Genomic DNA, 72,089 nt, shown 5'->3' with positions numbered 1-72,089 from the left:
TTTTTAAGGCGATTTTTAATTTGTAATAAATATTTTTTTTTTTTTTTTTGAATTTGTAATGGAAAACAAATGCTTTAAAAATTGGTATAACATTTGTGTTTCAAATCGAATGAAAACATCACAAAATATCTATTTAAAAAATTTTCCTGATCGCTATAACCTGCCTCTTAAGTATGTAAAAATTCGTTCTCTTTTGATGTTTTTTTCTCATATTTGTAGTTCTTCATTCCTTAAATTATTTTATTTATTTTCCTCACCCTTTACAATTTTATTATTTTACCCTTTGTTTTACTTCTATAAATCCATGGATGTCATTATAAAATAATAAATATAAGAATAATCCAGCAATACAAAAATCTTAATACATATATATTTACAATTTTGTTTGGAATTTAAAAAATTTTCTTATTTGATTTAACTACTAAGATATGACAGTATTAGTTTTTTGACAGTTTTTCGTTTAAAATAGGGTTGCTTAGGTTTTAAAAATGGCAATCCTATTTTTTCATATTTAATATCAACTTAGTTTTCATTTGAAACCAATTTTAACCTCTGTCGTTACGAGTTAAGTAACTCAACGGTCACCGCTTAGACTTTAAAGAGCTTTACAAGTTTGTGAGATAAACTTGTTGCTTACAAGAAAAAAATATATTTGGTGAAACGGTAATTCTACAAACTTGTGGTTTTCAAAAGTTAGTTGTAATTTTTTTTCTCGATAATCACAAATTTGTGAATTACTTATTTGTACTTTGTGAAACAGAATTCCATTGTACAAATTTGTACTTGTGATCTACAAGTTACAAATTTGTGCTTGTAACTTGTAGTTGGTGAAATAGGGCCCAGATAATATGTCAGAAAAATCTGAGATTGTGCATGCAGAGAAGTTAGAAGTTAATATAGGCACCGTTACAAATTTATTCATAATGAATTACCCCAAATAAAAACATAACTTCGAAAACAGCCAAAATGACGTTTTTTGGCATTTTCTAACGGTAATATTTCAAAAAACGGATGCCAATAAAAAAATTTTGACTTCAGATTCGAGTTCAACACATCCAACACTACCTACTAGGAAAGTATATTTTGGTTCTTGTGGCAAAAACCTTGTTGACCAGTGTTATCAATTAAAAAAAAAACTTAACCACCCACACGCGTTTTGAACGTTTCAAACGCGTTTAGGACGCGTTTTGGATGCGTTTTGGACGCGTTTCGGACGCGTTTCAGATGTGTTTTCCCAGCAAACGCAGAACTACAGAAAAAACCGGTGAAATATGTACGTAAAAGAAGTACTTCTTTTCCACTGAAAAAAGATAGGAGCTCGGGAAAAAAATCAGTTGTATACTTTCTGTATATAAGAATACGTCAAGCAGCTATCTCTTTCTTGCATGCAAGATGAAATAAATTTCCCCTCCATTAATAGTACAGACAAATGTACTTCAAAAGTGCATCAGCGAAGCACTTCTGGAAGTGGTCCTGATGATGTACATTTTCCAGTACTTTTTTACCTACAGAAAAAGCACTGAAACTTGTACTTTTAAAGTACTTATTTGGAGCACTTTCATGGGTTTATATCCGTACTGCTAAAATCCATATTTTAATTTCATCTGAAAATAAAAAAATCTTCAAAACAAACAAACAATTCTTTTAAACTATTATTTAATATTTTATTGGAAAAACACAAAATAGTTTTTTTTTTTGAAAACAAAATACACTTAAAAAAAAGATCCTTGGGCACGTGGCCTGGCCAGTTGAAAAAAATGAAAAAGAAAAAAATACTCTGCGTCTGCAGTTTGCACTTTGGTGGTAGTTTTTGTATCTTGTTTTGATTTTTTTTTCTAAATGCTCAAGGCTGAAGCTGCTGTAAACTCAGTCAATGATGTCTGGAATTGATCGCCACTAAAAGACAGAAAAATCAACAACTTTATAATTTATCAATTTTATAATCAGCATACCTTTATTTTCCAAATCAATTGGTGGTTGTTTTTGTATCATTTTTGTATTACTTTTTTTTCTAAATGCACAAGGCTGAGGCTGTGCATTTTGATGGTGGAAATAAATTTTTGTGGCGTGCCGAAGAATTTGTGTGGTAGATATTGTTTAGAGAAAATAGTTTTCACAAATAACAAATAGCGTTTCGGACTCGTTTCGGACGCGTTTCAGATGTGTTTTGCAAGCGTTTCGGACGCGTTTTGGACGCGTTTTGGACGCGTTTTGGACGCGTTTTGGACGCGTTTTGGACGCGTTTTGGACGCGTTTCAGACGCGTTTTGGACGCGTTTTGGACGCGTTTCGGACGCGTTTCAGACGCGTTTTGGACGCGTTTTGGGCGCTTTTTGGGCGCGTTTCAGATGCGTTTTGGACGCGTTTCAGACGTGTTTCAGACGCGTTTCATACGCGTTTTGGACGCGTTTCAGACGCGTTTTGGACGCGTTTCAGACGCGTTTTGGACGCGTTTCAGACGCGTTTCAGACGCGTTTCAGACGCGTTTTGGACGCGTTTCAGATGCGTTTCAGACGCGTTTTGGACGCGTTTCAGACGCGTTTTAGACGCGTTTCGGACAAGATTAACACGCGTTTTGGGCGCGTTTAAGGTGTTTCAGACGCGTTTCGGACGCGTTTCAGTTGCGTTTTGGACGCGTTTCAGATGCGTTTTTGGCGCGTTTCAGATGCGTTTTGGACGCGTTTCAGACGCGTTTTGGACGCGTTTCAGATGCGTTTCAGACGCGTTTTGGACGCGTTTCAGACGCGTTTTAGACGCGTTTCGGACGCGATTAACACGCGTTTTGGACGCGTTTTGGGCGCGTTTAAGGCGTTTCAGACGCGTTTTGGACGCGTTTCAGACGCGTTTTGGACGCGTTTCAGACGCGTTTTGGACGCGTTTCAGACGCGTTTCAGACGCGTTTCAGACGCGTTTCAGATGCGTTTCAGACGCGTTTTGGACGCGTTTCAGACGCGTTTTAGACGCGTTTCGGACAAGATTAACACGCGTTTTGGGCGCGTTTAAGGTGTTTCAGACGCGTTTCGGACGCGTTTTGGACGCGTTTTGGGCGCGTTTAAGGCGTTTCAGACGCGTTTCAGACGCGTTTTGGACGCGTTTCAGACGCGTTTCAAACGCGTTTTGGACGCGTTTTGGACGCGTTTCAGACGCGTTTTGGACGCGTTTCAGATGCGTTTCAGACGCATTTCGGACGCGTTTCAGGCGCGTTTTGGACGCGTTTCGGATGCGTTTCAGACGCGTTTTGGACGCGTTTTGGACGCGTTTTGGACAAGTTTCAGACGCGTTTTGGACGCGTTTCAGATGCGTTTTGGACGCGTTTCAGACGTGTTTCGGACGCGTTTCATACGCGTTTTGGACGCGTTTCATACGCGTTTTGGACGCGTTTCGGACCCGTTTCAGACGCGTTTTGGACGCGTTTCAGATGCGTTTTGGACACGTTTCAGACGCGTTTCATACGCGTTTTGGACGCGTTTCGGACCCGTTTCAGACGCATTTTGGACGCGTTTCAGACGCGTTTTGGACGCGTTTTGGACGCGTTTCAGACGCGTTTTGGACGCTTTTCGGACGCGTTTCAGACGCGTTTTGGACGCGTTTTGGGCGCTTTTTGGGCGCGTTTCAGATGCGTTTTGGACGCGTTTCAGACGTGTTTCAGACGCGTTTCATACGCGTTTTGGACGCGTTTCAGACGCGTTTTGGACAAGTTTCAGACGCGTTTTGGACACGTTTCAGACGCGTTTTGGACGCGTTTCAGACGCGTTTCAAACGCGTTTTGGACGCGTTTCAGACGCGTTTCAGACGCGTTTCAAACGCGTTTTGGACGCGTTTTGGACGCGTTTCAGACGCGTTTTGGACGCGTTTCAGATGCGTTTCAGACGCGTTTTGGACGCGTTTTGGGCGCTTTTTGGGCGCGTTTCAGATGCGTTTTGGACGCGTTTCAGACGTGTTTCAGACGCGTTTCATACGCGTTTTGGACGCGTTTCAGACGCGTTTTGGACAAGTTTCAGACGCGTTTTGGACACGTTTCAGACGCGTTTTGGACGCGTTTCAGACGCGTTTCAAACGCGTTTTGGACGCGTTTCAGACGCGTTTCAGACGCGTTTCAAACGCGTTTTGGACGCGTTTTGGACGCGTTTCAGACGCGTTTTGGACGTGTTTCAGATGCGTTTCAGACGCGTTTCAGACGCGTTTTAGACGCGTTTCGGACGCGATTAACACGCGTTTTGGAAGCGTTTTGGGCGCGTTTAAGGCGTTTCAGACGCGTTTCGGACGCGTTTCAGGCGCGTTTTGGACGCGTTTCGGATGCGTTTCAGACGCGTTTTGGACGCGTTTTGGACGCGTTTTGGACAAGTTTCAGACGCGTTTTGGACGCGTTTCAGATGCGTTTTGGACGCGTTTCAGATGCGTTTTTGGCGCGTTTCAGATGCGTTTTGGACGCGTTTCAGACGCGTTTTGGACGCGTTTTGGACAAGTTTCAGACGCGTTTTGGACGCGTTTCAGACGGGAGAGGTACGATTGATCGCAAACTAAAATCTCTTATAACGAAATCTCGCATTTTTTAAAATTTCACGCACAACAAAATTTCGCATTTTTAAAATCTTACATAAGAAAATCTCGCATTTTCAAAATCCCGCAAACCAAAATTTCGCATTTTTAGAAAAAATCTCGCTTCTTCATAAAATTCTCGCTATAACAAAATCTCGCACCACAAAAATCTCGCATTGTAAAACTCGACAAATTCGATTGAATTAAGTCCTTTTAATCCTTAATCCAGTTGATCTTGAACACTATGAAATAGAAGTCTAATATGCATATAACAAACTTACCTTTTCTATCTTTTTCTCATAAATAAACAACAAAAAATAACAAAAACAAAACACAATAAATTCCGCGGAAAGTCATTTAATTGAAAAATAAATTACTTCAATAGTTAACAAACAAAAAGTAAAGATAATATACATAATTCCATACAAAAACAATAATTTTAAGATAGCGAGAGGTTTTGAGCTATGCTTCGCAAGTACCTAATCAATTTTTGACAGTTGAAGTCGTTTTTTATATGTATTTTGTAAATATTGCAAATAACGGTTTTATTCTTTCGTTTAGCATTTCTATTGGATCTCGATTGCTGCAGCTTAAATTTTCCATAGAATTAAACTCTCGGCAATAGATTTATATTACAGCTGTAGAGAAAGTGATGCCAACTTACTGACTGCTTAAAATGTAAATAACGGCATCTTTTTAGATGTAGCAAAATACAATTTTGTTTTTCTCGCTCTTAGAATCAACAGTTATGTTTTTTGTTGATAGGTATGATACAATGATTACAATTTAAAGTAGTAAGCAAGTAGATTATGCATAGGTAAAATCAGATAGACTTTTAATCTCGCATTGAAATAAAATATTTATTAATTCGCGCGCGCGAAATAATAAATATTTTATTTCAATGCGAGATTTTAAATTGCGAGATTTTAGTTTGCGAGATTTTAATGTTGCGAGCTTTCGTTAAGCGAGATTTTGTAATTGCGAGATTTCGATATAAGAGATTTCATAATGCGAGATTTTAAGATGCGAGATTTTAAAAACGAGATTTTAAAATGCGGTCAATCGTACCCAACCCGTTTCAGACGTGTTTCAGACGCGTTTCAAACGCGTTTTGGACGCGTTTTGGACGCGTTTCAGATGCGTTTTGGACGCGTTTCAGACGCGTTTTGTACGCGTTTCAGACGTGTTTCAGACGCGTTTCAGACGCGTTTCAGACGCGTTTTGGACGCGTTTCAAATGCGTTTTGGACGCGTTTCAAATGCGTTTTGGACGCGTTTTGGACGCGTTTCAGACGCGTTTTAGACGCGTTTCGGACGCGATTCACACGCGTTTTGGACGCGTTTTGGGCGCGTTTAAGATGCGTTTCAGACGCGTTTTGGACGCGTTTTGGACAAGTTTCAGACGTTTTGGACGCGTTTTGGACAAGTTTCAGAGGTTTTGGACGCGTTTTGGACAAGTTTCAGACGCGTTTTGGACGCGTTTCAGACCCTTTTCAGACGCGTTTTGGACGCGTTTTGGACGCGTTTCAGACCCGTTTCAGATGTGTTTTGGGCGCGTTTCAAATGCGTTTTGGACGCGTTTCAGACGCGTTTTGGACGCGTTTTGGACCCGTTTCAGACGCGTTTTGGACGCGTTTCAGATGCGTTTTGGACGCGTTTCAGATGCGTTTTGGGCGCGTTTCAGACGTGTTTCAGACGCGTTTCAGACCCGTTTCAGAAGCGTTTTGGACGCGTTTTGGACGCGTTTCAGATGCGTTTTGGACGCGTTTCAGACGCGTTTTGTACGCGTTTCAGACGTGTTTCAGACGCGTTTCAGACGCGTTTCAGACGCGTTTTGGACGCGTTTCAAATGCGTTTTGGACGCGTTTCAAATGCGTTTTGGACGCGTTTTGGACGCGTTTCAGACGCGTTTTAGACGCGTTTCAGACGCGATTCACACGCGTTTTGGACGCGTTTTGGGCGCGTTTAAGATGCGTTTCAGACGCGTTTTGGACGCGTTTTGGACAAGTTTCAGACGTTTTGGACGCGTTTTGGACAAGTTTCAGAGGTTTTGGACGCGTTTTGGACAAGTTTCAGACGCGTTTTGGACGCGTTTCAGACCCTTTTCAGACGCGTTTTGGACGCGTTTTGGACGCGTTTCAGACCCGTTTCAGATGTGTTTTGGGCGCGTTTCAAATGCGTTTTGGACGCGTTTCAGACGCGTTTTGGACGCGTTTTGGACCCGTTTCAGACGCGTTTTGGACGCGTTTCAGATGCGTTTTGGACGCGTTTCAGATGCGTTTTGGGCGCGTTTCAGACGTGTTACAGACGCGTTTCAGACCCGTTTCAGAAGCGTTTTGGACGCGTTTCAGATGCGTTTTGGACGCGTTTCAGATGCGTTTCAGACGCGTTTTGGACGCGTTTCAGACGCATTTTGGACGCGTTTCAGACGCGTTTTGGGCGCGTTTCGGACGCGATTCACACGCGTTTTTTACGCGTTTCGGACGCGTTTCAGACGCGTTTTGGACGCGTTTCAGACGCGTTTTGGACGCGTTTCGGACGCGTTTCAGATGCGTTTTGGACGCGTTTCGGACGCGATTCACACGCGTTTTGGACACGTTTTGGGCGCGTTTCAGATGCGTTTTGGACGCGATTCAGACTCTTTTGGAAGCGTTTCAGATGAGTTTTTGACGCGTTTCAGACATGTTCTGGACGCGTTTCAGATGCGTTTTGGACGCGTTTCAGACGCGTTTTGGACGCGTTTCAGACGCGTTTCAGACGCGTTTCGGACGCGTTTCAGACGCGTTTCAGACGCGTTTTGGACGCGTTTCAGACGCGTTTCAGACGCGTTTCGGACGCGTTTCAGACGCATGGGAGCGTTTCAGACGCGTTTTGGACGCGTTTCGGACGTGTTTCAGACGCGTTTTGGACGCGTTTCGGACGTGTTTCAGACGCGTTTTGGACGCGTTTCAGATGCGTTTTGGACGCGTTTCAGACGCGTTTTGGACGCGTTTCAGACGCGTTTCAGACGCGTTTTGGACGCGTTTCAGACGCGTTTCGGACGCGTTTCAGACGCATGGGAGCGTTTCAGACGCGTTTTGGACGCGTTTCGGACGTGTTTCAGACGCGTTTTGGACGCGTTTCAGATGCGTTTTGGACGCGTTTCAGACGCGTTTTGGACGCGTTTCAGACGCGTTTCAGACGCGTTTTGGACGCGTTTCAGACGCGTTTCGGACGCGTTTCAGACGCATGGGAGCGTTTCAGACGCGTTTTGGACGCGTTTCGGACGTGTTTCAGACGCGTTTTGGACGCGTTTCAGATGCGTTTTGGACGCGTTTCAGACGCGTTTTGGACGCGTTTCAGACGCGTTTCAGACGCGTTTTGGACGCGTTTCAGACGCGTTTCAGACGCGTTTTGGACGCGTTTCAGACGCGTTTCGGACGCGTTTCAGACGCATGGTAGCGTTTCAGACGCGTTTTGGACGCGTTTCGGACGTGTTTCAGACGCGTTTTGGACGCGTTTCAGATGCGTTTTGGACGCGTTTCAGACGCGTTTTGGACGCGTTTCAGACGCGTTTTGGACGCGTTTCAGACGCGTTTCGGACGCGTTTCAGACGCATGGGAGCGTTTCAGACGCGTTTTGGACGCGTTTCGGACGTGTTTCAGACGCGTTTTGGACGCGTTTCAGATGCGTTTTGGACGCGTTTCAGACGCGTTTCAGACGCGTTTCAGACGCGTTTCAGACGCGTTTCGGACGCGTTTCAGACGCGTTTCAGACGCGTTTTGGACGCGTTTCAGACGCGTTTCGGACGCGTTTCAGACGCATGGGAGCGTTTCAGACGCGTTTTGGACGCGTTTCGGACGTGTTTCAGACGCGTTTTGGACGCGTTTCAGATGCGTTTTGGACGCGTTTCAGACGCGTTTTGGACGCGTTTCAGACGCGTTTCAGACGCGTTTTGGACGCGTTTCAGACGCGTTTCAGATGCGTTTTGGACGCGTTTCAGACGCGTTTTGGACGCGTTTCAGATGCGTTTTGGACGCGTTTCGGACGCGTTTCAGACGCGTTTCAGACGCGTTTTGGACGCGTTTCAGACGCGTTTCGGACGCGTTTCAGACGCATGGGAGCGTTTCAGACGCGTTTTGGACGCGTTTCGGACGTGTTTCAGACGCGTTTTGGACGCGTTTCAGATGCGTTTTGGACGCGTTTCAGACGCGTTTTGGACGCGTTTCAGACGCGTTTCAGACGCGTTTTGGACGCGTTTCAGACGCGTTTCAGATGCGTTTTGGACGCGTTTCAGACGCGTTTTGGACGCGTTTCAGATGCGTTTTGGACGCGTTTCAGATGCGTTTTGGAAGCGTTTCAGATGCGTTTTGGACGCGTTTCAAACGCGTTTCGGACGCGTTTCAGACGCGTTTTGGACGCGTTGCGGACGCGTTTCAGACGCGTTTCAGACTAGTGATGGATAGTTCCGGGGCCAAATAGTTCCTGGAACTAGTTCCTCACTCGGAACTAGTTCCACTAGTTCCCCAAAATTAATTTAAACAGTTACATCGTTCAGTCACGCCACACACAAAAGAAAGAAAGAAGAAGAGGAACAAGAAACAAAACGAATGTGAATATATCTCTGTCTCTGTTTGAAATACACAATACACACACGCATGTCATAGAATTCTCATAGAAAGCCAACAAACATGGATGCAAACGAGTTGAGCGCCAAAAATTCACAAACCAAAACCACAACTACTTTCTTATGAATCATGCTCACGGACATGGAACTACATTAATAGTTCCAGTTCCAGGATCAGGAAAAAATATTCAAATTCATACTATTTCTTATTTTGATGCATTTTATTGAAAAAAAAACTTAAATTCTAGATAGTTCCGTGGAACTAGTTCCTGGAACTAGTAGGTAGATTAAGTTTGTTTCAACTGACATAAGTTTTTCTGGCCGCTTTAAACGGCCATCAGGAAAAAATATTCAATATTATACTATTTCTTTTTTTGATGCATTTTCCTGAAAAAAAAAACTAAAATTCTAGATAGTTCCGCGGAACTAGTTCCAGGAACTTGTTCCGACCGAAAAAAGAACCGTTCCATGTTCGTTCCGGCTTTGGAACTGTTTTGCGGATCTCTGTTTTGTGTAATTTGCCTTGTCTATAATAATAATAAAATCAAAATTGAAACTTTTTCGTATGATTTCTCTTTCCAGTTTTATAATGAAAGCGTAATGCCGACTTATAACGAGTCGATTTTCGCCGTGCGGCGAAGCTTTTTGGCGTCAGTCGAGTCGTGTGAACGTAAGCCGCACGCGACTAAAGTGACAATCCCCATACTAGAGTTCTAGTCGACTTAAGCCGTGAGACATATCATGTGGTTAAAATCGACTCGTGAAAAGTCGGGATAGGTATACCTACTTATACCTTTTGAATCTAATATATTTTCTAATAATTTATCGTTAATAAAAATTATCTGTGAACCATCAAGTTGCTTAAATTTTTTTGTTGAGATATCACTACAATATTTATTATAGTTATTTCAAAACTTTTAGTTTACATTTATAAAATGACATGATAGGACACCAGATTATATCCGATTAGTCTCTAGTAAGTTACCTGCACAAATTTCTAACCTAACTTAAAAATAGCTTATGATATTGAAAAAGCATAGGAAAAGGGCCCAAGAATTAATTTGCCTAGAGGCCCATGACATGGTTAATCCGGCACTGAATAAAGTTAAAAGAGTTTGTGAATTAGTCGTTGCATTAAATCACTTTTGAATACCTTTTCGATATCAAGAAATCATCAAACAGTGATCTGGGTGAAAGTTCAGTGGAGTTTTAAAAAAGGTGGAGAACTTACTTTTCATGGAACTCAAACTGCATATCAGGAACTAAGTTGTTTTTGCTATAGAAAAGGGTTTTCAATCGTGGGACAGCCGAGGTCCTTCCAAAATTAGCCTACATTAGGCCGCCATTTTGATTGTTCTTATTCGGAATAACGACAATTTTTGCAAAGCTTTTGTTAAGTTGTAAAGACGTATATAGCCAAAAGTATCATCGATTGGCTTGATTAAAAAATAATGTAGAGCTTGTTGTAGACACAGAGAGCAGTTCCTCTGTCTTGTGCTTCCCAATTAACACAACGGGTTCTGTAAATTTAGATCTTACAAATCTGTAAATTTAGATAGCTTGCTAAGAGCTTGCGAAGAGCATGCTTTAAAAAAAAATTGCTTATAGAAGTTTCAACTTCTTTAACAAATTCTAATAAGTTTTTTTTTAAATACTGTCAGAGAAACTTAACCGAAGAAAGCTTGTTTTTCGGATAAGCTATGGTTAATGAACTTATACAAGTTTTAGAAGATTTATCTTCAAAAAGACATAGTTAACCAGCTTCTATAACTACTGTATGGAGTTTTTCGGTAAAACCTTAAACCTCTTGGTTCCGAAGCTTAAAAGAAATTACCAAGTTCTGTATTTGTTTTTTGGCTTTGACATGGAGTTTCTACTATATTTGAAGTGATAAAGTTTTTGATTTTATTAATGAAGATTCTAGAATGACTCGGGTAGCGTGGTGGACAAACAACAAGCAGATATGAAGTTCTATTTCTCAGTGAGGTTAAAAATGCTATACTTTTAAAATTATTATTAAAACGTTTACTCAATATAACTACAGATTAAAAGATAAAATCAAATCAAAATCTTATAATTTCGATAAGACTTGTATTAAAGACTTATATAAGCCTTTTAGAAGCTTTATGTCAAATCTTAAAGCTTCTGTAAAGCTTTGTTCAAGCTTCTTAAGATCTTATATGATTTTATTGTTAAAAAGGGTCCAACTTGTATAATATTTAATTTTTTGAAGTGAAAACTTCTTTAGTATCGTAGTGATTTGAAACAAGATGAAACGAAAACGCGACACGAACATTTAACTTGTTATAACTATTTTGTTTTAATAGATAGATGAATGAAATTTGTACTGTAGATAGGTAATTAAATAAACTATAAATGTACAAAATTTCAATTAATTTCTACAAGTTACACAATCTTAAATTGAAAAACTTGAAAAATACCTCAAAACGGGTTGGGGTCAAAATTCTGCCGGGGTCAAAATTCTTTTGTCAAAATTCTGCTTTCAAAATGCTGCTTTACAAAATTCTGCTTTCAAAATTCTGCTTTTCAAAATTCTGTTTTTCAAAATTCAGTTTTTCAAAATTCTGCAAAAAAATTAAAAAAGGGTTTTGAAAATGTTCAAAAGCGCGCGCTTTTTAACATTTTCCAAACCTTTTTTTAATTTTTTGCAAAATTCTTCAAAATCATCTTCTTGAAAAATTATGGGATCGGGTCAAAATTCTGGCTTCAAAATTCTGCTTTTCAAAATTCTGCCAGCATTATATTTGAACAAAAAAATTCTGCTAATTCTGTTTTTTTTTATAGCATATATGCGCTGGCTAAAGAAAAATACACCTCATTAATGTAATTCAACATTGGTACTTTCCTAAATTTTTTTATTTAAGTGTCGCAAATATTTTTTGAAATGCATATACTGACTTTCTTTCAAATAAAATATTTATACTAATAGTAGAGTAACTAAAGCAAATTATTAGGGAACCCGGCCGAACAGCTCTGATTTTGACGATTTTTTTTTCAAACGTAGGTAATTAAAAATACTTTAAAGTCTATAGATTAAAAATTGCCGGTGTTGCCGTATTGTTTTTTTAAAATTAAAATTAATTTTTTTTTAACAAAACCATTTTTTTTGCATAAATTTCATAAAACAAATGATAGCAAAAGATTCTCTAGGTAATTTAAGGAAAATATATAAAAGGCAGTAAGGGACAATCTTCCATCGTTTAAGCGATAAATGCAATTTTCTAACATTCTGACCTCAAACACAAAAAAAATATTTTGAAAACAACGGCAACACCTACAATATTTTAAAATACATTTTAAAAAAGCCAGAAGCTCATTCTTATCTCTTAAATTTAAATCCACTAAATTTAATCAAGACTTTTTGAAAAAATGGTCCTCAAACTCAGAATTAAAAAAAAAAAATGTTATTAGAAAAATTTAAAATGACTTTTTTCCAAACTTTTTCTAATAAAATATGAATTTATTTAAAAAAAATTTTTGCTCATAAATATTATCAATTGAATTTAGAAGCAAAAAAGGTAAAATATATCACACTTTTGAAAAAAAAATGAAAATTTACTTCAATTTTAATGGTTTTTTTTTTATTAAAACTGAATGTTTGCATTGAAATAATTAATTTTCTCAAAGACTGTGGTAAATAGGAACTTTAAATTTTTGCTATTTAACTTTCAACAGTAAGGGTTATTAAATGAATAAAAATTAATTTTTTGTTTAGATGTTGAACTTAAAAAAAAAAAAAGTTACATTTTTTTTCAAAACTTTTATTAAAAAAAGTTCTTCGAAAATGAAATACTTTTTAATTTTTTTCATAAACCGTAATACATATTGACATTTCCTTTTATAATTTGAAATCATAATAAATGCGGCCAAAAAAATTTGAAAATAAATGCATTTTATATTACGACCAAGTTTAAAAAACGACATGTTAAAATTTTTTCAATAATTTTTTTTTTTTCAAAAATCTGAGTTCAATTACCATTCTTTCAAAAGCCGTTCATTCAATTAACTTAATTTTAATTTTACATATATGACTAAGCTTCTAGATTTTAAAAAATGTATATTTGAATATTGTAGGTGTTGCCGTTGTGTTCAAATATTTTTTTTTGTGTTTGAAGTCAATTAATAAGAAAATTGCATCTATCGCTTGAACTATGGAAGATTGTCCCTCACTCCCATATATTTTTTTTCCTTGAATTTCCTAGACAATCTTTTGGCATCAATTAATTTATGAAATTTAAGAAAAATTTTTGAAAAAAATTTGTTTTTGTTCACAAAAATCTTCAATTAAATTTAAAAAATCAAAACGGCAACACCGGCAATTTTTAATCTATAGACTTTAAAGTATTTTTAATTACCGACGTTTGAAAAAAAAGATCATCAAAATCTAAGCTGTTCGGCCGGGTTCCCTAATATTGCCAATTTTTGAGGTTTAGTTACTCCACTACTAATTGGAACCGATGTTGTATATTCCTTTTCTTATTCAAATTTTTGAATATTCATCTTTATTTGATAAATTAATAAATTTTTAGTTATTTTCGGAAATGTTAAATATTAAAAACTTTTTCTTAATATTTTAAAATTTATTCATTTATAAAACAAAAATTAATTTGCATTTAAAAAATGACAAATTATGTAGGTAAGTAATCAAATAAGCAGATAATTTTTCAAAAAGATGATTTTACAGAATTTTGAAAAGCAGAATTATGAAAATTCAGAATTTTGAAAAACAGAATTTTGAAAAACAGAATTTTAAAAAGCAGAATTTTGAAAGCAGAATTTTGTAAAGCAGAATTTTGAAAGCAGAATTTTGACAAAAGAATTTTGACCCCGGCAGAATTTTGACCCCAACCCAAAATTATCTGTTTATTTGATTACTTACCTACATAATTTGCATTCTTTGAATGTATATTAATTTTTGTTTTATAAATGAATAAATTTGAAAATATTAAAAAAAGGTTTTGAATACTGTTTAATCTGTTAATTTTTTTAATAGTCAAATAAAGATGAATATTCAAAAATTTGAATAAGAAAAGGAATATATTGTATCAAACAACATCGGTTCCAATAAGTTATAGATTTTATTTAAAAGAAAGTCAGTCTATGCATTTTAAGAAATATTTGCGACACTTAAACAAAAAAATTTAAGAAAGTGCCAATGTTGAATTACATTAATGAGGTGTATTTTTCTTTAGTCAGTGCATATGCTATAAAAAAAAATTTTGAAAAGCAGAATTTTAAAAAGCAGAATTTTGAAAAGCAGAATAGAAAAAAAGCAGAATTTTGAAAAACAGAATTTTCTTTGAAAAAGCAGAATTTTTAAGCCAGAATTTTGACCCGATTCCCTCAAAACACCTGTGGAGATTTGTTGACGATGACCAGTGTTGGAAGTACCGTAATCTCAGCTTGAAATTTCGACATATTTGGCTTTAAAAAATTCTTATTTTTGTTCTAGGCATGGTAGAAATATGATTCATACGTCATATAAAAGGTGAAATAACCTTTCAGATGATATAAAATTCACTATAGGTTGTCATTTAAAAAAATATATTTAATGGTGTTAAAAGCGAAAAAAGATTGATTTTTTTGCTTTTTTGATGAAAAGTGATTTGGTTTGAAAAAATAAGCTCTTTTTGTAGATGTTGTATAGACATGGACGATATAAATATTTTGAGCTGAAACAATAAGCTTTCAGATGATATAAAATTAATGTACATAGGTTTTCATATAAAAAACATGTAGGTATTTAAAGAAGATAGAATAAAAAATAGGTAGATTTTTTTTTTGTCAAGAAAAATTTTTGTTTAAGGTTTCACTTCTACCACGTGTGAATTGCACACATGACTTTTTTTTAACAAGTTTTTGAAAACGATTTAACAACAGTTTTTAAAACTTTTTTCTTAAGTGTCTAAAATAGTTTAGTAATTTTTATTTTTGAAATTGTTTAATATTTGTTTTTTATAAAAAAAAAATAAGTAAGTCCTTATCCATTTTAAACCAAATCTTCTCAAATCGAAAAGCATAATTTTGTGTGAGTATTCTACTATTTTTCTAGACATTGTCAATATGTATCTGATGATCTCAATCTGTTCCAATTTGTGGACAAATAGTTGTCTAGTATCCTATATAATAGATTGCTAAGGAGTACCATCATCTTTGTTTGTTTGTTGTGATCCTAGCTTAACTCTATGCAACAAATAGTCACAAAACCAACTAAATCCTGCTGTTGTTTGTCTGACAATGCATTATCTTTGCTTTTGTTGTTAGAAATTGTTGTAAGCATCTTTGTGAAAATTTGCAATTGCAAAAGCGTTATAGGAATGTAGAAATATATTTTAATCTAATAAGACGATAACCCTTCTTCAATTCATTGCTACAACCCAAAACTATCCAAACAATTGATAATTTCATCAAATTTACTCATCAAATAATATTATCCTTCTCAATCACAATGTAAGGATTAATTTCAGCTTAAAATGTCCTGGAATTAAGATTCACATGGAGAACAGAGTCATGTACATAGAAATGACAATGACTATTAATTAAGCGTCGTCCGGTAAGCTCTCCCAAAATGTTCTTAAGATTGTTTACTTTCACAACAATATTTGCTTATCTGTGTGTATTTGTGTTGCATTGGATTTGAATAGATATTTCGTATTCAAGTCTGAAAGGCTTTCTCATTGAAATTTCCTTTTGTTCATCACTGGATCTTTAGATTAAAATGACAATCTAAAGCTTTCTGTTATTCAAAAAGGATATTTTTAGATAAGAAATAAATAGAAATAATAATAAAGACCTTGTTTACATTGTCTAATTTGTGTTAAAATGATTGATTTTTTTTTTTGAAGAGATTTTGTTTTATTCCATTTAAAAACAAATCGATTTCTTAATTTTATTTTATTTTAAATTTGTTGCTTGTGTTTTTTTTTTCAGTCTGTCCATATCCTGGTTGAATCACTCAGTTCAATTTTTTGTATACTCAAACTGAGAGGAAATTAATTTAATTAAAATTCAATGGAAAACAACTTTTAGCGAAAATTGAAAAATATCGAAAAAATAAACTTATCCATTTCAAATGTAATCAATTTGTGTGTACTCGTATGAGGTGGATTTTCCTTTTAGGTTAGTTAGTGAATTTGTTTTGGTGGATAAACATTTTTTGTTTTTTTGCTTCACATCCAGCTTAAAAGTGTAATTGCATTCCCAAAATACTACACATCCATCAAAAAAATGAGGGAAGTTTTTGAATTTATAAAAAAAACAGAAAACAGATTGAATGGAATTAATTCAACCAAATGAATTCGATTAAAACAAATTTTAAATTTCATTTAAAGAATACATCCTTAAATCCGATTAAAATTTGTTGGGTTTTTTCTTGACCAAGCTTAAATTGCTTAAAATACGAATAGAATAAAAACAAAACAAAAACGAAGAAAATTTAAATTCAGTTTATGCCTTGGTTTAGGATTTTAAATTTTTGTACTTTGGACACAATTGTCTTTCTGGATTATTAATAATTTTAATTTATTTCATATTTAAAAATCAGGTACCCCACGTCAGAGTTGTAAAAATATCAATTTAAAAAAATTGCTTTTGAAAAAAAAAATTATTGCAAATAAAAAAATTTGCATTGAAAATAAAATTTTTACTGCAAAAAAATAAGGTCAACGTTGTACACATTTTTTTTTTAATGCAGAAAATTTTTTTTTGCAATAAATTTTTTTTTTTATTCAATGCAAAACATTTTTATTTGCAATACAAATTTCATTTTCAATGCAATTTTTGTTCGTTGCAATAAAAAAGTTTTTTAATGCAAAATATTTTTAGCTGCAATAAATACTTTTTTTTTTAACGCACATTTTTTTTATTTGCAATAAATATTTTTTTTTATTTGTAATGGAAAGCAAATGTATTAAAAAAAAATGATATTTTACAACCCTGCCCCACGTTATACAGCCTGGTAAAGTAAATAAAATGCACGACTGGGTCGCACGTACTTACTCTTGTAGTTCAAAGTATCTTTATCTTAAATATCTTGGAAATTAAAGATTTTGTTTAGTGTCGAGAAAAAAAACTTAAAAAAAAATCGAAAGTTAAAAAAAATCCAAAATTAAAAAAAAAAAATTTCAAAAACTTTTTTTTAATTTTTTTTTTTTACATTTTACACTTCAAAATGATGTCTTAATATTTTGAATGAAATTGACTTGTGCTTTGATCAAATATATGAACTTAAAAAATATTTAAATTTTTGAAAAACGGCAACGCCATATTTCCGTTCTCCGGATCTAAAAACGCAGTTTTGTTAGAATCAATAAGAGTATAACGTACACCAAATTTAATCAAAATCCTTAGAGCCGTTTTCGAGAAAATGGCAATACCTCGAAAACGCTATATGGGAGGTATGCTTTAAAAAAGAGATATTGAAAAACTAAAAAAAAACGGACCTAGGGTATTACGTAAAAATCATCTGTACCAAGTTTCAATTAAATTCATCCATCCGTTTAGGCCCTAGCTCGATGTACAGATGGACGCACAGACGCACAGACCGACGGACGGCACACAGTGGGACGAATGTATGGAAAAATCGGCATTTCTAACATCTTGTGTTTTAGTGACTGAAACTACGCAAAGTTGCAGTAAGACGTCTATTTACACCTAAATCTATGAATTAAACATGAAAACCAGATAAATGGAATTTAGTTACTTCCTGTATTTGAGCTTCTACATCTCCTGTTGACTCCTTTAAGCCAAGAAGTTGTTGAATTTTCAAACAAAACCCATCAAATCGTCTGTTTTCGCACTATCCAGCCATGTTTTTAAATTTTGGCCATTTTTGACATAGGGGGTCGAAATTAAAAAACGCGATTATAAGTACTTGGGGCAAATTGGGGCAAGATTTTTTTCTTGATTCCTTTAGTGGACACTTTTCTGAGTATAAAACAATAAAAACCCAACCCAATAACTCAAAAGTACCGCAAAAATATTCGATTTTTTTATTTATTGCTATGGATCGTCCCACTGTGCGGCATGACGAAAACCACTTTTTTGATCTTCTCCATCATCGTAATGTTGGTTTTGATTAAAACCTCGAATTTTTTTTTCTACACGAAACCAATACTTGCCCTATAAAGCAAGTAAAAATGAATCAACAACCAAGATTGAAAAAGTGGTGCAGGGAACTAAGTCCACGGGAACTAAGTCCACTGAGGTACTTCGTTCTCATTGAGTGGGAACGAAATCCACTTTAGTGAAGTGGTTTTCTTTCCCATTCCAGGTTTGTTTGAATTCCACTCCCTAATGGGAACCTAGTACACACTCAAAAAAATCAAAAGAGAATTTATTTTCAACAACGATTTTTTAACGAAAAACGAAAGTAATCAAATAAGCGTGATTTTTCGTATAGGTAAGTACTTTTTAGTAAAAAAAAATCGAGCAGGGGCATAAGTCCCGATTTTTTTTCGGAATTTATGTCCCACTTTACTAGAATCTAATTCGGGACTTAGGTATGTCCCTCACTACTGAGACATAAGTCCCAAAAGAAGAATTTCGGTACTCATTTCCCACATGTATTTTTTTTTTTTATTTTTGCGCGAATTTTTATTTTCACCTCAAAATTGATTCTCCCCTGGGCAAAATTTTTTTCCGCTTCGCGTTTGGCTTGTACAAATTAAATAGATTCGCATGTTAGCAAATGTTTTTCCGCTTCGCGTTTGCCAAATTATAACACTTCACTAACATACAAACATTTGCGTCTGCCTGGGGATCTAACATTACCTAAGCAGAGGAACGAACTTGCGTGAGCGGTCCACTTAGGATATTTAAAGTCGCCAATGTCGGGGTCTTTTTAACTAACTGAAACCTTGCCCGGCTCGCTTCACGCGTTCTCAGTATTTTAAATCCCTTTTAGGGTTCTCTGTCCCGCTCATGTAGCTTTGTTGCTCCGCTAAAGGTATGTTAAATCGCCAGGAAGGCGCCAATAACAACACTTTTTTAAGTAAACTGGGCCTTGTCCCGTGGATGTTAATTCCAAATTAAATGGAACTAACATCCAATTGGGTTAATTCCGTGAGTGTTACACTCTTTTCAGTTTCTTGAAAACTGGATTTCGAAATGAACTGCTGATTTTCCAGATTCTGTAAAAGGTCAAATTAAAAACTCGCGACTCTTTTTCTTCTTATTTTACTTCTTCTTGGTCAAATGGGAATTAAGTTAACATTCAGAGGGAACGAAAACCACACGTTTTTTTGGGAATTAGATTCCCACCTAGCATGGGAACTTACTCTACTTTACTAAAGTGGGTTTCGTTCCCACTGAGTGGGAACTAACTACCTCAGTGGACTTAGTTCCCGTGGACTTAGTTCCCCGCACCTGAAAAAGTAACAAGTATTTTGGCAAAAGAAAAAAATTCCAACATGAAATTTATTCAAAATTCAATTTGCAACAGAAAATGTAAAACACATGCAAAATTGTATCTGTCACTCAACTTTCGCTTATCATTCAATTACCACTTTCGTATATGTATTAGTAGTTTTCCGTAGAGACACAGTGTAGATGTATTTTCATCAATCAATAAAAATATCAATTAAAGTTTTTTTTTTTAATTTAGGTAATTAGAAAGTGGTAATACAAGGAATGACAAAGTATCTTAACACAACTTTTTGACATATTTATGAATTTGAGTAAAAAACTTTGAATGGATTGATACTGATGCTTTTATTGCCTATAGCAGAATCACATTTATAACAAATCATAAAATTCAATGTTTTTTTTTCATAAAGGCACTGGTTGTTGGTGAAATTTTGTGTTTCTGAAATGTTTTATTTCTTAAGGTTTTACTAAAGTTGCTGCATAACTTTCAAAAACAAATATTTCAAGGCCATAGCGTTTTTCAAACATCCTTTATCTTGAATACCTACTCGTACATTTTTAAAAAACTAAGACTCTCTTGATTATTCTGCTACTGTGGCTAAACAAACCTTATATTTCCCAAATAAAGATATACGACACCATAATAATAAAATGAGCGTCAGACTTAAAAAGTAAAGCAACTTTCTACAACTCAACATATGCATTCAACTTCTTTAAAATTCGAAGGACAAACCAAGGAGAAATATATTTAAAAAAAAAAAGTTACCCCTCTTTCAAAAGCAATTTATTATTGACACCCTTGTGAAAAATTGTTATAGAATCGCTTTCTGAACAAAATGAATTTACACAAGAAACGATTTGCTCCCCCTTGTAAAAAACCAATAATTCATTTCGCATCTCGTAAGCTGTCATGTTAAAGGGAGGTGTAAACAAAAAATATTCATCAGCAGTAAACGAGTATGTAACTTTTCTTATGTACAAAAATGAAAACACAAAAAAGTTTACAAAAAAAAAAAAAAAAACAAGAAGAAAACAAATCGAAAAAGTTTTCAAGTTACATTTTATATTGTTCGAACAGTTTTAAATTTCGATTAAAGATGTTATAACATTCTTGATGGATGTAAGTTTTGTTCCTTTTTGTTTGAAATAAATCAATTAAAATTTTGTACACACACAATTCAATTTAAAGTGACAAAAAACAAATTGGTATTGTAACAACTTCCGTAAATTGTAACAACTACTGCACAAGCACATGTCTTGTTAAAATAAAAATAAAAAAAAAAACAATCAATAAAATCTTGAAATAGAATGGTTATCTATTTTTTAGAGGTCTTAACACTGCATGATGTGAAAATTTAAATCTATTCAACATTGAAACATTTTATTTTTTTTTTATAAAAAAAAATGTTGCGCATACGCCACAGTGACCAACAATGATTCATATATTTCGTTTCATATTTGTAGTGTGGAAAAAACCAGAACTAAAGTTAATTGATTTCGTAAAAATTATAAGTCAAAATTTAATTTAACTAGGGCCCGTTTGTTTGTCGATAAAGAAAAAAACTTGAATTTCATGAAATTTGATGTAAACACAAGTACAGAAATTGAATTTATTTTTAAAAATCGATTTGAAAAAAGTAATGAAGGGTATTGTTGAAATGTTATTTTTAGAAATTGATTAATCAGATTTTAAAAATTATAACCTACCTATACTGTACCTACATGTTTTTAAAATGTTTATGTTTTGTATACAGGGTGTCCCACAGTCACCGCCCCAAATGAAAACCATGGATTCCTGAGATCATTTTAAGTCAAAAACTTAAGTGGTAATTTTCTCGTTTTCGTCCCGTTTTCGAGTTTCATACCACGGTTTTTAGGATTTTTTCTCTTTTGTCCTTTAACTAGCCTTATCTTTGTCAAACTACGTTTGATTTGAAATATTCTTTTTGCAACCAATCAAGAATTTATTGCAGTTTAAGTTTGTTTCAAAACTTTTATTTCTGCGGACAACCGTTTCTCCACAATTTTGCATCAAACACAATTTTCTTTGTTTTTTAAGTTGTTTTTTACACTTTCATGTCATTTAAGTAAAAAAAAACACGTTAATGAGTATAAATTTTTTGTGCTTTTTATTAAAGCCTAGTTTATTTTCATAAAAAAAATTGGTTTTATTTCATAAAAAAGGCTACTGAAACTAATTAAAAAAAAAATAAACAAACTGAGTGAATGAAAAAAAAAAATAATTTTTAAATACAAAATTAATTTAAATGTTAAAAACTTTTTCTGAGCAATTGTGGTTAAGAAAAGAACAAATAGATAAAGCTCAGAAAAAGTTTTAATTCATTTAAATTAATTTTGTATTGAAAAATTATTTTTTTTAATTCACACAGTTTGTTTATTTTTTTTTAATTACTTTCAGTAGCCTTTTTTATGAAATAAAACCAATTTTTTTTATGAAAATAAACTGGGGTTTAATAAAAAGCACACAAAATTAATACTCATTAACGTGCTTTTTTGACTTAAATAATATGAAAGTGTAAAAAACAACTTAAAAACCGAAGAAAATTGTGTTTGATGCAAAATTGTGGAGAAACGGTTGTCCGCAGAAATAAAAGTTTTGAGACAAACTTAAATTGCAATAAATTCTTGATTGGTTGCAAAAAAAATCTTTCAAATCAAACGTAGTTTGGCAAAGATAAGGCCAGTTAAATGACAAGAGAGCAAAAATCATAAAAACCGTGGTAACTTGAAAACGAAACGAAAACGAGAAAATTACCTCTTAAGTTTTTCGACTTAAAATGACCTCAGGAATCCATGGTTTTCATTTGGGGCGGTGACTGTGGGACACCCTGTATATTTAGCTTAAAAGATTTTCATATTTTTACCTGTTCTCTATCGAGGTATTGCTGTAAAGTGCAACCTAAGAGTTTCTTAGCATAATCAGAAACATGGTCGTGTCTTCGAAGCCCATAGACATATCTAAGAGCATCATTGAAGGCGACTTGAAGTTTACGTTTAGATAGTGAGTCAAGGTCACTATAAACAATTTCAGAGTAACAAATTAATGGTATAATTAAGGAAACTACCAGTTTTCGTCGAGTTTCAACAGGAGTATAGTAAGCTGAGGGCCATAATTTACGCAAACATCCATAAATGCGACCAATGATTGCATTGGTGTGTTTATACCCAGATAAAGAACGGTCTATAACAAACCCAAGACTAGTACAATGCTCAACCACTTTAATTTTGTCATCTCGCAGCCTTATGTCCGGAATGATGCAGAGATCAAACTTTTTCTTGGATATAGGAATGATTTGGGATTTAGCCGGGTTCAAGAGTAGCCCATTGGCAATAGACCATGCGTTAATTTGACGTAGATCTTCATTCATGGAGAGTGAAAGTTCATCCAGCTGATTGAATTGCTTTGATAGATGGAGTTGAACATCATCCGCATATAGATGGACCGAGGCATGTGAACAGCAAGACGGCAGATCATTGATAAACAGGCAGAAAAGTATTGGTCCGAGAATAGATCCCTGTGGGACCCCTTGCACAACAGGTTTAGAAAGTGAGTATCTACCATCAGAAAACACTTTCTGCGATCTACCAGACAGATAATCAGCAAGGAGTTTGCATGCCCGTTCACCAAAACCAAAGAAGCATTGCAGTTTGCGTTGTAGAATATTATGGTTTACTTTATCAAAGGCCTTGAAAAAATCGAGCAGGCACAGAAGATTTAAATAACCCTTATCATAGTCCACCCTAATGTCCTCGAGAAGATTCACCATAGCAGTGGAGCAGCTATGGTTAGCTCTAAAGCCAGATTGTTTAATGTATAACAAATTATTAGACGTAATGTGCCTTAAAATTTGCTTCTCAATTATCTTCTCGAAGACCTTAAAGAGGCATGGTAGGATGCTGATTGGTCTGAAGTCTGCCGGAGTCATACAATCTCGCTTTTTTACAATTGGAAGAATTTTGGCAACTTTCCAGGAAACAGGGAAAGTAGTAGTTATGATACACCAGTTTATTATGTGAGTGAGATGGGAAATGATAAATGGCAATAATAATTTAACGAAGCGAATGGGTACTCCATCCTCACCTATGGAGTCAGATTTTATAGCCATCACACATTTCGCTACATCATCTTCATTGACCACTTGAAAATCTTTCAGGCTAGCAATGGAATCTGAAGAGTTGAGTTGAGTGTTTTGTTCAAAATCATAAACAGGAGTTGGGCCACCAAGGAAAAAATCATTTAGTTCATCATTTGTCTTAAATTGCTCCATAATTTTTTTGATGGTAAAGAGGTGTTGAGTTTGGATGAATAATAATTGAATTTAGAAACTCGAATTTTTTGAGTTGCTTGATTGCGAGCAAACTTAAAAGCTTCCCAATTCTCAGCGGTTGGTCTGTGCCTCCACCTACTATGCAGTATGTTTCTATGCTTGATGGCCAAAAGTACAGACGAGCTGAACCAAGGACAACAATTGTTGAGTACTCTTACCGTCTTAGTAGGGACGCATTCATCAAAAAGTTCAAGCAACACATTTTGGAAAGAGTTGACCTTGTCATTGGCGTTTGCATGTAGGCGACAATTGAGCCAGGGAGCAAGACAGCGGTTTGATGGAGATTATTTAAATCAATCGATTTAAAATCTTTATAAGAAAAAGTTTCATTGCTGGCAGGTTGTGATATCTGGATATTGTATGTACAGAAAAGAAGATCATGATCAGATATATCAAAAGATAACTGATCGTACAGATTGACAGAAGAGCGATCTGAAACCATGAAAAGATCAAGAAGACTAGAAGAGCGGTTAGGAGCGAAACGAGTTGGATAGGTGGTATTTACAATGTTCATTCCGACAGACGAAACTAAATCGTTCATCTGTTGGGCCAATGTATCTTGCTTGAGCATGTCGGTGTTTAAATCACCACATACAATTATGTGCTCAAAACTAGCACAGAAATCACTAATAGCAGAAAAAAATGCAAGAGAAGAGCAGTTTCGATTATTTTTATAAACACATGAAATTAAACATTTCGTATGGTGATCCCAAAAAGAAGAAAATTTAACATTAAAAAAAACTTAAAGTGCAATTTATTGATACATAGCGATGATACTATCGTATGCATTTTTTGTTTGTACCAATAATTCAAAGTAAAAAATCAAAGCTTTTAAATGAGACCATGAGGCTTGAAGAAACATTATTTTATCCATTGCAATTTTTGTTTTGAATATAAATAATTTATTTGATTCCGTTTTTTTGCTCCTAAGTGTATTTAATAATTGTTAATTTTGATAAGGAGAAAAATTATACTTTTTTTAGGCAGTACAAAAACTGTACAGAACTTGGATCGAAAAAAAAAAAATAAATCGTAAGAACCATTTTATAAAAAAAAATCCAAATAAATTTTATAACTAAATTTGAATACAATTTTTATAAGTTTTTTATACACCAATAAAACTTAACTTTAAAAATAAATCCATCAACTATTTTTAAAAAATCTGTGTTTGGAATATTTTCTATATTTATATGTAAATATTTTGCAAATTAGATGTTCATTTTTCTGTTTAAAAATTTTAACTTATTATTTTACTTTCTATTATTTACCTGTTTCTCACAATATTGCATAAAAAATTGATCTAGTCATTGTTAATTCCTCAGTGCTCCTGCAAAAACAGTTAAGAAGGTATAGGCTCGATTCAAAGTTAGTTAGTGTGATAGTCCATTACATTAACCATTAGGTCAAAAATGGCGGAATGAATAAGGTATATTTATTAGAAAGAGGAAAGAAATTTCAACGAAGCCAAAATTGTAAGTTTGAATTTGAATTTGGATCACAACAAATATATCGATGGTCTTGCCCAAAAACAGCTAATAAGATTTAGCTCATACAATCTTTTGGTTTAAATTGCTGCCAAATAAATAATTAGTTGATATTGAAGATAATTTGAATTTGTACTCTAATGGCAACTCGCAATACAATACTCTGTACTATTAAATGAACTCTTTCTCTTATACTAAAGCTTTATGATTTGAATTACTATGTTACTTTATATTCTTTCTTATTTCGCTTTTAATAAAGTTAGTTCCTTGTTAAACTCAATAGAGATTGAATGTGTTTCTTTTAATATTGTAACAAAGGTTATGGGCCCAGTCCTATGCAAAGTCTAAATTTAATTTGAGTTAACTAGATTTTTTTTTTGATCAGTAGTTTTGCTAATTTTTTTTTTTGATTGGTAATATTTGGTATTATGATGAGTTCATTATACCAAATTGAAAAATTAAATGAGGACAATTATGATGGATGGAAGGTGCAGATGAAAGCTGTATTAGTTCACAGCGATCTATGGACTTATGTATCGGGAGCTACGATTAAGCCCGAGTTATCTGCAACCAACGCATCAGATGTCGCGACATGGGTAGGCAAGGATGATAAGGCACTTTCAACCATGCTGCTAAGTGTAAAATCATCGCAACTTATACACATCAGAAAATGTGCATCATCAAAAGAGGCATGGAAAAAGTTGGAGGATATTCATCAACCGAGCGGACCAGCTCGGAAGGTAACTCTTTTCAAACAACTCTTATCTTTGAAAATGGCAGACAGTGACTCTATTAGTAATCATTTAAATAAATTCTTCGAAATTTCCGAAAAATTATTAGAAATCAATATAAAAATGCAAGATGAATTATTAGTGATCATACTTTTATCAAGTTTGCCAAAAGAGTATGAAAATTTTATAGTCGCCATCGAGTCACGGGATTCGCTTCCCACAATATGTTCCATGAAGACGAAGCTCCTAGAAGAGGGAAAACGGCGAGAAGGGAATAGTGTGGATGCTAACGAATCTGCATTTTTCACACGGCACCAAAGTAAAGCTCCACAGTCAAACAATAAGACAAGAACAAAGGTGAAGTGTTACAACTGTAAGATGAGGGGCCACTTTGCTTCTGAATGCCGTTCTCCAAAAAGCTCATCGAAGAAAACCACTACGTCATCATTTGCTATGTTAAATAGTACCGCAATTACTTCGGCACTTGACAAAAATATGTGGGTACTTGATAGCGGGGCAACCTGTCACATATGTTGCGACAAAAGCTTTTTCACCATCATGGAGCCACACATCGAAAAAATTGAATTGGCTGCAAATCATTTCATTAGTTCTACGTATGTCGGGACAGTTGAAATCTCTTTGAATGATAAAATAATTCAGCTTCTTAAGGTTTTATATGTACCAGAACTGAAAACTAATTTTATTTCAGTAAGCAAAGCCGTGGAAAATAATCATTCTGTTGTTTTTGGTGAAAAAGAGGCTAGGATTTTTGATAGTGAACAAAATTTAGTTATGCATGCGAATAAATGTGGTGGATTGTTTGTGCATGAAAATAAAAGAAAGCCTATTTTATGCAGCATGATGAATAAAGTAGATAATGATCAACTTCTTTGGCATGCCCGCTTAGGACACCTTAATATAAAAAGCATGAATCAATTGTTTAGTAAAAATATGGTAAAAGGTGCTAACCTCAAAAATATACCGAGTGTGTTGCAATGTGACGTCTGTTCTAAAGGCAAAATTTGTAGTTCCCCTTTTCCAACGAACAAGGAAATTATGACAAAAGGATTACTAGATGTGATTCATAGCGACGTATGTGGGCCGATGAAGACCAGATCGTTGGGGGGTGCAAAATACTTCGTTTTATTTATAGACGATTTTAGTCGCAAAATATTTGTTTATTTTTTGAAGGCCAAAAGCGAAGTGTTTGGTGCATTTAAGGAATTCGCGGCTGAGGTTGAACGAGAAACTGCATGCAAAATAAAAGTATTAAGAAGCGATAATGGTGGGGAGTACTTGAGCTCCGATTTTTCGAGGTTCCTTTCTGAAAAAGGAATAAAACGACAGCTGACTGTAGATTACACGCCTCAGCAAAATGGCGTTTCAGAGCGAGCAAATAGAACATTAGTTGAGATGGCTAGGTGCCTTCTATTGAGCTCTAGTTTGCCTGAGTCCTTATGGGCCGAGGCATTGAACACGGCCGTGTACATTAGGAATCGATCACCTACAAATCTTTTAAAGGATCGAACCCCATATGAAGTCTGGCATGGACGAAAGCCTTCAGTAGGACATATGAAAGTTTTTGGTTCAAGTGCTATAATGCTCGATAAAAGGCCAAAGAGGTCGAAATTTGATGCTCGAGGCATAGATTGTGTGATGGTAGGTTATTCCAAAGAATCTAAGGCATATAGATTATATGAACCTAATAGTAGAAAAATCATGAAAAGTCGAGATGTTAAATTCAAAGAGTTATTGAGTGGAAGCAATAGCATCGTTGGTTCTTATGACCTACTCAGTGAAGAGTCAAAGTCACAAGAAATTACCTGTGTTAAAGATGAGGAACATTCTCCCACAAAAGACTCAACAAAAGAATCGATTTCTGAATTGTTGGATGACAAAGGCAGCGAGAAGAGCGACGACGATGGTGTGGGCGATGAGAGCTGTAGTATTGAAAGCGAGGAGAATCATGGCGTGGATTTAAGGCAGATGAACGATAATGAAATCCAAGATGCTGCTGTTGGGGAAGATCATATTATGAATTTAAGATCAGGGAGGCAGAAAATCAAAACAATTTACAATATGAATAGCAACACAAACCCCTTAAAAATTAATCCACTCACAGTTAATGAAGCTCTAGGTCGAGCTGATGCGAATATGTGGGAACAATCCATGCAAAGTGAGTATGATTCATTAAAAAGTAATGAAACATGGGAATTGGTTGACCTTCCCCCTAATCGTCATGCAATTAAGTCAAAATGGGTTTTTAACATAAAACATGACAAGCATGGGAAGCCGGTTCGATATAAGTCAAGACTTGTGGCAAAGGGTTGCAGCCAAAAACTAGGTATTGACTACAACGAGACGTTTTCACCGGTTGCAAGGTATTCAACCATTAGATTAGTCCTTGCTTTGGCAGTAGAGTTTGATCTCCATGTTCACCAAGTGGATGTCTCATGTGCTTACTTGAATGGTGATATAAAAGAGGAAATTTATATGCACCAACCAGAGCATTTCGTGGACTCTAATAATAAAGGAAAGGTTTGCAAATTAAAAAAATCACTCTATGGTTTGAAGCAAGCAGGTAGAGAGTGGAATAGTAAGCTTGATTCAACTTTGAAGAAAATGGGATTTTCTTGCTGCAATGCTGATACTTGCGTTTATACGAGAAACAAAAAGGATGACTTTAACATCGCCGTAGTTTATGTTGATGACATTATCATCGCATGCACAAACGAAAATTCTGTTCTTCGTATAAAAGAAGCACTCGCTGATGCTTTTGATTTGGTGGACAAGGGTCCGATTGATTTTTTCTTAGGCGTTGAGATAAGCCGTGACAAGAATACTGGATCAATAACACTTTCACATGAGCAGTATATTAAGAACCTGTTGTCGAAGTACGGGATGATTTCAACCAGAAAATGTAACACTCCTATGGATCCCGGTGAAAAGCTAATAAAATGTTCTAAGACTTCGTGTACCAAGGTGGATGCCAAGGAATACCAATCTTTGGTTGGGTCTATGATGTATCTTGCCATAACAACTAGACCTGACATCATGCACGCTGTTAGTAAGTTGGCTCAATTTAACATAGAGCCGCACAAGGAACATTTGACCGCTGCAAAACATTTGTTGAGGTATTTAAATTGTACATCTAATTTTAAACTTTCTTTTAAGAAAACTGGTGAGCTACTGAAAGGGTATGCAGATGCCGATTGGGCTGGCAGTTGCGATGACCGAAAATCATATACTGGTTACGCATTTTTCTTGGCTGGTGGTGTTGTGACTTGGGAGTCGCGTAAGCAGTCTACTGTGGCATTAAGCAGTACCGAAGCCGAGTATATGGCGCTGGTGGCTGCATCTAAAGAAACTGTTTACCTTCGAAGATTACTTACTGAAATGGGATTTGGCTCTATCGTGAACGGGCCAACTGAATTGTGCGGAGATAATCTGAGCGCGCAACACTTAGTAAGAAATCCAGTGTTTCATTCAAGATCGAAGCACATAGATATAAAATATCATTATATTCGTGAGATATATAACAAATCTTTGATAAAATTAGAATATGTACCTACATCTGAAATGATTGCTGATATATTCACTAAAATATTAAATAAATCAAAACATTTAAAGTTATTTGCAAAACTAGGATTAAGTAATTAATTAAAATGTGTTTTTAAGAGATATTGTGTTGAGGGGAAGTATTGAAGATAATTTGAATTTGTACTCTAATGGCAACTCGCAATACAATACTCTGTACTATTAAATGAACTCTTTCTCTTATACTAAAGCTTTATGATTTGAATTACTATGTTACTTTATATTCTTTCTTATTTCGCTTTTAATAAAGTTAGTTCCTTGTTAAACTCAATAGAGATTGAATGTGTTTCTTTTAATATTGTAACAGTTGATACAAAAAAGTAAAAATTTGGGTTGCCACTTTTAAAATGAGAACTCTGCTGTTTCACGTTCGTCATTCGTCAAATCTTTGTAGTAAGGTCAAACAAGAAAATGTTCAAAATGCAAAACAAAAGCGATATTCAAGTAAAAAAAACACCAATATTTTTCTTGAACAAAAAAATCGATATATTATATATTGACAAATTTTATGATAAATTATCACATTACTGAATTCATTCCGAAAATTGGGCCTTAACCATTACAAACAAGGCAGTTCATTTATATGCATTTACATAAAACCCAAGTCTTTAACTCTCTAGATAACTTTTTAGATTTTGTTTTTGCATAGAAAACTTTGTACATAAAAAAAAAATAAAAGTTCCTCCACCAAATAATCTACCAACTCAATCTGAATAAATCAACGAACTTTGTCTTTTCTTAGCACAAAATTCTTCACATGTCCTAGCCTAGACTTTACTGAATAGCTATGTGAATTAATTTAATGCAAATATGGTAAGTCTTTGTCCTATATGAATCAGCACTAAGGGGACACAAGAACTATTTATACCAACCACACACACGCATTTGACATTATGCACAGATTTTTAATGTTTAGGCACAGTTCTCTTTTGGTTTGCATAAACATTTTCTTTTAACATAAATCGTTTGCTTCTGTTTGCATAAATCGTGTCCTGTTGAGTTCGAAGAATTTTATACAAAATCACCTGCTGCCTTAGCGAAAAATTCTTGGAATCATGATTGTGTATCTGTGTGTGTTTGTCTTTATCAACAAAAATATAAACAAAACTTTCGTTCATGCAAAATATATATATAGAGAATCCTTGTGGTGTAGATATTCAGAATATTGTGCATGAAAGATGCTCGAAGGAGATTTTGAAATTCTTGGAAGTTGTGTAAAGAGTTTTCACAGTAAATTTTAAGGATGATTTGTGTTTAATCTTTGCTATGAAACCACAAGCACATTTAAGTTAATACGATTAGTAAGAAATTTAAATATTTTAGTGCAAAACACAAATGATTTCAAAAACATAAATCCATCATACATCAGAGGATGAAATCGAAAGAAGTCTTTAAGGTAAATGTTTTGACAAAAACTGATGCAATTCACAAAACGACTTGATTTCGTAAGAAACCTCTTTTGTAGTTCAAATTCCACGATACTGTTAGTGTTTTGAATAAAGATAAAAGGTTTTCAAACTTATGAACGAATTCAGCTTCTCTTTGTTCGGGTGTTGTATATCGATGATATGATTTCAAGGCAATTACTTAGGTGAACTTGAGAGATTTGAATTATTTAATCATATGGAAAATTATTCATAAATGAACTTAAAATCTTATGGTACCTAAGAAAACATAGAAGCTAAACATAAGGCTTACTTAATCCAGAGATGTTCAAAATCCTTTTCCGATCAAATGGGGTAACTTTACATGACAGGCTGTAAAGTTATCAAAATTTATCTATATGCACGAGTTACATATGTACAAATGTACATATCCACAGAACAAGACTGGGATTATTTAAAGCCAATATAATAAATATGTTAAACTTAACTTTGTTCCTATAATTATGTTTTAAACTTAATTTTATATTAGTATACTTTTTTAAAAATGTCTATGAAAATTTATTAACAAATATTAATTACTTGAGAATAGACTCAATTTAAAATTTTATAAAAATAAATTAAAATTTGAAAAAAATTAAAATTGAATTAAATACTTATTTTGTAAATTTAACAAAATAAATAAATCGTTACTAACGTAACATCTATAACTGGCGCAGTCGGACTGGGAATATTGCATCCAGAAGACCTACTAGTGAAAATCCTTAAGTAGCTAAACAAGGACTGGATACAAGTTGGAGCACACCTCAACGGAATATTGAAGTGGTGGTTTTCAAATCTTAAGCTCCGTGGACCCGAAAATAAGAAAAAAAAGGAAGCTATAAAACAAAATAAGCACCGTGATCAAACAAATAAGAAAAGAGAAAAAAGAAACCATAAAATAAAACAAAAATAGAAAAACGAAAGAAAGGATACTAAACATTTATAACTCGAAGCAACAACAACAAGGAAACTATAAATTACATAAAGGAAGATTAGTGGGTAAGTCAATTTTGTGCATTTTTATCGGTTTTTCTATGCCACCTATCCCAAAATCAAAATCTCAAAACAATAAAGTTAGAAGTCGCCTTTTTTGTCCCAGTTGGATTAAAAGAGATCTAACATTAAATAAAAAAGTTTTGCAATATAATCTTTCATTGAGCAAATCTGTTGAATCACTAACGAATCAAGATTCAAAGTCGATCATGTTTTCCAATACAGCAGTTGATATCTTTAATTCCCTTAGAATTCCGGATGCAATTAAAGATGTTCCAACTTTTGATGGAAATAAACGGTTATTGTTTGACTTCATCAGTAATGTAGAGGAAATTTTAGAACTTATGCCTCAATTGAATTCAAATCCTGCATATAAAAAAGTTGTTTTAAGAGCCATACGAAATAAGGTTGTTGGCCCAGCTAACGAAGCTCTTAATATGTATGGAACTGATGTGAATTGGGAAGATATTAAAAATAATTTGCTTATTCATTACGCGGATAAAAGAAACGAAACTAGCTTGATAAGGGATTTGCACCAGCTCCGACAGAATCAATCATCGGTAGAAACCTATTATTCAAGGGTAATTGAAACACTTTCTGCGATGATCAATCACATAAAGGTTCATGAAACAAATTTGAGTGTTGTCGAAGCAAAGCAAAACCTTTATCAAGAAATGGGTCTTAACATCTTTTTGTCCGGTCTAAGAGAGCCTTTAGGTTCAACTGTTAGGTCAATGCGACCCACAAAACTAATTGATGCTTTTAACTTTTGTCAACATGAAGAAAATTACTATTATTTCCAAAACTCCCAATATAGGTCACAGATTCCACAAACACCCAGATTTCAAAACAGACGAACCTTTTTTGCAAATACTAATACTTACACTCAAAGATTCCAACAACCATACAATCAATACCAATCTAGTCAAAACATAACAAGAGAAAACCATAACAATGACCTTTCACAAAATAATTTCAGACAAAATACAAACTATAGGCAAGAAAACATTCCAGATTATTCAAGACAAAATTCAGATAATAGACAAGACCAAAGATTTAGACAAGAAAATAACTCCAGACAGATCAATAACTTTAGACCTAACAATAGTAGTTCTATTCAAAGCCGTCAATCTAATTTAAGCAGAAGTACACCTCCAGAGCCAATGGACACATATAGTGGAACTACAAGTAGAAGAACTAATAGGAATGGACAAACTTTTAATATTGAAAGTCAAGTTGAAGAAAACTATGAAAACCTCGGACAATCAGTTGGGTATTTAGATTTAAACAACCATAATACAAACCTTCTACCTTACATAATTATTAAGAGTTTATACAAAAAACAATTAAAATTTTTAATAGATACAGGAAGTAACAAATCCTTTATTAATCCAGAAGTTATCGAAAATGAAAAAATAAAGTGCATTAAACCGTTACAAATCAAAACTATCTTTGATAAAGTACAAGTAAATAAACAAATAAATGTACAGAACTTATTGGAATTTAAAACAGATGAAACTCTAAATTTTTTGCTTTTTAAGTTCCACAATTATTTCGATGGGCTCATTGGAACCGATATAATGACAAAACTTGCTATGAAAATAGATTTAAAAAATTCATTCTTAGAAACAGAAAAGGTAAAAATTCCATTTAGTTTTAAACCCAATTTGATTTCGAAAATGTTCGTTGTCCCAGAACAGAAAGGAAAACAAAACTCTAATGCTGACGCTCTATCAAGAAAAGAAATAAATATTAACCAAGGGAACAATATTGAAAATTTGGAATTAATATCTGTTCAAAACAATTATGATGAACAAGACAAAATATCTACTTTACATTCTGCACAAGAGAACTTGAACGACGGGATACCTATATCGGAGCGCCCTCTAAATGAGTTTTCTAATCAAATAATTTTAAAATATAATGAGAAAAAGACCAAAATAAACCCAAAATTAACCATTTTATTTAAAAGAAAGAAAAGAATTATAATCGAACATAGCAAAATAAATGACGAAAATGTCATCGTTAATATTTTTAAAGATTTTCTTAGTACAAAAAGAGTATCAGCCATACTTACTGATGATACCACATTTAAAACCGTACAATCTGTCTATTCAAGTTATTTTAGCAGTAACAAACATTTAAAACTAGTTAGATGTAACATTTTTCTAGAAGATGTTACTGAAAAAGACACACAAGAAAATATTATAAGGGACTATCACAAATGTTCGAATCATAGAGGTATAATTGAGACCTTTAATCATTTGAAAAGAAAATATTATTTTCCTAATATGAAACACACAATAACTTCCACAATAAACAGTTGTGAAATATGTCAAAAACAGAAATATGATCGCAAAAGGGAACCTTTAAAATTCGAAGTAACTCAAACACCGTCTATGCCATTAGAAATTGTTCACGTTGATATCTACTCCGTTTGTAAACAAAATTTCTTCACCATTATAGATAAATTTAGTAAATTTGCATGTGTTTATTTAATTTCGGCTCGAAACAGTATTAACATTATAAAATCGTTGAAACACTTCTTTTCTCATCATGGTATACCCAAATTGTTGGTCTCAGATAATGGCAGTGAGTTCATCTCTTCTACCTTCAAAGAGTTTTTGGATATTCATATGATTAACCATCATACAATATCCGCCAAAAGCTCTAATGGTAATTCTCCTATAGAAAGATTTCACTCTACCCTAACCGAAATTATCAGAATTATCAAATCACAAAACAACAACAAACCAATTGGTGAAGTTATTGACGAGGCAGTAAATACATATAACAACAGTGTACACTCTGCTACAAAATTGACACCTTTTGAATTACTCAACGGTCATATAAGTAAAAGAAACCCTTTATTTACGAAAGAAAATTCCAAAACAGAGCAGGAATACTTATCGTCGGTGAAACCAGAAAAGTGTGTAACTCCATTTTAGCAAATTTTATAGGAGAGCAAAAAAACAAAATCGTTTTGACGGCATTTGTATGAGTTTTCATTTTCTAATTTGCTAATAAAATAAAAACTATGAACTTTAAGGGGATTCTCAGTTTAAGGAACGGTAGATATCAGGTTTGTCTAACAGATCGCATTCAAATCTAATTTTCAGAAAATTTGGAGTTACACACTTTTCTGGTTTCACCGACGTTATGTCGTTTTCGATTGGAAACACTCAAGGATTCACTCATTCTGAAATCCAATAAAACAGTTTGAATCGCTTCCACTCAATTTTGTTTTTTTTTGTTTATGTTTGTTTTTATTTGAAATTCAAAATGTCAAATATGGCATAGGATTTGAAAAATAATTTATATTAAAAGAAAATTGTGCCTAATGTTCAACAAATTAATGTGGAATTCGTTTTTTTAAACGTTTTTAGAATATTTTAAAAGCATAATTGCATTGTTTGAAAGTAAATTAACAAATTAATTTCAAAAAATAAAAAAAAAAGTGAATGAAAAACAATAAAAAACATGATTGAGTGTTTATTTGACATGTGAGTATATATGTATTAGTGCTTTTTGATTGGATTCTGTTTTGAAATCGAGAAGAGAATTTCTCTTCTCAGAAGCGTTCTGTCTGTCAGTTTTGTGCGAATAAAACACTTTCAGAAGGCTTCTGAATGATTCCGGACGCTTCCGGAGAGCCAATCGAAAACGCCATTAGTTCAGCATGTAGAAGACTATAAAAAATTGACGAAACTTATTCATGGTCTTAGCTTAAGAAACAAACAAAAGAATATTGAAAAACGAAATGAAAATCGAACTGATCCACCAGATTTTGTAGAAAACGAGATAATATACGAGTTAGATGATACACCCAGATTTCGGTGTAAAATTAGCCTATTTCGGGGGCTAACTCTGCTTAGGACTAAGGCAATTTTGGGGTAGCTTAGTCCTAGGCTAATTCTGCCTATTTTCCTAAGGCAAATCGAAAATTTTCAAATTTACCTAAATCCTAACATAAAATTTACCTATCTTACCTATTTCCTAAGGTGATTTAAAATTTCCCCTCCGAAGTTTTACCTATTTCCTAAGGTAAATTAGCTTAGTCCTAGGTTGATTTTACGTATTTTCTAAGGTGATTTAGCTTAGGCCTAGGCAGATTTTACCTAGTTTCTAAGGTGATTTAGCTTAGGCCTAGGCAGATTTTACCTAGTTTCTAAGGTGATTTAGCTTAGGCCTAGGCAGATTTTACCTATTTCCTAAGGTGAATTACATATTCCGAATTCAATTTTACCTATTTCCTAAGGTGAATTACCTTAGTCCTAGGCTGATTTTACCTAGTTTCTAAGGTGATTTAGCTTAGGCCTAGGCAGATTTTACCTAGTTTCTAGGGTGATTTAGCTTATTCCTAGGCAGATTTTACCTTGTTTCTAAGGTGATTTAGCTTATTCCTAGGCAGATTTTACCTATTTCCTAAGGTGAATTACATTTTCGGAATTCAATTTTACCTATTTCCTAAGGTGAATTACCTTAGTCCTAGGCTGATTTTACCTAGTTTCTAAGGTGATTTAGCTTAGGCCTAGGCAGATTTTACCTAGTTTCTAGGGTGATTTAGCTTATTCCTAGGCAGATTTTACCTAGTTTCTAAGGTGATTTAGCTTATTCCTAGGCAGATTTTACCTATTTCCTAAGGTGAATTACATTTTCGGAATTCAATTTTACCTATTTCCTAAGGTGAATTACCTTAGTCCTAGGCTGATTTTACCTAGTTTCTAAGGTGATTTAGCTTAGGCCTAGGCAGATTTTACCTAGTTTCTAGGTTGATTTAGCTTATTCCTAGGCAGATTTTACCTAGTTTCTAAGGTGATTTAGCTTATTCCTAGGCAGATTTTACCTATTTCCTAAGGTGAATTAGCTTATTCCTAGGCTAATTTTACCTATTTCCTAAGGTGAATTACCTTATTCCTAGGCAGATTTTACCTTATTCCTAGGTAATTTTTACCTATTTCCTTAGGTGAATTACCTTATTCCTAGGCAGATTTTACCTATTTCCTAAGGTGAATTACCTTATTCCTAGGCAGATTTTACCTTATTCCTAGGTAATTTTTACCTATTTCCTAAGGTGAATTACCTTATTCCTAGGCAGATTTTACCTTATTCCTAGGTAATCTTTACCTATTTCCTTAGGTGAATTACCTTATTCCTAGGTAATTTTTACCTATTTCCTAAGGTGAATTACCTTATTCCTAGGCAGATTTTACCTTATTCCTAGGTAATCTTTACCTAGTTCCTTAGGTGAATTACCTTATTCCTAGGTAATTTTTACCTATTTCCTAAGGTGAATTACCTTATTCCTAGGCAGATTTTACCTTATTCCTAGGTAATCTTTACCTAGTTCCTTAGGTGAATTACCTTATTCCTAGGTAATTTTTACCTATTTCCTTAGGTGAATCCATAGCTGAAAAAAATCCTTTTTGAAAAAAAGAAAAAAATCATGTAATTTTATAATTATAAATATAATTTATTTTCGTTTTGTTTGTTTAAACATAAATTACTCTTAGATTAAATATAAATTACTCTTAGATTTTTTAATGGAAGAACATGCTTTCTTTTTACAAACTCACTTCAGCAATACATTAAATACAGTACTGGACAAAATAAAATACGCACTATCCGAACTTTCACATTTATGCTATTCTCGCTCCCCAAGTTATCAATAAAATAATCTAAAGTAGTGATTAAGAAAGTCTAATACTATCCTTATACGGTTCTGTCGAAATAATGTAAAAAATGCTTGAAACGAGAGAGAAAATAATTTAAGTTCTTAATTTAAGTTCTCACTAAAGATTATTTTATTGATAACTTGGGGAGCGAGAATAGCATAAATGTGAAAGTTCGGATAGTGCGTATTTTATTTTGTCCAGTACTGTATATGTAGAACATGGACTGTACAAAATAATACATTGATATAATTTAATTAATTAATGCATTTATATCATTTAGTAAAGTTGAAACAGAAGGTATTTTTTTACCGTCTTGAATATTAAAGAAAAACATTTGTATAAAAACCCATACCGAAAAACACTGTGGAGGGTATTGAATATTTAATACATAAACGAGCTTTAAATAAAAAATAATGCAGTCCAAATAAGTATCTAATTTAAACATAATATTTTCCAAGGACACATAAAAATTATTATAATGAAATCTCTCACCAACAACAATTATTAGGGGCTGAAGTTTTGTTTTCGATTTTAAACATTCCTCCCTTTTTATTTTTAGCATAGGTTCGACCTGGCCTGCACATTCCACTTCCAGAGTGAAAGATGATTTTGAATCTTCAATTGTAAATTTCTTCAATTTACCATTAAACTGCTGCGATGATGGAGGCAACACTCCATGTAACAGAGTTGCATAGCCAATATTGACGTTATCTGAAAATAAATTAATACGTCATAAGTAAAAAATAATTAAAAAATTAAAATAAAACAGAATTTAAAAAAAAAAGAGTTTAAATAAAAAAAAAAGAGTGTGTGTACACATGTACACGCGACTGAAGTTATACTTCTCATTCAGTATATGTAAATGAATTTTATTTGATATTTTTAACTTCTATTATTAAATTAATTAATCCACAATTCGTTTTTTTACATTTTTATCAAGTGAACAATAAATTAATTCTTTCATCCTCCTTGCGTCTTTGTAGTCTTCAATTTATTCTGTGAAATTTATTTCATAGAATATTTTTATAAATAAGGAGATAATTTTTCGTGATCTTTTCTCTTGGTTTTTTTAATAGTAAATATATTTCCATTTTTTTAGTAAAATATTTCTTTTTTTATCATAAAAAAAATTCCGGTACAATCCGGTTTTTCGATTTTTTCAAAATTCCGAGAAAATCGCGTTTGAAAGTTGGGGTAAAATTTTTTTTCGAAAAATCCCCGTATCTTTGAACGCTCCTGGAAGCTAAACCGCTTGAGAGCAATTTTTGGGAGTGATGCTAAATGATAGCTTGTGTCATGGGCCTACGCTTTGCACATTTTCAGATTTTTAAAAAATCGCCTTCCATGTTAAACCGCCACATCATGCCTATTTTTTCAGAATCGTGCCTATTTTTTTTTTACTTTTAAGTTCTCCCGGTTTGAGAACGCGTGGACCTACAGGGATGGGAGTTGTACCCAAATGTAGGTTTGAGTCCCCGCTACCTTTTGGCATCAAAAATTTTATTTTCATTTTCTTCAAAATTCCGCGATATAGGTGTTGGAAGGCTTTGATCTAGAGACAGGAGAGTGGTGCCATATGAAAGCTTATATTCTCAGCTACCCGATAGTGGTATAATCCGGTTTTTCAATTTTTTTCAAAATTCCGAGAAAATCGCGTTTGAAAGTTGGGGTAAAATTTTTTTTCGAAAAATCCCCGTATCTTTGAACGCTCCTGGAAGCTAAACCGCTTGAGAGCAATTTTTGGGAGTGATGCTAAATGATAGCTTGTGTCATGGGCCTACGCTTCGCACATTGTCAGATTTTAAAAAAATCGCCTTCCATGCTTAACCGCCACATCATGCCTATTTTTTCAGAATCGTGCCTATTTTTTTTTTTACTTTTAAGTTCTCCCGGTTTGAGAACGCGTGGACCTACAGGGATGAGAGTTATACCCAAATGTAGGTTTGAGTCCCCGCTACCTTTTGGCATCAACATTTTTTTTTTCATTTTCTTCAAAATTCCGAGATATAGGCGTTGGAAGTTGGGGCGCTCACTTTCATCTCAGCTCAAATGAGCTAAGCTATGGTACCTAGCTCAAATTTGAGCTGAGCTGTGAGCTGAGCTGAAATCTGAGTTTGCAACCCTGGCAACTTGCCACATGGAAATTACCACATGCAACTTGCCACATGTAACTTGCCACATGCAACTTGCCACAGGCAACTTGCCACATGCAACTTGCCACACGCAACTTGCCACATGCAACTTGCCACATACGACTTGCCACATGCAACTTGCCACATGAAACATGTAACTTGCAACGTGTTGTGTGTTTTATGTTTGCCGTACTGCGGCGTACTGCATTTTTAAATACTAAAGTACTGCCTACTCTAAAGGTGAAACGACAGCCCTGCTACCCAGGGTGATCGCGTCATAATCCCTTTGACATTCTTGTCAAAAAGTAAATTTTCATACCCACCCTCCCATAAGAAGTATAACTTCAACAAGGTTCTACCTATGTCAAGGTCGTCAATATTCTCCCTGAATTCATTGAGGAATGATTTAAGAGCGCTGCACTTGATCCTCGCTGTGAACAATTCTAGGGCTATTTTCGAAAATTGTTCCCATTTGGTGAAGTCGAACCCATTATTCGGTTTTATAAAATTGTAATCCATGGCAATCTGTTAATAGACAGAATAAAACATACTATTATGTAGAAGATTATAGATATTGTGTACATCAATGTAATTAATTAAAGTTGAAGAAATTTTTTAGTGATATAAAATATATACACAGTTTATATAACTGAAAATACTCTTTTATCCTAATTTAATTGGCTTATATCAAAAATGGTTACATCAGAAAGCGTCGAGCGCTTTAACAAAATGCGCTCTACGCTTTTTGATCTTATAAAAACCTATTAAAAACGAATGTTCTTACCAGTTCTGGCGCTCGTGAATATTTGTAAAGCGGCCACTCCTGAAGGACTGTCTGGAGGTCAATGTCAGAGCTTTGGGAAATCATATCCCTCCTGAATGGCATAGTTTGTTTCCATTGTTTAGTAACTGTTTCCCAGTCCCGGTTTTGTTTCAGCTCGTCGCAAACCCTTTGCATCTCGGTCTCGTTTATTGGTTCTTCATCACAATCCTCTTTGGAATTATCTTCCACTTCTGCCAGTTTAACTTTCTTTGATGACGTGGGATCAGTTTTATAGAGCTGCTTTAGAGATCTTCGTTGTCCTCTATATCGGTCGTACAGTTTACCCTTGGGGGGGATTTTGTTAAACCCTCGAACAAAGTACGAACCCTGTAATTAAAGTTTATAATATAAAGCGAATTTAGTTTGAACCCCCAAAAAACCAACCAAGTTTTCTGTAGGAAAAATTTTTACGATTTCCTCTGCCAAGATTTCACACCTCTTAACCGTCATTTTCTTTTTATTTTCAGTAAAATATTGGACAATTTTGTGGACCAAATTTGTTCGATCCTCTGGAGTCAAACAATTTTTGAGGCGATAGGATTCTAAAATTGCTCTGCCCTGTTCTGTTTTCTTCAAAATTTCTAGTACAGTTACCTAAAATTAAATAATCGATTTTTCACTCATTACTACTAAAGTTTCATATTCGATTTTAAAACATTTTTTCTTTTCCTTTGCAGGATGGGTTATATTTGGCTGGCGCTTCGAAAGTGAAAAATCTTTTTTGAACAGTCAGTTTTTTAAATGCTTTGATGATGAAGGATTTCATACAATCAAATTGCATTCAAAAAAATTTTTTTCAAATAGAGTTACTGATAACGTAAATCATTTAAAGTACTAATGAATTTAAAAAAGGAATTTTGTACCGTCTTGAATATTGAAGAAAAAATGTTTTTGAATAAGAATACGTGGCATAAAATAAACACTGTGGAGGGTATTGAATATTTAATACATATACAAGCTTTAAATAAAAATTAATACAGTCTAAATATGTATTTAATTTAAATTTAATATTGTCCAAGGATACCATTCCTCCCGTTTTATTCTAAGCAAAGGTTCAATCTGGCTTGCATATTCCATTTCCAGAGTAAAAGAAGATCTTGAATCTTCAATTGTGAATTTCTTCAATTTACCATTGATATGATTTAATTAATTAATGCATTGATATCATTTAATAAAGTGGAAACAGAAGGTATTTTTTTACCGTCTTGAATATTAAAGAAAAATATTTGTATAAAAACCCATACCGAAAAACACTGTGGAAGGTATTGAATATTTTTAATACATAAACAAGCTTTAAATAAAAAATATTACCATTCCTCCCGTTTTATTCTAAGCAAAGGTTCAATCTGGCTTGCATATTCCACTTCCAGAGTGAAAGAAGATCTTGAATCTTCAATTGTGAATTTCTTCAATTTACCATTGATATGATTTAATTAATTAATGCATTGATATCATTTAATAAAGTGGAAACAGAAGGTATTTTTTTACCGTCTTGAATATTAAAGAAAAATATTTGTATAAAAACCCATACCGAAAAACGGGATCGGGTCAAAATTCTGGCTTCAAAATTCTGCTTTTCAAAATTCTGCTTTTTTAACGAAAATTCTGTTTTTCAAAATTCTGCTTTTTTTGTATTCTGCTTTTCAAAATTCTGCTTTTTAAAATTCTGCTTTTCAAAATTCTGCCAGCATTATAATTGAACAAAAAAATTCTGCCAATTCTGTTTTTTTTTTTATAGCATATGCGCTGACTAAAGAAAAATACACCTCATGTAATTCAACATTGGTACTTTCCTAAATTTTTTTGTTTAAGTGTCGCAAATATTTTTTAAAATGCATAGACTGACTTTCTTTCAAATAAAATCTATGTTTAACTTATTGGAACCGATGTTGTTTGATACAAAATATTCCTTTTTTTATTCAAATTTTTGAATATTCATCTTTATTTTATAAATTAAAAAAATTTTAATTATTTTCGGAAATGTATGAATGTATGAAATGTAAAAACATTTTCTTAATATTTTCAAATTTATTTATTTATAAAACAAAAATGAATTTGCTTTCAAAGAATGACAAATTATGAAGGTAAGTAATCAAATAAGCAGAAAATTTTTCAAGAAGATGATTTTACAAATTTTTGCAAAAAATTAAAAAAGGGTTTGGAAAATGTTAAAAAGCGCGCGCTTTTTAACATTTTCCAAACCCTTTTTTAATTTTTTTGCAGAATTTTGAAAAACAGAATTTTGAAAAGCAGAATTTTGAAAAACAGAATTTTGAAAAACAGAATTTTGAAAAGCAGAATTTTGAAAGCAGAATTTTGTAAAACAGAATTTTGAAAGCAGAATTTTGACAAAAGAATTTTGACCCCGGCAGAATTTTGACCCCAACCCCCGAAAAACACTGTGGAAGGTATTGAATATTTTTAATACATAAACAAGCTTTAAATAAAAAATATTACCATTCCTCCCGTTTTATTCTAAGCAAAGGTTCAATCTGGCTTGCATATTCCACTTCCAGAGTGAAAGAAGATCTTGAATCTTCAATTGTGAATTTCTTCAATTTACCATTGATATGATTTAATTAATTAATGCATTGATATTATTTAATAAAGTGGAAACAGAAGGTATTTTTTTACCGTCTTGAATATTAAAGAAAAATATTTGTATAAAAACCCATACCGAAAAACACTGTGGAAGGTATTGAATATTTTTAATACATAAACAAGCTTTAAATAAAAAATATTACCATTCCTCCCGTTTTATTCTAAGCAAAGATTCAATCTGGCTTGCATATTCCACTTCCAGAGTGAAAGAAGATCTTGAATCTTCAATTGTGAATTTCTTCAATTTACCATTGATATGATTTAATTAATTAATGCATTGATATCATTTAATAAAGTGGAAACAGAAGGTATTTTTTTACCGTCTTGAATATTAAAGAAAAATATTTGTATAAAAACCCATACCGAAAAACACTGTGGAAGGTATTGAATATTTTTAATACATAAACAAGCTTTAAATAAAAAATAATGCAGTCCAAATAAGTATCTAATTTAAACATAATATTGTCCAAGGACACATAAAAATTATTATAATGAAATCTCTCACCAACAACAATTATTAGGGGCTGAAGTTTTGTTTTCGATTTTAAACATTCCTCCCTTTTTATTTTTAGCATAGGTTCGACCTGGCCTGCATATTCCACTTCCAGAGTGAAAGAAGATCTTGAATCTTCAATTGTAAATTTCTTCAATTTACCATTAAACTGCTGCGATGATGGAGGCAACACTCCATGTAACAGAGTTGCATAGCCAATATTTAAATTATTTTCTAAATAAAATCCCTGGAAACCCTAGAAAGATAATCTCCGTTCTCTGAGACATATAAAAATGTGATTATCATTCTAGGTTTAAAAAAAAAAATGTTCGTTCTGATCTCTTTTGTATCTATTAAATGAGTGCAAGATGTCATAATTTGAATATCCTAGTCTATTTATTAAAATATTAAACAATTATATCTATATGTATTAAAATAAATTAAATTTTTTTTTTTTTTTTGCCATCTATATTATATACCTGGTACCTTACATCAGAATCCGATGAACTACTTGTTGGCGATGGACTACTCAAAGTGTTAACCCACGATTCTACTGAGTGTTGATTGGTCAATTTATTAACGGGCCTCGGACTCACAGTAAAAACTCCCTGTTTAAAAAAGAAAAATTAAACTGAATGCATATTTGGAAAAGTAAGTTTTGCTTACATTTTCGTTTTGCCAAATTCCTAATTTAGACTCGAAGATCATTTTTGTGTTGAAGTCTGGGAATTCCAAGAATATTTGGTCGATATGTCTTTCCTTCATGCATTTCAACCCCTCAATGTTGATTTTCTTGTCTGTCAAATACAAGTATTTTGGGTTAGATTTCTAATAGCCTGTTTCGACCAGAGCAAATGATTTCTATAAAATGAGTTTCCAAATGAGATAATTTACTTTAAAAAAATTTAACATCCGAAATGAGATCATTTCGTCGCCGTTCAATGAAAACTCCCTAAGTAACTTTCGATTTTTATTAAATTTTTCAAGTTAACCAATAACGGAAGCTTAATTTTTCAATTCTATAAAAAAAATTATTTTACCAAAATGCAAAGAAACACTCAGCTTAAATCATTTTTGGATCTTTAATATTGGATAACCAATTTCTAATGCAATTTCTCCATAAACGAAAAATGGACTTAGGGAGTTTTCATTGAACGGCGACGATTTGCGAAATTATCCCTTTTCAGCTCAAGTCGAAACAGGCTATAAAATAAAAAAAGAGATTTAACCTTTAAGAAATTTGTAAAGTTGGTCATAGAGTTCCCACGACATGAGTAGATTGGCTAATTCTAAGTCATCATCGTTTGTTTCAGCGTCTTTTTGAGGAATGATATTTTGAACTGTAACTTCAACCCTGTTTAATTGGTTTGGATCATTGGGATTGACTAATGATAATTCGCCTTTTTCGTTCATATAAATTATTGAACTTTGTTCAGATTGAAGATTCACTTCGACGTCACTTCCATCAACAAGTTCACTACTTGGTAATTCAGCATCCATTTTGAAGTCGTTGTTTTCTATGAAAAAAAGTGTTTTTTGCGAATGAATTCACCAGCATAAAGAATCTTATGAGAATGGACCGGTGGTCCATCAAATGCTGTAATTGATTTTAATATAAATTTTTCTTCTTTTGAAAAATGATATAATGATCGTTAAATATTGTTGGTATTTCCTGGCAAAGCATGTATATTTTTCTATTTGCATCTAAAATGATTATACGTGTAATTATAAAAAAAATCACATTTAAATTATTGGTTATTGATAAGTAAGAACCCTTTTTATAGACTGTTCCTAGATATTCAATTTTTTCGAAATGTTTTGATTTCAGATTTAATATATCGAAACTTAGGTCGGATATATTTTCAGCAACAGAAGATATTTCATCATGATGGGAGAATTGAAGAAAATCGTCCCTGGGTTTAGTAATTTGGTAAGCGAACTTGAATTGGAATTTCGTTGCAATTGAAAGTAAAATATTTTTACGGCTGGATGTAACTCTACTGTATGATTTTAGTTCTTGATGTTTTGCTTCAAATAAAAATGACCAATAAAATTTTGGAAGTCCTGAATATCGTATAATTCGAGGATAATGGATAAGATTGTGATGTTTAGGTTTTAAAGTATCGCCAAATAAATTTTGATATAACTCATTGTGTTTTTCAATTAGATGTTCAAGTTCATCTAATTTGCTGTCATTACACTGTGGTAAAAGCAATATATTAATCATTTTTATAAAAATAATGATGAACTCCCAAACTTCATCATTTACTGGGATTAAGTGACCAATCATCAGAGGAAAATGGTGAATAAATGTCCACATCTCTCTTGCTGAAGCATTCAGTCTTTTTCTTTTCAAATGTTGAACAGTAATATCCTTAAAAACATTCCCTTTCTCAGTATCTCCATAGGAAAATGCTAACTTATATTCATTAAGTTCAGCTAACGTAAATACTTTGTTTTTTATATAATGTTGTATTACATGTGTCAGATTATAATGCGCAACGCCCTCAAAAATATCATGCATAAGATCAACGGAAAAATTAGTTACAACATGAAAAGAAGGAATTTTATTCAAAATTGAGTTTTTGTAAACTCCTGTAGATGAAAAGTCTTTAGATAAATTCTCATCATAATTTTCCTCAGTTCTAATCAATGTTGAATCTTCCTTGCACATAACTTTAGTCGATGCAATTGGCGCTATACAGAACCTACAGTAGTAGTTAGAAGAGAAAGATTTACTAAATTCAAGAATCTGGTTAAGTCCCAAATTATCTCCCAAAATTAGGCCCATTACTAAGCAAATTGTTGTTTTCTGGCCATTAAGAATTAGGTCAATTCCTTCAATTTCTAGAGAAATAATTTCTTGAACAAGGTTATAAATTGTCAAATCATTTCCGTATGTTTTGATATCATGAGCCTTAATCAAGCCAGCCAGATAAATGTCACTGACTTTAAAATAATTTTCGAATATAGGAATGGAAAAGTATATTCCTGTTAATTTATGAACTCCACTATGAGCTCCAAGTGGATTATTTACTTCGAAATCGTCTGTGAACAGATAATATGGTACCAACTTCTTATTTTCATACATTGCTTTTTTTTGTTTCCATAATTCTCCGTTTATAAAATTTCTTATATTCGATGGCTTGCTATGTTCATCCAAAAAAGTTGTAAGTACTTCTTGATTTTCTGGTTTTTCAAAAATTTTTCGGAATTCAAATTTTAGGTCCATAAGAATACCCTTCTCTACTTTTTCCTCTAAAATGCTCTGCCCGTTTTTCATAATATGAGAAATTTCTCTGTTAATGTCAAATTCTTTTGGTTTTTTAAATAAATCTCGATTTTCTAAGAACTTTTCAAGCTTATACTCAGTATTTAATTCATTAATAACTTTTCTATATTCTTTAACAACATTCTCTATTTTTTTTTTATCTTCCTCACACATTTCAATGGCAAGCACTATATCTAGCAATGGTGATATAATAAAATTCTCAGCAGCTTTTTGTATGGTAAATGCATCTTTTCTAGAAAAATTATTGTTATTGTATTGACTTAGAACGAATTGAAGTATGCTGTTTTCTATAATGCTTTGTAAAGGCGCTTGCATTTTTTCTGCACTGCCATTTGATACTGGTAGTTCTTGTTCATTTGATGAATAAGGATTATTTTGTATCATGTTTTCAAAAATACTAGAAGAATTGCCAGCTTTTGTGCTTAAATTATCATGCGTAGAGTTCATATTTAGTGGTGGTTCGATTTCAATTGTATCTAAGTTCCTCAAATGGGTGCTTAAATGTTTTTTATATGAAGGTAATCCATTAAATATTTGTTGACATGATTTTTCAAAGCATTTCAAATTGCTTTTTTTATCACAACCATGTAGAATTTTCAAATGCATGAATAATTTTTTTAAGCAATTAAATTCTTCTGAGCAGATAACGCAATGCATTTTCAGCTTGTTGACTGTAATATGAATAAGAATAGTTTTTGTTTTTTATTTCGGAACTAAATCTATTTAGAGCCAATTTTTCAATCTTCTAATAAACAGTCAGTTAACTGTTCGAAGAATAAAGTTATTAGGCTCATAAACAATCAGATAAAAACATTGAATTTTTCAATCAAGAATAATTTATTCTACAGAATAACAAAAAAAAATTGTCAAATTCAAAAATATTTAAAATTAAACGTCATTTTTATTCATGATTGTTTTTGTTTTCTTGTTTTCCACTGTATTTTTTTGAAAATTCTTTCAAAACAGCTTTGACAACTGACACAATATTTTTGTTTAGATTATTCCTTAGAATAATTTTTATTCGTCTCTGAATGAAGCAGATAGTTTTATTCTTAGGAATAAGCTATACCTGCGTGTTGAAAAATTGATTTTTTCTTTATCCTTAGGAATAAGTACTAACTGACTGTTTAACTGACTATTGAAAAATTGGCCCTTAGTATATAAAGTTTTCAAACTTGGCTCAGTAGCTGCTGATTAGAAGTGAGAAAGTTTTTTACTTTAAAATTGTTTCAAATCAAAATTTATCAAGCTTATGTTTGTAATTTTAAATTAAACAAAAAAAAAACGATTGCGATTAAAGTTAAAGATAAAATTGTAGATTGCAAATTCAACTAAGGGTCAATTTTTCAATAGTCAGATAAACCTCAGATAGAGCTTATTCCTAGGAATAAAAGTTTTTTTTATATTGACATTTATTCTTCTGATAGTCTAACTGACGATTGAAAAATCAGAGCTAAGTTTTGTTAAATGTGTTTTTAATTCGTACGAATAAACGTTTTTTCATATAAGCATTATTTTCTGATATATCAGGGGTTAGAGATACAAATTTAGATATGAAATTCAAAACATTATGTATAATGGGGTTGGATTTTGTTAAGGTGCAAAGCAATCAGCTAACAAAACTTAAAAAAGCAATAAAAACTTTCTGTGGACATATTCTTCTATATCACTAGTACTCAAATACCTAATCATTGATTGAAAATCATACCTTTTTCTTTAACTCCTGACCAATCTTGTTGAAGTTCTTTGGGTATTGTTTTGGGTCTTATTTTTCGTCAAGTAATGGTGATTTTTAAACAGTTGATCGGCTTTAATGTAAAATATAGAGTCAATGGGTGGCTACCTATGGTTTCTAAGGTTTTTCTTTGTAACTAATGAAAAACAAGCGTAGCGAGCTTGAAAAAGTTAGCCAGAAACGCCTTTAATTCAAACATATAAGTATATAGATTCAAGATTCTATTTAAATAAGGTATCAGTATGTCTTTTTTGAGTTTTTGCTTAGTTTGTATTAATTGAAATATAGTTTTATGTGTTCTTCAAAGTTTCTTTAAAAGTATATAGATTCAAGATTCAATATAATAATGTAAAATGAGTTTGGACTTTGTGAAGCTGCTGAGTTATCAGCTCCCAAAAGTAAAAAAAAACAATTAAAATTTTTCGGTGGACAAATTCTTATGACTTTTCCGTGGGTACAAAGGGGTTTTCAGTACTGATCGGTTTATTTTTATAGAAATGATTTGCTCTAGCTTTATGTTTTGATGCTCAATGAAAGAGAATAAAGAGTTTATTGTTCAAAACCCGAAGATTACAGCTTTTTGATTTAATCCCTTTGTACCCGGTGGCATAAATATATGGCTAGTACTAAAAATCTAATCATTGATTGAAAATCATACCTTTTTCTTTAACTCCTGACCAATGGTGTTGAAGTTTTTTGATTTTCTTCTATCAGCTCTTGTTTTGGGTCTTATTCTACCTCAAGGAATGGTGATTTTTTAATTGTTGATCGGCTTTAATGAGTCTATATGTAAGAGAAAAAAATTTAATAGACTTAAGAAAAAAATAGGCAGTTTAAAATTTAACAAAATGAACCACGTAAGTAAGTTACTGGGTCAAATTGGTTTTTGTCTATAACTCATGGAAAACAAGCGTAGCGAGCTTGAAAAAGTTAGCCAGAAACGCATTGAATTTAAACATATAAGTATATAGATTCAAAATTCAGAGCAAACCGCTCACAAAACTAAAAAATGGAAAACTAAAACATTCTGTGGGCATAAAATTATAATTGCCTGGTACTTAAATGGCAAAATAATGATAATTATGTAAAAAGCATACCTTTTTCTTTTCGTTTTGTTAAAATTTTTAAGCGTGGCCTCTTGATTTTATGGTTAGTTTTTTTTTTGTTCGATTTCGTTTTAATTAAATAAGGTATCAGTAGGTATGTCTTTTTTGAGTTTTTGCTTAGTTTGTATTAATTGAAATATAAAATTTTTCGGTGGATCAATTCTTATGATCTTTCCGCTGGGTACAAAGGGGTTTTCAGTACTGATCGGTTTACTTTTATAGAAATGATTTGCTCTAGCTTTATGTTTTTGATGTCCAATGAAAGAGAATAAAGAGTTTATTGTTCAAAACCCGAAGATTACAGCTTTTTGATTTAATCCCTTTGTACCCGGTGGTGGCATAAATATATGGCTAGTACTAAAAATCTAATCATTGATTGAAAATCATACCTTTTTCTTTAACTCCTGACCAATGTTGTTGAAGTTTTTTGATTTTCTTCTATCAGCTCTTGTTTTGGGTCTTATTTTGCGTCAAGGTATGGTAATCTTTAAATAGTTGATCGGCTTTAATGAGTCTATATGTAAAGTATAGAGAAACAATTTTAATAGAGATAAGAAAAAAATTAGTATTTTAAAATTTAACAAAATGAACCACTTAAGTAAGTATAACTGGGTCAAATTGGTCTTCGAATTGAGTCAATGGGTGGCTACCTATGGAAACGATTTTTGCTACCAAATAAAATTTGATTATTTTCTAAAGTTTTTGTCTGTAACTAATGGAAAACAAGCGTAGCGAGCTTGAAAAAGTTAGCCAGAAACGCATTGAATTCAAACATATAAGTATATAGATTCAAGATTCAATATAATAATGTAAAATGAGTTTGGACTTTGTATTTTTCGGTGGACAAATTCTTATGACTTTTCCGCTGGGTACAAAGGGGTTTTCAGTACTGATCGGTTTACTTTTATAGAAATGATTTGCTCTAGCTTTATGTTTTTGATGTCCAATGAAAGAGAATAAAGAGTTTATTGCTCAAAACCCGATGATTACAACTTTGTGATTTAATCCCTTTGTACCCGGCGGTATAGATATATCGCTGGCCGAGAATTATAAGGTTGTATGTTTTTTTGGAAACCCCTGCAGACATACAACCCTATAACTCTCAGCCAGCGATATGTCTAGTACTTGAATACCTAATCATTACTTGAAATTTGAAAATCATACCTTTTTCTTTAACTCCTTGTTGTAGTTTTTTCACGATTCTTCTATTAGCTCTTGTTTTGGGTCTTATTTTACGTCAAGGATTGGTGATTTTTGATCGGCTTTAATGAGTCTATATGTAAGAGAAACAATTTTAATAGATTAAGAAAAAAATAAGTTTTTTTTAAATTGAACAAAATGAACCACGTTAGTAAGTAACTTGGTCAAATTGGTTTTTGCCTGTAACTAATGGAAAACAAGCGAAACGAGCTTGAATAAGTTAGCCAGAAATGCATTGAATTTAAACATATAAGTATGTATAGATTCAAGATTCAATATAATCATGTAAAATGCCTTTGGCATTTGTGAAGCTGCACTGCAAACCACTCACTAAAAAATGGAAAACTAAAACTTTCTGTGGGCATAAAATTATAATTGCCTGGTACTTAAATGACAAAATATTGATAATTATGTAAAAAGCATACCTTTTTCTTTTCGTTTTGTTAAAATTTTCAAGCGTGGCTTCTTGATTTTTTGGTTAGTTTTTTTTCGATTTCGTTTTATTTGAATAAAGTTCTGTATGTCTTTTTTTTCAGTTTTTGCTTAGTTTGTATTAATTGAAATATAGTTCTATGTGTTCTTCAAGTTTTTTTTTTTTGTATTTTAAATGCATTTAAAGTTTATTTCACTCACCTTAAGGTTTTCACCCACAATTAAAATTTGGCTTTGGCTTTTTGAGTTGTAAACGTCAAACTAAATGAAAAGTTGAACTCTTTAAAAATGAATGCGTTCAGCTAATTACTCGTTAATAAATCTGTAGCTAGCTAAGTGGTAGTGGGGCCTTAAAGAGTATATAGTATGGATTTTTTGTTCGTATTTCAATGCCTTGAACTAACAATTAATTTATTTCGTGGAAAAATGAGAAAACAAATATTTTAAAAGATAGCAATAGCTTTTGTTTGTAAGTAAAATTATGAGTTCAAACAAACTTGGTTGCTTTTGTTTCATTGTATTCCTTAGCTATTCGTTTTTTTTCATTTGATATTGATATACAAATTTTAAAACTATTTGTTAATCTTTCAATTGAAAGTATTTTAAAAGTTCTTGATACTAATTTAACTGAAAATAAGGTATTCGTTAATTTTTTGACAATATTTTAAAACTTTTTGATACCAAAGGAACTTAAAATAAAGCATTTCGACGGTTAAACTTCATAACCTCGTAAGTCGTTTTTGCAAGTTTTTCAGAAATAAAAAAACAATATGTTGTGTTTTTGTATGGGATCTATCAATACGACCTTTTGAGTTTCGTCATTCCTAAAAAATGTTCAAAACAACATTGTTGAACTGAATATACCAAAAGATAGCTCTGAATTTTCTGAATTGTTTGGATTAACATTTTTTTTCGAATTTTTCGACTTACGATGTTATGAAGTTTAACCGTCGATTTGTTAGTTTTTATTTTATTGTATTTTGAAGCTTTTCGTTATTTTTTTAGAATTTTGTTATGGAAAGTGACTCAAGTTTGAACGCGCCAATGGAAAACGTGAAACAAATTGAACGGATTCAATTAGGGGTTTTTCTTTTTTAGTTGAGATGAACAGAGTCTGAACTGAACGTGTTCTGAGGGTTCTGAATAAATATTGAAACAGATTTGAGATCAAAAAAGATACACATTTTGAAGCTCTGAACAAAAAAGAAATAAGATTTTTTTTTTTTGACAGTTCAGACTCTGTTCAGAACTAAAAAAGAAAAACCCCTATTATCTAAAGAATTATCAAATGTTTCCATCAGCACCGATAAAAATTTTGTATCAGAATACAAAATTAAAATAATTAAATTAATATAAAATTATCAAATATCTATCTGTCTTATTGTCATCAACAATAGACCAGCATCAGCAAATTTATAGCACTGCGACCGAATGACGCTGTGTTTGCTTTGCTGGTGGTGATCCATTCTGTGTTGAAGAATTGGAATACACATGGCGGGCGCTGTTGCTGAGTGTAAATTTTTTTCACGTAGAAGGGGTTTCAATTTACTTGGCGGGCATAACTGAATATAAAAGGATGAAGGTGGCTGGAGAAGCCCAAATCCACAATGAAGCACCACCCCACCGAACGGCGGCGGCGGCCGCTCCGCTTTAAAGCAATATTCAAAGTAATAATTTTAAATCACAGAATTATCTTTATGGACAGAAGCAAAGATCAAATAAAAAAGGAAACTTGCCCAAAATAAAACTTATTTTGTAAGATTAATTTAATTTAATGGAGTAGTTCACACGATTTGTATTATTAAATAAATAAAAAAGAAATGTTGAATAAGTACTTTACTACGAGTGAAATAAAAATGCAAATATATAATGATAAAATTGTATAAAAAAGATTGTTGCTTTACTTACTTACTTACTTTGATATATTTTCCAAAACGCTTGTTTTAATTAACTGGTTCACAGTATTTATGTCTTCTTTTCTTTGTTTTTCCTTGGTTATTGATATTATAATTCACTTTTTAAAACAATTTTTACACGTTAAATATTTCTTAGCACTAAATTGAACTGCACGCCATGAATTTACGAAGTGAATGATGTTCAAGCACGCTTTCTAACGGGATCTGAGAACGAATTTACCTTAGGCCTAAGGCAATTCCAAAAATCTAACACAAAATCACCTTAGGCCCTAGGTAAAAAGCGAAAATTTACCTTAGGACTAAGGCAATTCTAACAAAACTAACACAAAATCACCTTAGTTCTAAGGTGATTTGATGGCGTCACTAAAAAATTAGCTTAGGCCTAAGGTAAATTCAGCTTAGAACCTAGGTAAATTTAGCTTAGATCTAGGTAAATTTATGTTAGATCCTAAGGTAAAATTGGCTTAGGCCTAGGTAAAATTAGCTTGGGTAAAAATTATAACTAATAATTTTGGAGGGAAAACAAGACATGAGCGTATCTTTAAGGGGCATTTTGGGTATAAAGTGAAGAAGAATAAAAGCAAGTGAAGCAGGGTAACAAATGCATATTTTGGTTATTTTCGTTCGTTTATATTTACATTGCGAAAAGTAGGACAAAGGCGTCAAATAGTCAACTAATAATGTAAATTACTTTTAATTAACAGATAAATGAATTTAATAGTTTAAGGTGAATTTACCTTAGATCCATAAGTAAAATTAGGTTAGGCCTAGGCAAAATTACCTAAGGCCTTGGTAAACTTAGCTTAGGCCTTGGTAAAATTAGCTTAGGCCTTGGTAAAATTAGCTTAGGCCTAGGTAAAATTTGATTTGGTAAAAGTTATAATAGAATAATAGTGGCGGGAAAATCAGACACGGGCGCATCCTTAAGGGGTATTTGGGGCAATAATTGAAAGAAGTAAATCATTATAATCATTTTACATTTTTACTGCATTTGTCACATAAATCTTATTTCTGACAATCAATTTTTCAATACATACATGTATTCTTGATTTTTGTTTTGGTTTTCTTTATTATTCATAAAGTTTACGCGACTTTTAACTAGAACTATTATTTGACTTTGTTAAAATTAGAGTGAACAAAATTTCTCAAAAATTATATTTTCAAGTTTTCCTAGTTACATTTTGGTGATCCCAAACATCTGATTTGATGAATATTATGGAATATTATACAATTTTCGTATTTATTTAAAACACATTATTTATTACCAAAAAGCACACATTATGCGCTGTTTCATTTAGTTATGTCTCTATCGTTCCAAAGCTTGAGTCACTCTAAAATCTATGAACCATTCATTAATTCAATGTTTGTGAGATGTTTTATTTTTCAAAAGTCGCTATAAATTCTAAACGAAAGCGAAAATCAAAAAAACTTATTTAATATATTCTGTCGGAAATTAAAAAATCTACAACTTTTATATCTGACGATTTTTCAAAAAAAGCAAAAATAGAAAAGATATGACGAAAAAAGTAAAAAATTCATGTCTTTTTGTTTGCGAGATAGAAAATAGAAAAGATATGACGAAAAAAGAAAAAATTTCATGTCTTTTTGTTTGAGAGATGTTTTTTTTCACAAAAGTCGCTATAACTTCTAAACGAAAGCGAAAATCAAAAAAACTTGTTTAATATATTCTGTCGGAAATCAAAAAATCTACAACTTTTATATCTGACGATTTTTCAAAAAAAGCAAAAATAGAAAAGATATGACGAAAAAAATAAAAAATTCATGTCTTTTTGTTTGCGAGATAGAAAATAGAAAAGATATGACGAAAAAAGAAAAAATTTCATGTCTTTTTGTTTGAGAGATGTTTTTTTTCACAAAAGTCGCTATAACTTCTAAACGAAAGCGAAAATCAAAAAAACTTATTTAATATATTCTGTCGGAAATCAAAAAATCTACAACTTTTATATCTGACGATTTTTCAAAAAAAGCAAAAATAGAAAAGATATGACGAAAAAAGCAAAAATTTCATGTCTTTTTGTTTGAGAGATGTTTTTTTTTCACAAAAGTCGCTATAACTTCTAAACGAAAGCGAAAATCAAAAAAACTTTTTTAATATATTCTGTCGGAAATCAAAAAATCTACAACTTTTATACATGACAATTTTTCAAAAAAAGCAAAAATAGAAAAGATATGACGAAAAAAGTAAAAAATTCATGTCTTTGTTTGAGAGATGTTTTTTTTTCACAAAAGTCGCTATAACTTCTAAACGAAAGCGAAAATCAAAAAAACTTATTTAATATATTCTGTCGGAAATTAAAAAATCTACAACTTTTATATCTGACAATTTTTCAAAAAAAGCAAAAATAGAAAAGATATGACGAAAAAAGCAAAATTTCATGTCTTTGAGAGATGTTTTTTTTCACAAAAGTCGCTATAACTTCAAAACGAAAGCGAAAATCAAAAAAACTTATTTAATATATTCTGTCGGAAATCAAAAAATCTACAACTTTTATATATGACAATTTTTCAAAAAAAGCAAAAATAGAAAAGATATGACGAAAAAAGTAAAAATTTCATGTCTTTGTTTGCGAGATGTTTTATTTCACAAAAGTCGCTATAACTTCTAAACGAAAGCGAAAATCAAAAAAACTTATTTAATATATTCTGTCGGAAATTAAAATACAAATGTGTAACTATATATTTATTTGATTTATTCATATCAAACAAATTATTTATTTAAAGAAAAATTTGTATTTCTAAGAGCCAATTTTTCAATCTTCTAATAAACAGTCAGTTAACTGTTCGACGAATAAAGTTATTAGGCTCATAAACAATCAGATAAAAACATTGAATTTTTCAATCAAGAATAATTTATTCTACAGAATAACAAAAAAAAATTGTCAAATTCAAAAATATTTAAAATTAAACGTCATTTTTTCTCATGATTGTTTTTGCTTTCTTGTGTTCCACTGTATTTTTTTCAAAATTCTTTCAAAACAGCTTTGCCAACTGACACAATATTTTTGTTGAGATTATTCCTTAGAATAATTTTTATTCGTCTCTGAAAGAAGCAGATATTTTTTTCTTAGGAATAAGCTATATCTGCCTGTTGAAAAATTGATTTTTTCTCTATCCTTAGGAATAAGTACTAACTGACTGTTTAACTGACTATTGAAAAATTGGCCCTAAATAATTTAATTAATTACAGACATTTATTTATTTTCGCACTTTTGGAGGGAAAATTGCCTTAGTTCTAGGTAAAATTAGCTTAGGCCTAAGGTAACCAAGAAATTTTGAAATTTTTGCCGGGAATATTACGTTAGGCCTAGGTAAAATTTGCTTAGGCCCTAGGTAAAAAATTCTTTCAATCAAACCATGATGGCCGATCAACAACAATAACGAAATTTCGTTGAAAGTGAAAAAAAAAAAACATTTTTTGATAATTATTAAAAAACGAAAAAAATATGTGTGTTTTCGTTTTTTTTTATGGTATACATGCCTATACAAAGGAAAAAAAAAAAAAACCCAAAAATTTATTATTATTTTTCAATAATCGTTTTAGTCATTGAAGTGTTTTCTTTTTTTTTTAATTGAAGAAAAAATGAAAACATTTCATTCTTTTTGGCGCAAAAAGCAATTTTCCCAAAAAAAAAATTAGCTTAGGCCTAAGGTAATATTACGTTAGGCCTAGGTAAAATTTGCTTAGGCCCTAGGTAAAAAATTCTTTCAATCAAACCATGATGGCCGATCAACAACAATAACGAAATTTCGTTGAAAGTGAAAAAAAAAACATTTTTTGATAATTATTAAAAAACGAAAAAAATATGTGTGTTTTCGTTTTTTTTTTATGGTATACATGCCTATACAAAGGAAAAAAAAAAAAAAAACACAAATTTATTAATGTTTTTCAATAATCGTTTTAGTCATTGAAGTGTTTTCTTTTTTTTTTAATTGAAGAAAAAAGGAAAACATTTCATTCTTTTTGGCGCAACAAGCAATTTTCCCAAAAAAAAAATTAGCTTAGGCCTAAGGTAATATTACGTTAGGCCTAGGTAAAATTTGCTTAAGCCCTAGGTAAAAAATTCTTTCAATCAAACCATGATGGCCGATCAACAACAATAACGAAATTTCGTTGAAAGTGAAAAAAAAAAAACATTTTTTGATAATTATTAAAAAACGAAAAAAATATGTGTGTTTTCGTTTTTTTTTATGGTATACATGCCTATACAAAGGAAAAAAAAAAAAAACCCAAAAATTTATTATTATTTTTCAATAATCGTTTTAGTCATTGAAGTGTTTTCTTTTTTTTTTAATTGAAGAAAAAATGAAAACATTTCATTCTTTTTGGCGCAAAAAGCAATTTTCCCAAAAAAAAAATTAGCTTAGGCCTAAGGTAATATTACGTTAGGCCTAGGTAAAATTTGCTTAGGCCCTAGGTAAAAAATTCTTTCAATCAAACCATGATGGCCGATCAACAACAATAACGAAATTTCGTTGAAAGTGAAAAAAAAAAACATTTTTTGATAATTATTAAAAAACGAAAAAAATATGTGTGTTTTCGTTTTTTTTTTATGGTATACATGCCTATACAAAGGAAAAAAAAAAAAAAACACAAATTTATTAATGTTTTTCAATAATCGTTTTAGTCATTGAAGTGTTTTCTTTTTTTTTTAATTGAAGAAAAAAGGAAAACATTTCATTCTTTTTGGCGCAACAAGCAATTTTCCCAAAAAAAAAATTAGCTTAGGCCTAAGGTAATATTACGTTAGGCCTAGGTAAAATTTGCTTAAGCCCTAGGTAAAAAATTCTTTCAATCAAACCATGATGGCCGATCAACAACAATAACGAAATTTCGTTGAAAGTGAAAAAAAAAAAAACATTTTTTGATAATTATTAAAAAACGAAAAAAATATGTGTGTTTTCGTTTTTTTTTATGGTATACATGCCTATACAAAGGAAAAAAAAAAAAAACACAAATTTATTATTATTTTTCAATAATCGTTTTAGTCATTGAAGTGTTTTCTTTTTTTTTTAATTGAAGAAAAAATGAAAACATTTCATTCTTTTTGGCGCAAAAAGCAATTTTCCCAAAAAAAAAATTAGCTTAGGCCTAAGGTAAAATTACCTTAGTCCTAGGTAAAAGTCTAACATAAATTGCCTTAGTCCTAAGCTAAATTGTGTTAGAAAACTAACATTTGAGGCCCTAGGTAAAATTTTGTTAGGCCTAAGGTAAAATTACCTTAGTTCTAGGTTAAAAAACTAACAAAAATTGCCTTAGTCCTAAGGCAAGTTATGCTCGAAAAATAACATCCATAGAAAAAAATTCACCTTATCTATCTAAGGCAAATTAGCCTATTCTAGGTAAATTTAGCTTAGGATTTTCGAGCATAAATTGCCTTAGAACTAAGGCAAGTTATGCTCGAAAACTAACATTCATAGAAAAAATTTTGCCTCAGGCGTCTAAGGCAATTTTACACCGACTTTTTCTCTGGGTGTAGAAGGAACAAATTGGCTCCTAGATTTAACGAGCATAAGGTTGTTAAGAACCATAAAATAACAATAACTTCAAATAAACGCAAAGTCCATAAACAAAAAATAAGAAAGAAACCAAAAAGAAAAGTTTCAGCTTGTTCAAATAAATACTAATAAAACAAGAACAAAAATATCTCTCAAATTATTTTAGTTTCATATCGCGGCGATCCGTCTCCATTGCAGCAAACAATTATGATCATTCATTTTTGATTAACAGATTATGCTCTTGATTTAAAAGTTTAATTTTTTTTTTCTCTCTTATTTTTAAAACTTTTTATGAACTTCAAACTTTATTGAATTTGAATAAAAATCCAATCCTTATCCCTTATACCGATAAATGTGTTCATTTTGACAAACTCTGCTAATCAACTTTTATATAATAACATATCATCAACGAAGAAGCTGCTTTTATGAAATAATATTATGAACTTTATTCATTTATTCATTAAGTTCATACTCGCAAGGGAGGAGTTACATATGTACAAATGTACATATCCACAGAACAAGACTGGGATTATTTAAAGCCAATATAATAAATATGTTAAACTTAACTTTGTTCCTATAATTATGTTTTAAACTTAATTTTATATTAGTATACTTTTTTAAAAATGTCTATGAAAATTTATTAACAAATATTAATTACTTGAGAATAGACTCAATTTAAAATTTTATAAAAATAAATTAAAATTTGAAAAAAATTAAAATTGAATTAAATACTTATTTTGTAAATTTAACAAAATAAATAAATCGTTACTAACGTAACATCTATAACTCACGCAGTGATACCTTCTGGGTAAAATGTGATATTAACCAAACCAACCCATTAAACTTACCGGAGTTAGCTTTTTCTCAGGAACTAGAGAGCTTTTTGAAACGGAACCCTTACTTTTCAAGGCCTTAAAAGATACAACTTAACTCATAAAACAAAAATCGAAAAAAAATTGAATTCTAAAAGGGACATGTTGTTGTGCTTTTCGCTTCTGGAATAAACTTGACCAAATTTTTACGGAGCTTCAACAGTTCCTTTTCGTTTCCCGGATCATTGAGATAGAAATTTGTGAGAATGTGGTCCATAAAACTTTGTTTTTGAATGAAAGAAGCATACCAATATGTTCTTTTGAGAATTCAGTTTTTTTTTTCAATTTTTGTTTTATGAGGTTAGTACGGTATTGTCTTCCCATAAATATGGTAAAATTGTCTTCTTCGAGCTCAATGCAAAGGGTACTTTTGCTAACAAAGTTTTTGATCAAAGAATGGCATTTCCAAATCCAGACTTTTTGGAGTCAATCCGCGATAAAGTGAATTCTTCAAAATGCTTCAATTTTTACTTGCGATATAGGTACTATATACATATCAAGTTATGCATTCGTACAAAAAAAAAAAGTTGAGATAACATTTTTCCATGACATTACGATGGTAGACAATGCCAAAAAAGTGGGTCCCGGAAGTCCGTCTGTCTGTCTGTCTGTCTGTCTGTATAAGGAGCTACAGTCTAAACGGATGGACCGATTGATGTCAAACCTGGTATGCAGCGTTATTTGGCGACTCTCCAGAGTTGTTTCTGGAATTAATTTTTTTGGACCAAAAATAACGGTACTTGTCATATACCGATTTAAGTAAAATTGAAATATCTCAAAAACGGCTCTAACGATTTTGTTTAAAAAATTCAAGTGTTAGTTTAAAGTTAAGGTCTATCTTCTAATGAAAAAATTTTTTTTTGAAAATCATTATTAACGGTACCTGCCATAGAACCGTTCTTTTCAAATCCGATTATCTCCAAAACTACTTATTCGATTTCAACGAAACTTTTTGTGAAGAAGCATTTATATAATTTAAATATAAACCAAAAATAAAATTTTGAAAAAAATAATTTTTGGATTTTGAAAATTTTTTTTTGAAAAATCAAATTTTCGAAAACGGGACATTTAATTTTTTTGAAATTTTGTTTTTAGATGTTGATTAGTTATTTCTACAAAATGGCATACCAATTTTATTTTTAAACTTTTTTTCCAAAAAATTATTTATAAAAAATTAGTTTTTTAAAAAACGGCTCTAACGATTTTGAAAATTTTTTTTCTAAAAATGCATGTTAATATATCAATCAAAACTGCATACTTGTTTTGGAGGGCAATTTAATTTCAGATTTTATTTTATTTTTTTTTTTAAACGAATTTTATTTTTTTTTTCTCCAAATTTCTATATAAAAAGTCTTAAAAATTTAAGCAACTTTAACTCTAAGAGCAAGTTCGTGCGACCCCAGTCGTGCATTTTATTTTTAGTGCATTTTTTGTCCATTTGTGGTAAATTTTGAATAGTATAATTATATTTTTGTGTTTGTATATTTGGTAATTTTTAGTTTCCCGCGATAAATTCAGTTCTCCACAGATTTTTTAACAGACACACAGAAATTATGACTTGCAACAGAAGATGCACTAATTTCAATGTTAAGTTCCGCCGTTTTTCCCACTTTTTTACAAATCGGGGCCTTAACAAGTCTGTCAGTTGTATACGTGCTTGAAACACGTAAAATGCATTACCTTACCTTACCAACGTTGAAAAAGAACGTCTGTCAAAATACTTTTTTCCCTAAAAAATTAGTACTTTTTATACAAAAAATGCAGCCTCGAAGCATAATACCAACTATATGACTGACATTGACCATCATGAGATTCACCATAATATACCTAATAAGTAACCGTCAACTTCCTTATTTTATGTTTAACCGTTACAGATTATTCTCATCAGTTAGAAAAATATTCATTTTGTCAAAATACTTTTTACGACCATTGTAGAGAAGTGGACTTGACCCATATTATTATTCTGAAGGCTTCATATATTTCACTCAATGGTGCAGCAAAGTCTCTGATATTTTGCAAGCCAAACTGTGTTACTTACTGATTCTTACTGGTGAGACCCTTGATATCTGCTGAAGCAATCCATTGTGATACAATGGTTCAACTTGCCAGCACAGTCTGTGATATTTTGTATTTTGTATTACTTGTGGAGGTCCACCGTGATACTTTCTGACCAAAGCCATGATACTTTACTCCGTTACTCGTGATATTTACCGGACCAATTTTTTTATACCTACCTGGGTACTCGAGATACCCACCAGGGAAACATGTCGTACTCACAAGGACAACCAAGACAATCTATTGTACACTTGTGTGTACTTACCAAAGCAAACCACGATACCAACAGGTGTATTACTTGATACTTACGGGGGCAACTGTAATAGGTACTTACCCAGGGCACTCTATAATTACCAAGCCAAGCTTTGACTGAAGAAACCTATGATACTTACTGGAGAACTCGTGATACTTAGCAGAACAACATGTGATACTTCAAGAGAAACTTGTGAGTTGTGCGATGCTTACCGGTCAACCACTGAGGCTTACCTGGGTAAACACTAAACTTACCGGAGCCATCCGCTATACTTACTAGGACAACCTGTGATACTTATTGATATTTACCGGAGCATACCTAACGAGACTAATCCATAATTACGGTGATCATCCGTCCCGGTTTACCCGGGACTGTCCCGTATTTCTACAGCTTGTCCCGGGTTTTTATTTAAGAAACCCGGGACGTATAAGTGTCCCGTATTTTGTAATTTGTCCCGTATTTGGACATTCTCTGATTTTTGTATTCAATATTTTAAATACTTTGTACGGAAAACAAGAAAAGAGTGGCTGGAAATTTAAATTTTTCTAATTTTTCAGATAAAGCATTAAGCCTGGTATGCTGCTGAAGCAAAACGAAAATTTTTCCAACTCTCCAAAGTCAAAAAACTTTTGCTGCAAGACAAATTGCCTGGACAAATAAATGGGAATGACAAACGATTGAAAAATCTTTATATATTCTAGCACAGGTAAGAATTTCGTTACCAAAGCTGCGAAAATTTTCGTTTCGCCTCCAGACTAGGCTTTAGTTTTTTTTTTAAATGTTTGTCAATTATTTAGTTCCAGCTTCTGTTTGCAAGGTTGCAACACCAGGTAAAATATTTTCGAATAAAGAACAACATATAGAAGAATAAAGATACCAGATAAGTTTCAAAACTTTTAAGGAAATGTTAAAAGTTGTGTTAAAGATCATACAATTTCAAAATCATTTAAAATAAAATTAAAATGTTAAAAAACATCTCTCCCGATTTTGATTAAAAAATATTTTTTTTTTGAAGTTATTGTAACGATGAATTACTGAACTACTTTTAAGATAAAAGTCTGAACACACTACCTACTCCTGCAAAGGTAGAAATGTGAACGGACCTTTAGTAATTAAGAAAAATATCTCATTGAACACATCTAAAAATATCCCACTGAACACATCTAAAAATATCTCACTGAACACATCTCAAACTATCCCACTAGACTGGAAGTATGAAGTGCCCTTCCTGGAAAGGAAGTTTCGAGAGACAGGGACGAGAGCCTTCGAGGACGTTCTCGAGTCTCGAGATTCCGGTATAAAAGGCAGCGTAGACACCGACCGGAGACAGTTTAATCTTGAAAGTGAAAGAGTACAGTACAAAGTGAAATAAAGTGTTGCGAATTGTTAGTAGTAAATAAAGTGATTTAAAAGTGTGTTTGTTTGAGCGAATAATAAAAGTAAATTGAGTTGAAATAAAGTGTGTTCTTATTTGAACGGAAATATAAGTGGAAATTAAATAAGTTTTATTGTGAACCCGGAATAAAACATTACATTGGTGTCAGAAAAGTGGAATAAAACTTATTTATTTGTGCGAATCAGATAATTTCGCGAATAAAATAAAAAGTGCGCGTGTGTTTTAACAATAAACAAAGTGTAAAACATTTTGAAATAAGTAAAAGTGCTCGCGTTTTGAAAAGTTAAAATGGGTAAAACACTAAATCAGTTAAGTTTGACTGAGTTGAAGGCGGAATTGACTAAGCGAAGTCTTCCTACTGCTGGATCGAAAAATGATCTCATTATTCGTCTACAGGATTATTTAACCCAGAAAAACGAAGATTTGGATACATTTCAATTCGAGGTTGAAATGATAGAAGAACGAGTAAGTACTAGTTCCGATATGTCATCCATGATGGCTGTTCTCCTTGCAAAATTTGAAGAACAGAAAGAACAAATTGAGACACAACGCAAGGAACAGAGAGACCAAATGGAAAAACAACGTACCGAGCAAAGGAGTGAACAACAGAGTGTTCTCGAACAAATGGAAAAACAACGTACCGAGCAAAAGAGTGAACAACAGAATCTTCTCGAAAAATTAGATGAACAGAAAAACATCATCCAAGGTAAGCTTGACGCGATCGAGAACAAGTTCGTTGCTATTGATGCTTCCATCAAATGCGTTGAAAAGCAATCTCAAGAAAAGTTCGAGAAAGTTGAAGAAAAACTCGAGAAAGTAGAAGGAAAGTTCGAGAAAGTGGATGACAAGTTTGAAAAAATGGAAGTTAAAATGCAAAGTATTACTGAGGAACTTGACAAGGTTCGGAAAATTAAGATTCGAGAAAGTTCTGGTGAGTACCCAAAGAAGAAGGAAATACATCCACCAACATTTGATGGACAAAGTTCTTGGTCGATCTACAAGAAACAGTTTGAGGCAGCTGCAACAACAAATGGCTGGGATGACGAAGACAAATGTATAGCGCTGACTCTTGCTCTTAGAGGTCCTGCTGCTGAGTTGTTACAAACGTTACCACCAGAAAAGAATGGTAACTTTAACGCTCTTGTCCAGGTCATTGAAAAACGCTTTGGAGATGGCCATATGCAGGAAGTCTTCCGCGTCCAACTCAATACAAGAGTCCAGAAAAGAGGAGAAACTCTGCAACAACTTCAAGCAGATATTGAAAGGTTGGCTCATCTGGCATATCCGACAGCAGGAGACGACATTATCAATCAGTTTGCGACAGAAGCCTTTGTACGTGCTGTATCTGATATAAATCTTCAGCGAGCAATTCGAACAGCTGGAAAACGTTCCCTTCCTGAAGCATTAGCGTTTGCACTGACTATGGAAGCAGCAGAACAGGCTTCTCAAGGCGTTCATCGGGTAAGAGAAGTTGCAGTGGAGGAATGCTCTTGTCAAAAACTCGCGTTCCAAAGAAACCAGCGAGACGGAGCTGCTCGATGCTGGAACTGTAACAAGACAGGACATCTCCAGCGGCAGTGCAGATTGCCACCAAGAAGAACTGCTTGCGAACACTGTGGAAACAGGAATATTGCCCAACAACAGGTAAGCGATACAACTAACACTCATGCTCATCTTGTTTCCCATTCGGGAAACGAGTAAGGACCAACTTCGAGGGGCAGAAGCTGGTTTCTGGTATCGATGGCCCCAGAACCACAATTCAAGTCTCACAGAGTAAACGAGACAACAAAAGTCTGACAGTGGAGGCGACCATAAACAACAAACAACACGTGGCTACAATTGACACCGGTGCCACCGCCTCTATTGTACGAAGAGACTTGGTGAAGATGACATGGCTACATAACACCAACAGCTACCGTCTGAAGACAGCCACAGGAGAAGCAGCAAGGGTGTACGGTGAAGTTCGTCTTACGATCCGTATGGCAGAACTAGAGTTTTCGCATGTGTTTTTGGTGGCAAATATATGTGACGAGTGCATCATTGGAATCGACTTCATGAAGGACCATGAAATCATTTTGGATATAGGTAATCAAGTCCTGAAATACAGAAATGTGGAGATCCCAATGGTCTATGGCAACGAAAATTCAACAACAATTAGAACTGTCATCAAAGAAGACATGTGCCTGCCTCCTTCTTCAGAAGTTTTTGTGTGGACGAAACTAAAGGGGAATATTGGAAGCCATCGATACCTCATGGTTGAGCCAGAAGTTAAACAAAGTTCCCAAAACATCATCATCGGGAAGACTCTTGTGGCACCAAAGAACAACATGGTACCTGTACGCATACTTAACATCAAACCGTACCCAATCAAGCTTAAGAAAGGAGAAGTTGTTGGGCAATGTGAATCTGTGGCCGCAATAACTAAGATCAACGAGGTGGATACACAGATGACTATGAACTCGGAGAAACTAAAGAAACAAATTCTCAAATCAGACAACTTGAGTCAACATCAGCTTAATGTTGCGGGAAGTCTTCTTCACGAATATGCTGATATTTTCTCTTCACCCAGCGGGCAATACGGCCGGACACAACTGGTGCAGCATCAAATCGATACAGGAGATGCTAGGCCGATTCGTCAACCAGCAAGACGTCTCCCGTTGGCCAAACAAGGTGAAGTTGAAGAAATGATAACAACAATGAAGAAAGACGGGCTAATCGAAAATTCCAAAAGCCCTTGGGCATCACCGGTAGTTATCGTCAAAAAGAAGGATGGAAGCACTCGATTTTGTGTCGACTACCGCAGGCTGAATGATGTGACGAAGAAAGACAGCTACCCACTGCCAAGAATCAGCGATACTCTAGATGCAATGGAAGGAGCACAATGGTTTTCGACTTTGGATTTGAAGAGTGGCTACTGGCAGGTAGAAATCCATCCAGAAGATCGGGAGAAGACGGCTTTCTCCACAGGAAATGGTCTGTGGCAGTTTAATGTCATGCCGTTTGGGCTATGCAATGCCCCAGCTACTTTTGAGCGCTTAATGGAGTGCGTTTTAAATGGATTAACCTGGAAATCTTGCCTAGTCTATTTGGATGATGTCATCGTTTATGGGAAAACATTTGATGACCATTGTGAAAACCTAAAGGCTGTATTCCAAAGGCTACGAGAAGCACATCTTAAGTTGAATCCAAAGAAATGTGCACTTTTCAAGACCGAGGTTAAATATTTGGGGCATATCATCTCATCCCAAGGAGTGAAGACTGATCCTGAAAAGGTTGACACTGTGAAGAACTGGCCAACCCCTCAGGACAAGCATCAACTTCGGAGTTTCCTCGGTCTGGCAACGTACTATCGACGATTTGTGAAGGATTTTGCGAGAATCGCCAAAAGCTTGCACCAACTTACGGAGAAGGGTAAACCCTTTAAATGGTCAGGTGAGTGTGAGAAAAGCTTTCAGGAACTGAAGCTGCGGTTATGTGAAGCTCCTGTGCTGGCCTATCCGACTCCAGGCAAACAATTCATCATTGACGCAGATGCAAGTAATGTTGGAGTTGGTGCTGTTTTATCGCAAGTTCATGACGGAGAAGAAAAGGTCGTTGCCTATTTCAGCAAGGTACTCTCGAAACAAGAAAGAAACTATTGCGTGACCAGAAGGGAACTTCTAGCTCTGGTATTGGCAACAAAGCACTTCCATAAGTACATCTATGGACAGAAGTTCCTTCTTCGCACAGATCATGGTGCACTAAATTGGCTTTTGAACTTCAAAAATCCAGAGGGTCAAGTAGCAAGATGGATCGAGATACTTCAGACGTATCAATGTCAGATTCAACATCGAAGAGGAAAACTGCATTCAAATGCAGACGCATTATCTCGACGCCCGTGCAAGCAAGACTGCAAACATTGCACACGACTAGAAGAAAAGGAAGTTGTCGCTGTTAGAAGAACGAGAGCTGATCCCATTTGCGGCTGGAGTAATGAAGAACTCAGAATGGCCCAACAGGAAGATTCGGACATCGAACCCATCCTTGCATGGAAGGAACATCAAGAGAAACCAGAATGGGCCGACATCTCCGACCGAAGCCCCACTCTAAAAGCATATTGGGCACAATGGGACTCACTTCATGTGCAAGAAGGGCTACTCAGGCGTAAGTGGGAATCCGCAGATGGTAAATCCTATGTAATGCAGCTAGTCGTACCTCAGTCAAAGGTAAATGATGTTCTCCGAGAGATGCACGGTGGAACTTCTGGAGGCCATTTAGGCATCAACAAGACGCTGGAAAAGCTACGACAGCAATTCTACTGGTTACGTATGAGAGAAGACGTTGAAAAGTGGTGCCGAAAATGTGATACTTGTGCCGCTAGCAAAGGACCAGCTAGAAAAATCCAAAGCAAGATGCAGCAGTACAATGTGGGTGCACCTTTTGAGAGAATTGCAATAGACGTAGCAGGTCCTTTTCCCGAAACCAACAACGGAAATCGATACATCCTTGTAGTGATGGACTACTTCAGCAAATGGCCTGAGGCATTTGCCATTCCAAACCAGGAAACCAAAACAGTTGTGGATAAGATTGTCTTTCATTGGGTGAGCAGGTTCGGAGTACCCATGGAACTTCATTCCGACCAAGGAAGGAACTTCGAATCTAAGATTTTTCAAGAGGTTTGCTCACTCCTTGGCATCAAGAAGACGCGAACAACACCGCTTCATCCACAATCTGATGGGATGGTTGAGCGATTTAACAGGACACTTAAGGAACACCTGTCAAAAGTAGTCAATGATAATCAACGAGACTGGGACCGACATATTCCATTATTCTTGATGGCTTATAGAAGTGCAACACATAGTTCTACTGGACATACACCATCGGAAGTCCTATTTGGCTCAACAATACGTCTGCCAAGTGAGATAAAATTTGGAAGTGTTCCAAACGAGCCACATGAAATGGATGAGTACGTAGATAACCTGAAAGGAACACTGGCTGACATTCACCAACGGACAAGGACAAATATAAAAGCGTCTAGTGACAGGATGAAAACAAGATATGACGCACGAGCGACAGCAACAGGGTTTCAAGAAGGAGAACTTGTGTGGTTTTACAATCCCCACCGACAAAAGGGACTATCACCGAAGCTACAACAAAACTGGGAAGGCCCTTACACAGTAATAACCAGAATTAACGACGTGGTTTACCGTATACAAAGAGGGGTAAGAGGCAAACTTAAGGTAGTTCATTGTGACCGTTTACATCGTTATAATGGTGATAGAAGCAATGGAGTTGTTCGGGACGAACAATCCTAAGAGGGGGGCAATGTAACGATGAATTACTGAACTACTTTTAAGATAAAAGTCTGAACACACTACCTACTCCTGCAAAGGTAGAAATGTGAACGGACCTTTAGTAATTAAGAAAAATATCTCATTGAACACATCTAAAAATATCCCACACTGAACACATCTCAAAATATCCCACTAGACTGGAAGTATGAAGTGCCCTTCCTGGAAAGGAAGTTTCGAGAGACAGGGACGAGAGCCTTCGAGGACGTTCTCGAGTCTCGAGATTCCGGTATAAAAGGCAGCGTAGACACCGACCGGAGACAGTTTAATCTTGAAAGTGAAAGAGTACAGTACAAAGTGAAATAAAGTGTTGCGAATTGTTAGTAGTAAATAAAGTGATTTAAAAGTGTGTTTGTTTGAGCGAATAATAAAAGTAAATTGAGTTGAAATAAAGTGTGTTCTTATTTGAACGGAAATATAAGTGGAAATTAAATAAGTTTTATTGTGAACCCGGAATAAAACATTACATTATTAACGGACATTATTATAAAACCATTTTCTTGATTTCTGATTTCGTAAACGACTTAATCGATTTCAACAAAAAAGCTCCCATAAAATCGTTTAGGAAATCTTGATATCAAAATAAAGAAAAATTATAAAAAACTCATTTAAAAAAAAAATTAATTATCAAATCAATATTTTCAAATCGATCCAGCGAATTTTTGTATCTGTCCCGGGTTTCGCTTCCAGAAATATGATCACCGTATCCATAATACTTTCCAGAGCGATTGGAGAAACCCGTTTTACTTACCGGAGCAACCTGTGAAACCTTCCAAGGAAACATTTGATACTTAAATTGGACAACCCCTCATAATAACAAAGGCTTTAACTAACGTTTAATTTGTTTTTTTTTTTTTTTTTTATTATTATTATTATTATTATTAGGTATGATCTGCGCGCAATAAAGAGTTTTGGTTACCCTTAATGTTAGTAATCAAATTGAGGGCATTCGGTTTCAAAGAAAATACCAATTCACATTGATTTTGAAGCTTTGAACATTTGATTGGGAGGGAAAAACCCGCACATGCATTAAACATTCTCGTAGTACGACACGAATAAAGAAAGACTATCTAGAACAGGGATGGCGAACCAATGGCACGCGTGCACGCAATAAAACTTTTCCGGCACGTCACCAATTAAGTAATCCAATTGCCATTATTTGAGCGACATTCAATGATTTTCCAGTAAAATTTTTCTTGAGATTTTGTAAAACTGTAAAAATCTCTTCTTCTCAAAAGCCGATAATCACGTTCTGAAGAACGGATTGAATTTACACGAAAAACCAGACGAAGTAAAATTAACTGAACAGTTTTTTATCGGTAGGTAATTAGGTTTTCACAAATTAAGGAATTATGGGAAATGCTAGGTCTACTGGACCCTGATACGACATCCTTTGATAAACTTAACATGTCTAAATCTAACTGGAAATTGAAGAAATTGAAATGTAGCTGAACGAATTTCAATTTTGTTCGATATCGACTTAAAAATAAGTCGAAACAAGGAAAGAGTTGGAATCAATCGAACTAGAGAGGGTGGAGGGCAATACGACGAACAATTATTCCAATTCCAATTTAATGGAAACATGAAATTGGAAAAGTTGGAGATCTTGACAGTATTTTCACCTACTTACGCACGTGAGTCATAATTTGTCCAAATGAATAACAAAAAGAAGACACACTACAATATGTAATTCTCTCACTTTTAATATTTTGTTTCTTTGTTTTATTTTGTTGAGGTAGGTACATCTAAAAATTGAAAAGTGAAAAATTTCAAATTCATTTTTTTTTCAAACTTAGTTTTTCCGAACGTAAAATTTGAAACAATGATGCAGAAAGCTTATTTTTTGGTTCCAAAAATAATTTTTGTAGTTTGTTTTTCAAAAACAAATTGCGCTATAAAGTATAAAAAAATAATAATTTTGTAAATCTTCCACTTTTTGCAAAAGTGTTTTTAAAATGTTGTTTTTTTTTATTAAAACAAACTACAATAATAATCTGTTATTTTCAAATTTAAATTAATAGGTGTGTTTACAAATAAAACGTTGCGTAGTTTAAAATTAATTATTTTTGCTCCGAGTGGTCACAAAAAAAAACTATATCAAAACTGTATGGCACGCCAAAGGCACCTCAAAAAAATATTTTTTTTTAAATAGCACGAGGCTCTAAAAAGGTTCGCCATCCCTGATCTAGAATATAAGCTTATTCCAAAAAAGGTGAATTAAAGTCGAATATAATATTTTTTTAATTGGTTTTTTGATTCTGCTGAAATTAATCACCAGTAGCCTTCTCCTGTAGTGTATGTTTGAAAATGATTGTCTATATTAAGTTGATAAAACACTTCTTCTCAGAAAAATTATTGATTACTAACTTCCAGAGAACTAATAAATGTATAATAAAAAGCTCCCCTTTACAGAAGAATCTGTTTTTTTTTCTCGAAAATTCTCTAAAATTGGTTCCTTGTTTTACTGTACATTTTTGAATTTATTTATTGAAATGTTATACGAATATATTTTCATATTTTGGCTTTTGAAGCCTACTCTTGGAAGGAAATCTCGTTATAGAATCAAAAACATTTAATAAGTATTTCCATTGAATTGAAAACTGTCCCTTCATTTAATACCAACTAAGTTATACCGTAACGGATATTCTAATTACAAAACTTTATTTCGAAATAAGCTTCCTAGAAAACAGCCGTTTCAGCTTTCATAATCCTGCCTAATCAAACGTTCATCAGTTAGGCTTGATTTGGCATGAATTGTTTTAATTCTTTAACTGCTAAAAGTCATAAGTCATAACTGTTGAACATTTTGCGTTTAAGTTTTACGAATAAGTCTCAATTTTCGAATAAATAACTTGTAAGTGAAATAAATTATAACTCTTGCACTATAAAATCACTGCTTTTAAAGTGTTTTTAGGTATTCTATCAATAAAATACAACAATTCATGACACGTTTTAAACATTGAATTAATTTCCTTCAAAATTTCATTTATTTTTTGTTTTTGGTTTTATTTACCTTATCTTTTAAAAAAAGGAAATTCGAAATCAATCGAATAAAGTAACGAAAACAAAAACCCAACAAAATATTTAATGATGTACACTTACATAAAATTATATAGAATAAGTACTTCCTAGAATTTTTGGGATTTTCCGTCTG

At 33.1% G+C, this 72,089-nt stretch overlaps 1 protein-coding gene across 1 annotated transcript; it reads right to left on the bottom strand.

The window, feature by feature from the left end:
* Positions 1-37,911: 37,911 nt before the first annotated feature.
* LOC129913489 (uncharacterized) lies at positions 37,912-53,475 on the bottom strand. The gene is made up of 11 exons (XM_055992197.1): positions 51,798-53,475; positions 51,129-51,237; positions 50,354-50,478; positions 49,517-49,641; positions 45,061-45,348; positions 44,498-44,628; positions 44,323-44,439; positions 41,122-41,331; positions 40,699-41,064; positions 40,258-40,439; positions 37,912-38,005 (listed from the first exon to the last, which is right to left on the bottom strand). The coding sequence occupies exons 5-11, from the start codon at positions 45,329-45,331 to the stop codon at positions 37,912-37,914; spliced, it is 1,371 nt and encodes a 456-aa protein (XP_055848172.1). The 5' UTR covers positions 45,332-45,348; positions 49,517-49,641; positions 50,354-50,478; positions 51,129-51,237; positions 51,798-53,475.
* Positions 53,476-72,089: the final 18,614 nt, after the last annotated feature.

Source organism: Episyrphus balteatus, chromosome 3 (genome assembly GCF_945859705.1).
Source record: "Episyrphus balteatus chromosome 3, idEpiBalt1.1, whole genome shotgun sequence".
Taxonomy (NCBI): Eukaryota; Metazoa; Arthropoda; class Insecta; order Diptera; family Syrphidae; genus Episyrphus; species Episyrphus balteatus.
The sequence above is the reverse complement of the archived record's forward strand: the minus strand, read 5'-3'. Positions and strand labels throughout refer to the sequence as shown.

What these genes read in the sequence shown, in the direction of transcription:
- LOC129913489 (XM_055992197.1), bottom strand. Translation starts at nt 45,331, where the DNA reads ATGGATGCTGAATTACCAAGTAGTGAACTTGTTGATGGAAGTGACGTC. An exon ending in ATTCACGAGCGCCAGAACTG is followed by an intron (nt 40,440 to 40,698) that starts GTAAGAACATTC and finishes GTCTATTAACAG; the next exon opens with ATTGCCATGGATTACAATTT. An exon ending in ATAGGTAGAACCTTGTTGAA is followed by an intron (nt 38,006 to 40,257) that starts GTTATACTTCTT and finishes TATTTTGTACAG; the next exon opens with TCCATGTTCTACATATACAG.